General features: G+C 40.8%; 2 protein-coding genes across 3 annotated transcripts; one reads left to right on the top strand and one right to left on the bottom strand.

Moving 5' to 3' along the window:
* Positions 1-2,353: 2,353 nt before the first annotated feature.
* Positions 2,354-36,184, bottom strand: ZMYND12 (zinc finger MYND-type containing 12; the record flags this gene model as incomplete). The annotated part of the gene is made up of 8 exons (XM_082669775.1): positions 36,059-36,184; positions 25,550-25,691; positions 24,712-24,883; positions 17,060-17,229; positions 14,615-14,737; positions 12,002-12,113; positions 10,626-10,775; positions 2,354-2,478 (listed from the first exon to the last, which is right to left on the bottom strand). The coding sequence occupies exons 1-8, from the start codon at positions 36,166-36,168 to the stop codon at positions 2,354-2,356; spliced, it is 1,104 nt and encodes a 367-aa protein (XP_082525901.1). The 5' UTR covers positions 36,169-36,184.
* A 525-nt stretch (positions 36,185-36,709) lies between these two features.
* Positions 36,710-40,216, top strand: PPCS (phosphopantothenoylcysteine synthetase). Of its 2 annotated transcripts, XM_082649761.1 has the most exons (3): positions 36,710-37,241; positions 37,414-37,517; positions 39,351-40,216. In XM_082649761.1, exons 1-3 carry the CDS (start codon positions 36,734-36,736, stop codon positions 39,672-39,674), a joined length of 936 nt encoding a protein of 311 aa, XP_082505887.1. In that variant the 5' UTR covers positions 36,710-36,733; the 3' UTR covers positions 39,675-40,216. The 2 variants fall into 2 exon arrangements, with proteins under 2 accessions (XP_082505887.1, XP_082505888.1); XM_082649762.1 differs by lacking the exons at positions 36,710-37,241; positions 37,414-37,517 and adding an exon at positions 37,596-37,734.
* Positions 40,217-62,993: the final 22,777 nt, after the last annotated feature.

The following is a 62,993-nucleotide window of genomic DNA, read 5'->3' as shown; positions in this document are numbered from 1 at the left end:
GGAATTTAAAAATTTTAAAGCCCTTGTACAGTCCAGGATGAGGGTAAACATCCTGAATAACTTTAGACGTTGATGTTAGGAATGAATATTTAAATTTCCGGAGTAATCACTTAAAGAATAGAAACACAGTGTGTAACCTACAAACTAGCAGACAGGGGGTAGAAAATGGAATGAGAAAAAATACATAATCAATCTAGAAGAAAGAAGAGGGAAAAAAGAAAGTGCAGTACAAATAGAAGGCACAAAATTATAGATTTAAGGGCTTCCCTGGCGGCGCAGTGGTTGAGAGTCTGCCTGCCGATGCAGGGGACACGGGTTCGTGCCCCGGTCCGGGAAGATCCCACATGCCGCGGAGCGGCTGGGCCCATGAGCCATGGCCGCTGAGCCTGCGCATCCGGAGCCTGTGCTCCGCAACAGGAGAGGCTGCAGCAGTGAGAGACCCGCGTACCACAAAAAAAAAAAAAAAAGAAAGAAATTAAGAATCATACTTCTAAATCACTCATGAGTCATAAAAAATTAAGAAATATTTAGAGCAAATGATAATAAAAATGCATTTCGTAATATGTGGTATCAATGAAAGCAGCATTTAGAGGAAAATTTATAGCTTAATGCAAGTGTTAGAAAAGCAGAAAGACTGAAAATTAAATTTCTAGACATGATGTGAAAAAGCAGAAAATTATGAGCCATAACCAAGAGGAAAATCAGTCAATAGGAACAATAAAGTGAAACAGTAATTTTATAAATATACTCAATGGGGAAGGAGTCATGAGCAAGAATTCAGGGGTGGAGAGAACAGAAAACAGATAAGGGAGGGGGGAAAAAGAGAAAGGGGCCAATGGCTATGGTAGAGAAGAGAACTAGAGTTTAATGAAATGGACTTTGAAGGACTTTTTGAATAAGGAAGTTCTAATATTTTCTTTTAAATTATCTGCCATTCATTCTTCTCCTCACTCCTCCAATCTTCATTCAACATCTATTTGAAAGAGCTGGCTCATATCTGGGGTTAGCAGGTGAGAATCAAGAAGGGATGTGTCCCTAAAGAGACAAAAAAACAGCTACAAGACAAGATGTGGAGAGTGACAGAGTATTGATAATTGAAGCTAAAAAGTGAAGTGAGAGACAGAAAAGTAAGGCCCTGGGACTTCATAGCCATCTTGCAGAAGCGTAAGAGTGCCCCAAGCGGATTTTACCTAGACCTGAAGGTGCAGGGTGGCCATCTGACATATTTTTATTATATGGGCCTGAGGGAAATAATATGTCAGGAACATAAAACTCTCCAACAGGTCCTTGATTTGCATAACCTCTCCCTGGTACAGATCTACCCAGGAAGCAAAGTGGTCATGGGCAGGCTGCTTAGCGAGTCTGGAGAAAAAAAGGAGGCACTAAATGACCAGAGTCCTCGATGGTACTAGCTGACACAGCCATGGCCACACCTGGGCCATTTTAGAACATAATGAGGAGGTTGGGTGTGTGTGGAGGGGTGGGAGGCGGTGAATCAAGGTCACAGAGCTGTTACCTCAGAAAGCTGGGACTTGAACCCAGGCATGTCTGCTCCAATGCCTACACTCTGTCCCCTACATCACAGGGGACCTTCCAGAGTACTTCCCCCCTAGACAGTATAGATGGCTCACATCCCCTCCAAATAATTGTCTGAGAAAAGAGACACCAATGTGGAATGGTAACTCGGCCAATCCATACTGGAGCTCCTTGAAAGGCCCAGGGGCCTTTTCTGGCAAAGGCCTACAATTTATGTCTGCATTTTGCTATTTGTTTTCTATATGTCTCACATCTTTTTGTTCCTCCATTCCTCCTTTACTGCCTTCTTTTGCATTAAGTGGATCTTTTCTAGTGTACCATTTTAATTTCCTTGTTGATTTTAACTGTTTTTTAGATTACTTTTCTTAGCGATTGCTCTAGGAATTATAATGGGCATTTTAATCACAATCTACCTCAGATTAATGCTAACTTAATCACAGTAGAATAGAGAAACTTTACTCCAGTATAGCTCTATTCCCTACCCCTTTCTTTGGCAAAGATCTATGAAGAATGCATCACCGGGAGACCTCTGAGAAATAGGATAAACTATTTGCAGTTTAATTATAAATACCTTGTTAGTGAACTGATAACACGTTATTCAAAGTCGTGCAAAGTCATGATAAACAAGAGTTTTACTGATTTCTGTGCCAAAAGCTCTATATTCCCCAACATATGCTGTGAAACGATAAAAACACAGCTATGAGCGCAATCCCAGGGGAAGAGGGTGGGCACTTCAGCAATTCATAGCACCTCAAAGCAGCTGTGCAATGCTGGAATACATTAGATGCTCAATAGTCCATGATGCAGAGCTCTTGGGTCACCAAGTAATGGAATGAGCTTCCTCAGCTGAGATGAGATTTAGTAAGTCTTGAATGGTGTTTTGTTCATGGACACTGAGCTGCTGTTCTTTGGCTAGATCCAGGGCTCTCATGGCGTATTCCTCTGCCTGAAATAGAATTGCAGTGACAAAAGAAAGTTGTCACAGAAAAGCATTACATTGGAAAGCCCATCTCTGCTCGACCACAAAAACATGGGAAAGGACCCTTCAGCTTCTCACACAGCCACTGAGTTCTTTGTGGAAACTTGTGAACATACACTGGGTCTTCACAGCTAACCACATATGTGGGATGAGGGTGAGAGGGGTTAAGGAACAGGAAAACATGGTCGCTGAGCTTACAGTGGACAAAGCCTCTTTTCTACATTTCAGGGCCCTTTGAACCAACATTGGGAGGCATAGAAACGGAAGGTGCCACAAGTAAGTTGCCATCTGGGGGGCCAAGCAGCCCAGAGTTTTGACAGACGCTTCACAGGACAACTTGGGACAGGCTCTAGCTGGCCCTTCCCCCCTCCATCTCTTCCTCTTCTTCTTTTTTTTTTTTTTTTTAACATCTTTATTGGAGTATAATTGCTTTACAATGCTGTGCTAGTTTCTGCTGTATAACAAAGTGAATCAGCTATACATATACATATATCCCCATATCTCCTCCCTCTTGCGTCTCCCTCCCACCCTCCCTAGCCCACCCCTCTAGGTGGACTCAAAGCACCGAGCTGATCTCCCTGTGCTCTGCAGCTGCTTCCCACCAGCTATTTTACATTTGGTAGTGTATACATGTCCATGCCACTGTCTCACTTCATCCCTGCTTACCCTTCGCCCCCCCCATGTCCTCAAGTCCATTCTCTACGTATGCATCTTTATTCCTGTCCTGCCCCTAGGTTCTTCAGAACCATTTTTTTCTTTAGATTTCATATATATGTGTTAGCATATGGTATTTGTTTTTCTCTTTCTGACTTACTTCACTCTGTATGACTGACTCTAGGTCCATCCAGCTCACTACAAATAGCTCAATTTCGTTTCTTTTTATGGCTGAGTAATATTCCATTTTATACATGTACCACATCTTTACCCATTCATCTGTCGATGAAAACTTAGGTTGCTTCCATGTCCTGGCCATTGTAAATAGAGCTGCAGTGAACTTTGTGGTACATGACTCTTTTTGAATTACGGTTTTCTCAGGGTATATGCCCAGTAGTGGGATTGCTGGGTCGTATGGTAGTTCTATGTTTAGATTTTTAAGGAACCTGCATACTGTTCTCCATAATGGCTGTATCAATTTACATTCCCACCAAAAGTGCAAGAGGGTTCCTTTTCTCCACACCCTCTCCAGCATTTATTGTTTGTAGATTTTTTGATGATGGCCATTCTGACTGGTGTGAGGTGATACCTCATTGTAGTTTTGATTTGCATTTCTCTAATGATTAGTGATGTTAAGCATCCTTTCATGTGTTTGTTGGCAATCTGTATATCTTCTTTGGAGAAATGTTTATTTAGGTCTTCTGCCCATTTTTGGATAGGGTTGTTTGTTTTTTAGTTGTTGAGCTGCTTGTATATTTTGGAGATTAATCCTTTGCCAGCTGCTTTGTTTGCAAATATTTTCTCCCATTCTGAGAGTTGTCTTTTCGTCTTCTTTATGGTTTCCTTTGCTGTGCAAAAGCTTTTAAGTTTCATTAGGTCCCATTTCTTTACTTTTGTTTTTATTTCCATTTCTCTAGGAGGTGGGTCAAAAAGGATCTTGCTGTGATTTATGTCAGAGAGTGCTCTGCCTATGTTTTCCTCTAAGAGTTTTATAGTGTCTGGCCTTATATTTAGGTCTTTAATCCACTTTGAGTTTATTTTTGTGTATGGTGTTAGGGAGTGTTCTAATTTCATTCTTTTACATTTAGCTGTCCAGTTTTCCCAGCACCACTTATTGAAGAGGCTGTCTTTTTTCCACTGTATATTCTTGCCTCCTTTATCAAAGATAAGGTGACCATATGTGCGTGGGTTTATCTCTGGGCTTTCTATCCTGTTCCACTGATCTATATTTCTGTTTTTGTGCCAGTACCATACTGTCTTGATTACTGTAGCTTTGTAGTACAGTCTGAATTCAAGGAGCCTGATTCCTCCAGCTCCGTTTTTCTTTCTCAAGATTGCTTTGGCTATTTGGGATCTTTTGTGTTTCCATACAAATTGTGAAATTTTTTGTTCTAGTTCTGTGAAAATTGCCATTGGTAGTTTGATAGGGATTGCACTGAATCTGTAGATTGCTTTGGGTAGTAGAGTCATTTTCACAATGTTGATTCTTCCAATCCAAGAACATGGTATATCTCTCCATCTGTATGTATCATCTTTAATTTCTTTCATCAGTGTCTTATAGTTTTCCGCATACAGGTCTTTTGTCTCCTTAGGTAGGTTTATTCTTAGGTATTTTATTCTTTTTGTTGCAACGGTAAATGGGAGTGTTTCCTTAATTTCTCTTTTAGATATTTCATCATTAGCATAAAGGAATGCAAGAGACTGCATTAATTTTGTATCCTGCTACTTTACCAAATTCATTGATTAGCTCTAGTAGTTTTCTGGTAGCATCTTTAGGATTCTCTATGTATACTATCATGTCATCTGCAAACAGTAACGGTTTTACTTCTTCTTTTCCGATGTGGATTCTTTTTATTTCTTTTTCCTCTCTGATTGCTGTGGCTAAAACTTCCAAAACTATGTTGAATAAGAGTGGTGAGAGTGGGCAACCTTGTCTTGTTCCTGATCTTAGTAGAAATGCTTTCAGTTTTTCACCATTGAGAATGATGTTGGCTCTGGGTTTGTCATATATGGCCTTTATTATGCTGAGGTAATTTCCCTCTATGCCTACTTTCTGGAGGGTTTTTATCATAAATGGGTGTTGAATTTTGTTGAAAGCTTTTTCTGCATCTATTGAGATGATAATACGGTTTTTCTCCTTCAGTTTGTTAATATGGTTTTTCACATTGATTGATCTGCATATATTGAAGAATCCTTGCATTCCTGGGATAATCCCCACTTGATCATGGTGTATGATACTTTTAATGCACTGTTGGATTCTGTTTGCTAGGTTTTTTTTGTTTTCTTTTTTTTTGCAGTACGCGGGCATCTCACTCTTGTGGCCTGTCCTGTTGCGGAGCACAGGCTCCAGATGCGCAGGCTCAGCGGCCATGGCTCATGGGCCCAGCCGCTCTGCAGCATGTGGGATCCTCCCGGACCGGGGCACGAACCCGTGTCCCCTGCATCGGCAGGCAGACTCTCAACCACTGCACCACCAGGGAATCCCTGTTTGCTAGTATTTTGTTGAGGATTTTTGCATCTAGGTTCATTACTGATACTGGCCTGTAGTTTTCTTTCTTTGTGGCATCTTTGTCTGGTTTTGGTATCAGGGTGACGGTGGCCTCATAGAATGAGTTTGGGAGTGTTCCTCCCTCTGCTATATTTTGGAAGAGTTTGAAAAGGATAGGTGTTAGCTCCTTTCTAAATGTTTGATAGGATTCGCCTGTGAAGCCATCTGGTCCTGGGCTTTTGTTTTGTGGAAGACTTTTAATCACAGTCTGAATTTCAGTGCTTGTGATTGGTCTGTTTTATTTTCTATTTCTTCCTGGTTCAGTCTCGGAAGGTTGTGCTTTTGTAAGAATTTGTCCATTTCTTCCAGGTTGTCCATTTTATTGGCATATAGTTGCTTGTAGTAATCTCTCATGATCCTTTGTATTTCTGCAGTGTCAGTTGTTACTTCTCCTTTTTCATTTCTAATTGTATTGATTTGAGTCTTTTCCCTTTTTATCTTGATGAGTCTGGCTAATGGTTTATCAATTTTATTTATCTTCTCAAAGAACCGGCTTTTAGTTTTATTGATCTTTGCTATTGTTTCCTTCATTTCTTTTTCATTTATTTCTGATCTGATCTTTATGATTTCTTTCCTTCTGCTAACTTTGGGTTTTTTTTGTTCTTCTTTCTCTAATTGCTTATGCTGTAAGGTTAGGTTGCTTGAGATTTTTCTTGTTTCTTGAGGTAGGATTGTATTGCTATAAACTTCCCTGTTAGAACTGCTTTTCCTGCATCCCATAGGTTTTGGGTCGTCGTGTTTTCATTGTCATTTGTTTCTAGGTTTGGGGTTTTTTTTTTTGCGGTACGCAGGCCTCTCACTGCCGCAGCCTCTCCGTTGTGGAGCACAGGCTCCGGACGCGCAGGCTCAGTGGCCATGGCTCACGGGCCCAGCCACTCTGCAGCATGTGTGATCCTCCCGGACCAGGGCACGAACCCGTGTCCCCTGCATCGGCAGACAGACTCTCAACCACTGCGCCACCAGGGAAGCCCTCTAGGTATTTTTTAATTTCCTCTTTGATTTCTTCAGTGATCTCTTGGTTATTTAGTAATGTACTGTTTAGCCTCCATGTATTTGTATTTTTTACAGTTTTTTTCCTGTATTGATGTCTAGTCTTACAGCATTGTGGTCAGAAAAGGTATTTGATACAATTTCAATTTTCTTAAATTTATCAAGGCTTGATTTCTGACCCACGATATGATCCATCCTGGAGAATGTTCCATGAGCACTTGAGAAGAAGGTGTATTCTGTTGTTTTTGGATGGAATGTCCTATAAATATCAATTAAGTCCATCTTGTTTAATGTATCATTTAAAGCTTGGGTTTCCTTATTTATTTTCATTCTGGGTGATCCTTCCATTGGTGAAAGTGAGGTGTTAAAGTCCCCTACTATGATTGTGTTACTGTCAATTTCCCCTTTTATGGCTGTTAGCATTTGCCTTATGTATTGAGGTGCTCCTATATTGGGTGCATAAATATTTACAATTGTTATATCTTCTTGGATTGATCCCTTGATCATTATGTAGTGTCCTTCTTTGTCTCTTGTAATAGTCTTTATTTTAAAGTCCATTTTGTCTTATATGAGAATTGCTACTCCAGCTTTCTTTTGATTTCTATTTGCATGGAATATCTTTCTCCATCCCCTCACTTTCAGTCTGTACATGTTCCTAGGTCTGAAGTGGATCTCTTGTAAGCAGCATATATACAGGTCTTGTTTTTGTATCCATTCATCCAGTCTATATCTTTTGGTTGGAGCATTTAATCCATTTACATTTAAGGTAATTATCGATATGTATGTTCTTATTACCATTTTCTTAACTGTTTTGGGTTTGTTATTGTAGTTCTTTTCCTTCTCTTGTATTTCCTGCCTAGAGAAGTTCCTTTAGCATTTGTTGTAAAGCTGGTTTGGTGGTGCTGAATTCTCTTAGGTTTTGCTTGTCTGTAAAGTTTTTAATTTCTCTGTCGAATCTCAGTGGGATCCTTGCTAGATAGAGTAATCTTGGTTGTAGGATTTTCCCTTTCATCACTTTAAATATGTCCTGCCACTGCCTTCTGGCTTGCAGAGTTTCTGCTGAAAGATCAGCTGTTAACCTTATGGGGATCTCCTTGTATATTATTTGTTGCTTTTCCCTTGCTGCTTTTAATATTTTTGCTTTGTATTTAATTTTTGATGGTTGATTAATATGTGTCTTGGCATGTTTCTCCTTGGATTTTTCCTGTATGGGACTCTCTGTGCTCCCTGGACTTGATAGACTATTTCCTTTCCCATACTAGGGAAGTTTTCAACTATAATCTCTTCAAATATTTTCTCAGTCCTTTCCTTTTTCTCTTCTTCTTCTGGGACTCCTATAATTTGAATGTTGGTGCATTTCATGTTGTCCCAGAGGTCTCTGAGACTGTCCTCAATTCTTTTCATTTTTTTTTTTTTTTTCTGCTCTGTGGTAGTTATTTCCACTATTTTATCTTCCAGGTCACTTATCCTTTCTTCTGCCTCAGTTATTCTGCTATTGATTCCCTCTAGAGAACTTTTAATTTCATTTATTGTGTTGTACATCATTGTTTGTTTGCTCTTTAGTTCTTCTAGGTCCTTGTTACATGTTTCTTACATTTTCTCCATTCTATTTCCAAGATTTGGGATCATCTTTACTATTATTACTCTGAATTCTTTTTCAGGAAGACTGCCTACTTCCTCTTCATTTGTTTGGTCTGGTGGGTTTTTACCTTGCTCTTTCATCTGCTGTGTATTTTTCTGTCTTCTCATTTTGCTGGGTTCGGGGTCTACTTTTCACAGCCTGCAGGTTCGAAATTCCCATTGTTTTTGGTGTCTGCCCCCAGTGGGTAAGGTTGGTTCAGTGGGTTGTGTAGGCTTCCTGGTGCAGGGGACTGGTGCCTGTGTTCTGGAGGATGAGGCTGGATCTTGTCTTTCAGGTCTGCAGGACAGCGTCTCGTGGTGTGTTTTGGGGTGTCAACTTATTATGTTTTTAGGCAGCCTCTCTGATATTGGGTGGGGTTCTGTTCCTGTCTTGCTAGTTGTTTGACATGGGGTGTCCAACACTGGAGCTTGATGGTCATTGAGTGGAGCTGGGTCTTAGCATTGAGACTGAGGTCTCTGGGAGAGCTCTCGCCGATTGACATTACGAGGGGCCAGGAGGTCTCTGGTGGACCAATGTCCTGAACTCGGCTCTCCCACCTGAAGGGCTCAGGCCTGACACCTGGCTGGAGCACCAAGACCCTGTCAGCCACATGGCTCTACTCGCAAAGGGGAAAGGGGTGCCTCAGCAAGCCGAGCAGGTGCTTTCACCCCCCTCCATCTCTTCTTTTCTCCCTTATTTCCTTCCTCCCTTCCTTCCTTCCTTCCTTCCTTTCCTCTTTCTCTCCTTACTGTCTTTCAATAAAGATTTATTGAAAGGCTACTATGTTCCAGGTACTGTGACTATAGGCAGAAATTCCTACCCTTGTGAAATTGACAATATAGTGGGGGAGAGAGGCAATAAACAAGACAAATAATTAAAATGCAATGGTATCTTAAATAGTGATTCATGCTAAGGAAAAAAATAAAGCAGGAAGGGGAACAGGAAGCATTAATGGTGGCAGTGGGGGTTTGCCATTTCAGACAGAGGGCAGGGAAAGCTTTACTGAAAAGCAGACAGCTGAGTCCAGACCTGAAGGAAGCGAGGTGCCAATCCTTAGTAGATAGAGGTGTCCCTTTTCTCTAAGGACCTCTTGCAGACCTAACACCCTTAACACACCTTGGGGGAATGACTTCCTTGAATGGAAAATGAGACCCTGAAATGTAGAAAAGAGGCTTTGTCCACTGTAAACTTGGACATACAATGGAAATGTTCCCTGTTCCCTAACCCCTCTCACCCCCATCCCACATAGGGCCACTGTCCCTCTTTTGTGCTCCCACAGGGCCCTGGGCTTTACTATCACACTCTATTTTAACCCACAGACTGGGAGCTCTTCCAAGCCCTGGTATACAGTAGGTGCTTAGTAAAAGTTTGCTGATGAAAGGAAAGAAGGAAGAAAGGAAGGGAGGAAGGGAGCGGGGTAAGGACATTTTAAATTTTCCCATGTCACCCACACAGAAAGACCTCCTCCAACCATCCTCCCTCCTCTCTCCCCTTGTCTGCTTTACTTTTCTTTGTAGTGCTTTTCACTCTCTGAAATTATATTACATATTTATATGTTTACTTGTTTATTGTAACTTCCCCTCCTCCAGAAAAATGTAAGTTACTTGGAAATAGGGAACTTGGCTGGTGGTTCACCACTGTACCCCCAGTCCCTAAAACTGTGCCTTGCAAATGGTAGAACCTCAATAAATACCTGAATGAATGAGTGGATCAGTCAATCAATAAATCACGAACCCTGAGATATGCCACCTGCTGTCTACAAGAAATTGGGCAAGCAATGGACCCTCTCTGTGCCTTAGTTTCCTTATCTGTAAAGTGGGAATAATAAAATACCTTCTTTGTAAAGTTAGTATGAGAATTAAATGTGATAATTCATGTAAAGTACTTAGGCTAGTGACTGCCACATAAAAAGCACTCAAGAACAATTACCTTTTGAATTATTATTTCTGCCTGGATCCCTCCAGCAACAGGAAACTCACTACCTGAGTATGGTTAGAGCAACTACTCCAACCCCCCAAGGACTCCCCAGAGCCCTTCTTCCCTGCAGGCTTCCCAGCACCGCCCCAGCCTCAGTTAACCTGTGCAACCCTAGGGTGGCCCCCTTGAGGGAAGAAGACAACCCCATTTCCATTGTGCAGGTTGGACTCAACACATAAGAAATGTCATGAGCATCTGAACTTTTTTGGAGTGAAGGCTTACTCTGAGGGTAAAAGCTAGTGCAGTTGGGCAAAACACAGCTGAAATCAACTAGAGGAACTTCTCCCTCCATTTTAGACATGCTTCTTTTCTAGGGGAACTTGCCTTTGAAGAATTCACCATCAGGTAGTAAAGCATGAACAGGATTTTTAGAACAAAGATTGTTTTTTGGGGGGCTTTGTCAGATGTAGATTCTCGAATCTTCAAGATTGAAGTCAGGATCTGAATGGCTTCTGCTTCCTGGGCTTCATCTGTGATGGAAAGAAAGGGAGGAAAGAAGAAACAGGCCCTAGGGCAGCTGCATCTACCCTCAGGGATAAGCAACCTGTTAGGGCACCTGTCCTTCAGGCAGTTCACCAGCTCTGCCCAGCGTGTCATTATCAGAGTAACCTAAAAAAAGCAAAACAAAACAAAAAACAAAACTCATTCCTACAAGTCCCAGAGTTGCTTAGCTTTCTTTCTTTCAGAGTCCTAAACTAGATCTCTTAGGCCCCCAATAAAGGGAATTTGTCATGGTGGGATTTCTTGGGTCCAACTCAACTTCCATTCTATAGCAAGAGGAGGGAGCTGGGGCTTCTGGCAGCCACAGCACCTTAATTCCTCTTCCCCAAATCCAGAGATGCTTAAGCAGTAGCCTTTCTGCTTTTCCCCATGTGAGGCTAAGCTTAGAGAAAAAGACAGAAAAGACATACACTGTAATGTTAAGGTTGGCTTCTATGGATAGCTATGATTTCTGAGTTTTCTACTTTAACATGAACTGCTTTTATAATAAGAGAAAATTCAATAAAATTACTAATTTTTTGAATCTTAGCTCAAAACTTCTCCTCCAAGAATTCTTCCCTCTTCAACACCATCCAACTGTCCTCACCTCTTCATTCTGGGACCCAGCTTGTAATATAAGTTGTACTTGTAGAAGTTTTCTTTTCTTTCACATAGTTTCTGTCTCACCCACTACACTATATGTCTCTTTTGAGAAGAAACTAGATCTTCCATCTCTTTTTATGATCTCAGAGGGAATGATGCTGTACTCAGCCTTCAGCCCTTTGCTGAGCTGTGGGTAGAGAGATGAATCAGACTCAGCCCTGCCACTGAGAAGTTCACTGTCCAGTAAAGGAAGAGGATAAAGCACCAGAACAAATGAGCAATGGGACTTCCGTGTGGAGTCTGGAGAGATAACACATAAAAAATGGATGCTCTGCAGGAATCTCAGGGGGCTCCGGCAGGGTCTTTTTTTCCTCCAGATCTGTCCCTTAGTAACTCCCCTGCAAGGCTGTGTGTGACGCTAGGGACCTGAATTCTTCCCACCGCTCGTCACATCTCTTTGATCCCCCTGTCTCAGTTTGCCCATTGGCAAAATGGGAAGGTGGCACTGATGTGCCCCACGACAGGCACAGCTGCTCTCCCTCTGAGGGGAAAAGTCTGTGGATCAGAAGAGATGAAGTCACTGCTCTGCTTCCTGGGGAGAACTGCCACTTACCCAAGCCAGTGTCCGTCTCAAATTGTTTGCCTAGTAGATCTACTTGTTGGGTGCGAGCCTGTGAGAGGACTTGATAGTGATTGTTCAAATATTTATTCCAGATCTCAGAGACCTGTTGGGAAAGGAGATGGTAATCAGACAAGCAGCTGGACTTTGGCCATTGGACCAGCCAGCTGAGAGGGCAGCACCTCTGCCCAGGCTTCCTGCCGGTCTGCAGACTCCCTCTCTCGTTGTGCCTGAAGGCAGTGGGAGCCTTAGGAGCCCAGAGGTGCTTGGCCAAGGTAAGTGTGACAAGTGTTGGGCTGCAAAGGGCACATGGAGGGCTGACCTGGGGACAGCCCTGGTGGGGTCTAATTACAATGGCTACCGTGTGTTGAGCACATACAACTACCTTCACATCCTCCCAACATCCCAATTACAGTCGTATTCTTATTACTCCCGTTTCATAGATCAATAAACTGAGGTTCAGAAAAGTTAAGATCACTCTTGACTTTTGGTAAAAGCTGCTATGTGGCACAGCCAGGATTTAAATTCAAGTCTGCCTGATTCCAAAGTTCATTTTTTTTCTCAGCTGCACAACAATGCCTCTTCTTCAGAAGTGGGTCTAAAATATGAATAAACAGTCACCACTTGACAACCTATATCACACACAGAAATTGTTGTTTGCTAAGTAAGGTGTTATTATATGAAGATAACCAACATTTTAATATATTGGAAACAGTTTTTTAAGGAAGGTCCATACTGTTCTCCATAGTGGTTGTATCAATTTACATCCCCACCAACATTGCAAGAGGGTTCGCTTTTCTCCACACCCTCTCCAGCATTTATTGTTTGTAGATTTTTTGATGATGGCCATTCTGACCAGTATGAAGAGATACCTCATTGTAGTTTCAATTTGCATTTCTCTGATAGTGATGTTGAGCACATTTTCATGTGTTTGTTGGCCATCTGTATGTCTTCTCTGGAGAAATGTCTATTTAGGCCTTCCACCCATTTTTTTTTTTTTTTTTTTTTTTTTGCGGTACTTGGGCCTCTCACTGTTGTGGCCTCTCGCATTGTGGAGCACAGGCTCCGGACACGCAGGCTCAGCGGCCATGGCTCACGGGCCTAGCTGCTCCTCGGCATGTGGGATCTTCCAGGACCGGGTCACGAACCCATGTCCCCTGCATCGGCAGGCGGACTCTCAACCACTGCACCACCAGGGAAGCCCCACCCATTTTTTCATTAAGTTGTTTGTTTTTTTGATATTGAGCTGCATGAGCTGTTTGTATATTTTGGAGATTAATCCTTTGTCAGTTGCTTCATTTGCAAATATTTTCTCCCTTTCTGAGGGTTGTCTATGACCCAGCAATCCCACTCCTGGGCATATATCCTGAGAAAACCATAATTCAAAAAGACACATGCACACCAGTGTTCACTGCAGCACTACTTACAATAGCCAGGACATGGAAGCAACCTAAATGCCCATCAACAGCGGAATGGATAAAGAAGATGTGGTAGATATATACAATGGAATATTACTCAGCCATAAAAAGGAACGAAATTGGATCATCTGTAGGAGATGCATGCACCTAGAGACTGTCATACAGAGTGAAGTAAGTCAGAAAGAGAAAAACAAATATCGTATATTAACACATATATGTGGAATCTAAAAAACTGGTATAGATGGTCTTATTTGCAAAGCAGAAATAGAGACACAGATGTAGAGAATAAACGTAGGGATACCAAGGGGGAAGCTCGGGTGGGATGAATTGGGAGATGTGGATTGACATATATACACTATTGATACTATGTATAAATAGGTAACTAATGAGAATCTACTACAGAGCACAGGGAACTCTACTCAATGCTCTGCGGTGACCTAAATGGGAAGGAAATCCAAAAAAGAGGGGATATATGTATACATACTTTGCTGTACAGTAGAAACTAACACAACACTGTAAAGCAACTATACTCCAATAAAAATGTTTTTTTAAAAAGAGGAAAATATTGTATAGACTTGACAATCTACAATTGGAATAGATACATACTATTCTAAAAGATTTAAATTAAAACTATTTAAAATTAAAAAAAAAAAGAAGCCTAGCACTTTAGACTCTGTCAAGGTCACCTTCTCTTGCAACTCAGCCCCAAATCATCTGACAGTAAATATATATATATATATATATATATATAAACAGTTTAAAATCTTTCACAGGTAAAGATGGACATTTTAAAGTACTTTCATGTTCTTTGATCCCTTCACAGGACCTTTCAACAATTAGTTTCACTTAAAAACTTCATCTCCTCCTTTATCCCACACCTCAATATGCCCACATTAGCTTGCTCCTAGGGATATGACAGGGTATCTGGCAGCCTATTTGGAGGGGTTTGGTTCTTATTGACCCATAAGCTATTATTTGTTAATTGCTCTATTGATACTAAGGACTAAACTATTTTGGTAGTGGAGAAACCGGAAGAAAGAAAAGTGGAATATATCATGAATCAAGCTATGTGATTTTGGGCAAGTCACTTCATCTGTCTGTGCCTCGAATATCTCATGAATGGTCTGACACCAGTTGTAAGATACAAGGCCTAAGTATCAAGGCTCAGCTCCCATATTCCCCAGCTCACCTTGGTGTACAATGTGTCTGCCAGGTCCAACTTTTTAAGGCCATAGAAGATATTAGCCAGGTAGAAGTAGCCTCCTGAGGTCCTGATGTGCTCTGGTCCAAATGCACAACTGGCGAAATAAATCTATAGCAGAAGGAAGAAAGAGAGTGCTTGAGTTTTCTTTGTAAATCATATATCTTATAAAGGACTTGTATCCAGAATCTATCAAGAACTTTTACAACAGCTCAGTTAAAACATGGGCAAAGGATCTGAACAGATAACATGTCACCAAAAAGATACACCAATGGCTAAAGCACATGAAATGATGCTCAACATTATTAGCCACTAAGGAAATGCAAAATAAAACCCACAATGAGATACATCTTCACACACACTAGAACTGCTCTAATCAAAAAGACAGAAAATAACACTTATTGGCAAAGTTGTGGCAAAAGTGGAGCTCTTGTACATGTTGGTGGGAATATAAAATGATGCAGCCTCTGTGGAAAACAGTTTGGCAGTTCTCAAAAAATTAAACAGTTTTACCACATGACCGAGCAATTCTATTCTTAGGTATATACCCAAGAGGAATGAAGACACGTCTTCACACAAAGACTTGTACACAAATGTTCACAGCAGTATTATTCATAATAGACGAAAAATGGAAACAACCCAAATGTCCATCAACTGGTGAATGGTAAAGAAATTGTGGTATATCCAGATGATAGCAATAAAAGGAATGAAATATTGATATATAAACAACGACACGGGTGAATTTCAAAATAATTATGCTAAGTGAAAGAAGTCAGATGCAAAAGGCATCATTTATTTAATAATGATTTAATATAAATCATTCATTTATATTAAATGTCCTAAAAAGGTAAATCTAGAAAGACAGAAAGTGGGAATGAGAAATGACTGCAAATGGATATGTGGGCTCTCTTTAGGGTGAAAATTGGATTATGTTGATGGTTGCACAGCTCTAAGTTTACTAAAAATCATTGAATTGTACACTTAATTGTACATTCCATTGACTTTTATGGTATGTATCAATAATGCTGTGGTTTGGTTTGGTTTGTTTTTAAGTTAGGCTGAGCTTGATGTAATTCTTAACTATGTGACCCAGCTCAAGAGAGAGTGTGCTTCTGCTTGATTTGTTGAAGGCTGTGAAGCACAGAGAGGAAGCACAAATGAAGAAGTGCATTGGTCAGGCTCCTAGGTGGAAGTAGATGTCACCCTCACAAGTATCAATATTCCCTGAGGCTAGTATAATGAAAGGATTATTTACAGAGACGTGGAAGGGGTACGGAACCAAGAAGAGTTAGTGAAGCACTAGGGACTATCAGTAGCAAGAGACCGTTTACAGTCCAAACTCCTGAGAAAACCAGGGGAGAAAGCAGGGTTACCAGGGCCCAGCAAGAGCTAGAGCTGTGGAGGAAGGCTACCTGACAGAAGCCATGGCCATGAGGAACACTGGCCCTGCAGGGACTGGGCTGGTGCAGAAAGGCAGCAGAGTAAGTACCTCAAACTCTCTCTGCTCCCAACTTCCTCTCCTCTGCCATGCCTTTCACTCTCCAAACCCAGTGAGGCCAGAGAGCAATGGAGTCCACCGAGGTCAGCCTCCCAGGGAAGAGTAGGGCAGAGAATGCATTTGGCGTAAGGGGATACGGAGAATAACCAGCACAACAATGTTTCCAGCAAATTTAGGGGCATCGTGCAGTGGCAACCAGAGGGAGGGTTGCCCAGTGGAGAGGCTGAAGAGAGACCCAGTCTGCACGGAGACTGCAGTCTGATTCTAACCTCATCCAAGTTTCAGGCTCAGGAACTCTTCCCTCCGGTAATATTGTCCAATACTGAAATCCTAACAGAAACCTCATGAACGTGGGAAGAACAGCTCAGTCATCACCCTCATCAACCTATCTAACATCGGTACAGAGTTTTAGAGTTTATAAAGCACTTTCATATACCTCCAGCTCATTTAAATGTAATAACCACACTCTGTAGTAGAGACGTTGATGTTATTTATCAAAATCACAGCCAAAGTACTGCCCATGTCGGGCCCTCTCATTCATCTCTGCAATGACCCAATGAGGCAGAGACTATTTTATGATTACTGTCTTACAGGTGATGAAAGACGTTAAATAATTTATCCAAGCCTGTGTGGCTGGTGAAATGGCAGAGCTGGGACCAGGAGTAAAGCCCTGCTCTTAACCAGGATGCTCTTCTGCCTCCCTTTATCATCCCCCAAGCAATTGAGGCTTGGGAAGTGATGTGACCTGGACAAGGATGCACAGGCAGAAAGTGGAAAGTCTTGAATTCAGGTCATCAGGATTGTGTTCTTGCTAATATTCCACCAAACAGACAGTTGTACACAGAAAGTTTCAGAGAAATACTCAGTAAAAAGGAAACAACAACAAACAAACAGAGCTGTTCTCAGAAACAATCGGGTGTTATTAATTTGTTTACATCATTGGCCAGATGATAACGGGCTTCCTCATAGTTTTCCTTAGCCATGTAGAGAAGCCCCAGGTTCCGATGCAGTAAGGAGTGGGTGGCATAAGAACATTCAGCCGATTTGAGGACTGTCCACTGCGCTTGGGATAGATACTCCTCAGCCTGGATGATCCGGCCCAGACCTACCCAAAAGAAATAAAGATTATAATCCATATCCTAGCCAGAGAATACATGATGAAATACGAGTCATCACCTATTCACTCATTTATTCATTGACTTGAATACTTACTGACACACAAAAACTTGTATGTGAATATTCATAGCAGCCTATTCATATTAGCCAAAATATTGAAACAGCTTAAATGTTGGTCAACTGATGAGTAAATATACAAAGTATAGCCTTTCCCTATTCATGAGTGGCATATTATTCAGGCACTAAAGGAATAAAGTACTGATACATACTACAACATGGATGAACCTTGAAAACATTATACTGAGTGAAAGAAGCCAGACACAAAAGGCCACACATTGTATGATTTCATTAATATAAAATTTCCAGAATAGGCAATCAGAAAGTGAATTGATTAGTAAGTGGCCCAGGACTGTAGGCATGGGAACTGAGGTATGACTGCTATTGGTATTGGGTTTCATTTTGGGGTGACAAACATGTTCCCGAATTAGATGTGATGATGGTTGCACAATCTTGTGAATATACTAAAACCACTGAATTGTACTTTAAAGGGGAGAATTTTATGGTACATGAATTATATCTCAATTTTAAAATATATGTATATGTATATTTGATACTTTTTATGTGCCAGACCTTGTGTTAAGGGATAGGAATTCAAAGATGAATCAAAGCCATTACTCCTGAAAAATGTACAGCTTGGTTGGCGGAATGGAGACATGAAAACAAGTATATCTGTAATATAGTGTAAATGCAATGATAGTAACATTATAAGGTTTGGAAGTGGAAGAGAGTAGGAAGTGTTTAATTCTTTGGATGGGGTAGAGAAGGACAATGGAGTGGGGAGAGGCATGGTCAGTGTTATGGACTGAATGTTTGTGTTCCCCCCAAATTCATATGTTGAAGCCCTAATCCCTAATGAGACGGTATTTTGAAGTGGGGCCCTTGGGAGGTAATTAGGTCATGAGGGTGGAGCTCTCATGAAAGGGATTAGTGCCCTTATAAGAAGAGACAAGAGAGAGATGATCTCTCTTTTGGCCATGTGAGGGTATAGCAAGAAAAGGCGGCTGCCTACAAGTTAGGAAGTGTGTTCTCACCAGACACCAGCTCTGTTGGCACCTTGATCATGGACTTGTAGCCACCAGAACTGTGAGAAATAAATGTTTGTTGTTTAAGCCACCCAGTCTATGGTATTTGTTATAGCAGCCAAGCTAAGATAGTCAGAAAAGTCTGAGCTAAGTTTTGAGGATGAATATAAGTTTTCTAGACAGTTAAGGGAGGGAGGGCATCTCAGGGAGAATTAACACATATGCAAAGTCTTAGAGATATGAAATGGTGTGCTGTGCTTAGAGAACTATATATTGGCCTGTGATGCTGGGGCACAAAGTATAAGGGATCAAGTGGCAGGAAATGAGGCTAAAGAGGTAGGCAGGGCACAGATCACGGAGGGCTTAGGAAGTCGTGCCAAGGAGCTTGATGTATGTGGATAAAAACTAGAGGATTTTCAGAAAGGGAGTGATAACCAGATTTAGATTTAGAAGAGTCCTCTGGCACTATGCCAAGGAGAGACCAGAAGGGAGGAGGAAAAGGAAAACACTCACTAGAAGACTTTTGAAATAGTTCAGGCATGTACTAGACGCTGAACTAAGGCAGTGAATGAAGATGGAGTATATAAAAGAGACATTCAGGAGCTAGAATGGTTATGTGGTTAACCATTTCATGTGGTTAAGTGAAAGTCACCTTTATTTCTAATATTCAAATACTCTTGACACTTAACTCTTTTTGTTTAGTTGTGAAAGAAAAAAAAAAAGGTCATGAAGAACCTAGTGTGGGAAGGGTAAGCTGTGACAAAGTGAGAGAGTGGCATGGACATATATACCCTACCAAACGTAAAATAGATAGCTAGTGGGAAGCAGTCACATAGCACAGGGAGATCAGCTCGGTAGTTTGTGACCACCTAGAGGGGTGGGATAGGGAGGGTGGGAGGGAGGGAGATGCAAGAGGTAAAGGATATGGGAACATATGTATATGTATAACTGATTCACTTTGTTATAAAGCAGAAACTAACACACCATTGTAAAGCAATTATACTCTAATAAAGATGTTAATAAAAAAAGACAAGAAAAAAAAAAGAAGATACGTAATAGTTTCCTGCCTACACTTGCCTCCTAGGAAGGTTGTCAGAAGTGAGCAGAAAACTACTTTGAGAACGTTCTGCAGAGCAGGAGACATGCCCTGCGTGTGAAGGGTTCTGTGTGATGGGTGCTGCAGCAGAAATGGCATCAGTAAAGGGTCAGGAGATGAAGACACGGATCCCTCACAAGTCAACCTTCTGTTCTTCTTGTGCTTCCTCCCAGGCCTACTTCACATGTAAGCATTGCTTTATTCTGGTTGTAATCATACCTCTCTGAATTACAGGAGAGGTGAGGAAGAAGCAGTCAACAAGAGGTAGCAAGTAACTGCCTGACCGATGCTCACACTAAAATGGGAAAATATTAGATCAGAATCAAGGGGCCATGGCCCATGATCCTGGCTCATGTTACTTAAATAGGCGAGCCACATTTTCCATCCGGGTTTTGCTTAAAAAAATAAGAGCTTTAGACTGAGGCCCTATCAAATTTAAGGAAGCAAATGACTCTTAGCTAAGACATTTATCTTGGGAAACAATTGGTAGGGGGCATTGATATGTATTGGAAATTTACATGTTTCGTTGTCCAGTTCTCATTTACAGAGGTATTGCTGAAAAAAGGAAGGCCCCCAGGTCAAGCTGAACCACATCTAAACAAGCATCAGTCCCAAAGGAAAAAGCCTACTTGCGAGCAAAAAACTACAAGGCTGCATATTCAGAGAGCAGGGTATAATGAGGTGAGAAGAACAAGCTGTGACAAGCGGGTCAGAACTAAGATTGTGACCAGTGAGTGGGTAAGTTCAGGCATGCCCTCCTACATACAGTGTTTACCTGGAGAGGTGTAGGGATGGAGTAGAGGTAACAGAGACCTAAAGTTGCCAAAGGAAGTGAGACTATCCTGAAGGGTGACTTTCAGGGTATATGCGGTAGAGAGAGAAGGGATGGCCAATTCATGGAGCAGTGGTACTTGTCTTAAGGGTGAGACACAGCAGGCTTACACTGGGTTAGTGGCAGATCTGAGAGACATTATGGGGGAAGATTTTGCAGGACTTGCGGATGAAAGTAAAGGAGCACAGAATAAAACAGTCACAGACGATTCAAAGGTGTGGCTGTGAGGCACTCAGGGGAAGCAAAAGGAATCATTTACTGAGGGCCTGCCTTACCCTATGCCTTACACATGCCTTACACTAGGCTAGGCCATCTGCATCTGGGATTTAAGTCTGCCAACAATCCTGCAAAAGAAATATCAGAGGAGGAAACCGCACATTCATTCAACCCTATATTCATCTAATCTGTTGAGTCTCTACCACTCTGCCGGATGCTCAGTGCATGCTGGATCCCTGACCTTAAAAAGTTCACAGTTGAGTGAATTCGTTACACAATAAAGAAACAAAAAAATGAAGTGATAGGAAGGAAATGGACAGAACACCGTGATCAAAAAAGGCACGGAGAAACCTACTTTGGATGATTAGGGAACACCTCTCTGAGAAGGTGGCGTTTAAGCAGGTACCTGAAGGTTGAAAAGAAATCAGCCATATAAGAGGGAGAAAACAGCATTCCAGGTGGTATGTGTGAGAGCCCTAAGGTAAGAAAAAGCTTGATGACGAGGATACACGGCTAGTAAAGAGTTGGAATTTGGGCTTCCCTAGTGGTGCAGTGGTTGAAAGTCCGCCTGCCGATACAGGGGACACGGGTTCATGCCCCGGTCCGGGAAGATACCACATGCCGCGGAGCGGCTGGGCCCGTGAGCCATGGCCGCTGAGCCTGCACGTCCGGAGCCTGTGCTCCGCAACGGGAGAGGCCACAGCAGTGAGAGGCCCGCGTACCGCAAAAAAAAAAAAAAAAAAGAGTTGGAATTTATTACCTAGATTCTCCCGGTTCCAAAACACTAAAAACAGTGGGGGAAGATGAGTAAGGTGGCTCCTCCTTGAAGAGTTTCTAGTGCGTTAAAATTCCAAAGTTTTACTTTGAAAAAAAGTATGAATGCCTCTTATTTTTCCACTCCAGTCTGGAGGAATCTCTAAGGTGGGAGAGGCATGTCCACAGGGGATGTGATTTATTTAGACTTTCAAAAAGGTTGGCAAGGTTTTAAATCAGTAACTGTGGGAGTTAGAATGAAACCTTCCATTTAGACAGCACTTTTCTGCTTGCAAAGCACTTTCCTGTCCGTTATACATAAATTCATTTAAACCTCAAAACAATCCTGTGAAGTGGACTCAGATTCAACAAATGCTTACATAGTTCCCATTTAGGTGTCAGGTTCTAAGGAGTTTTTGAGTACCTTCCCTGCACTAAGTACTGTGCTGGATGTAAAGACACTCCGAGGAGAAAGAATAGACAGAGTCCCAGTTCTCCCTGAACTTATGGTCTAGTGCAGGAGAGGAACTTTAATTAAATAATCTCATCAAAAAATGTATAATTATTATCAAAGTAAGTGCCCAGAAAAAAGAAAGAGGTTTCTAAGTGGATACATAAAAAGAGACCTGACCCAATCTGGGGGCTTGGGAAAGGGTTCTAATCAGGGGGTGGTGACTCAAGCTGAGACCTGAAGGATGAATAGGAGTTAGTTAGGTGAAGGGGGGGGGGAAGAGAAGTGGGGGGAGTGGCTAGAGAAGAACCTTCCAGAACAAGGAAGCATCACAGTGCTTCTGAGGAACCGAGAGAAGGCCAACACAACTGAAAGGGAGAGAGAAAAGAATGAGAGGTGAGGTGAGAGAATTCATAAAGGCTGGACCAAACAGGGACTCATAGCTTGCTTTGGGAACTTGGTCTTTATTTATTGGAGTGACTTGGTCACATTTTGTTTGGAGACCAGGTTGGAAGGAGGCCAGGGAAGATGTGCAGAGACCAGTTGGCAGGTAGTAATCCAAATAAAAGATGATGGGATTTAGGCTAGGGTGACTTTTCCAAAATCCCATAGCTAGTCAGTGTCAGAGATAAAGAGAGCCTGGGCTGTATTTCCTTGTCCGGTGCTCTTCCACTAGCTTGGGAGGAGGGACAGTCCAGAATGGCGAGTCAGATCTGACTAGGGTAAAGAGGGCATTCTTGCAGCTAAGTGGCCTGGTATGAAGTCGGAGCCCAAACCAGTGAGGAGGGGGTCCATACAGAAGAGGCATCCCAGAGTAGGAGTCAGAGCCCCCAAAAGGAGAGGAGGGCATCTGCAAGGGGAAAGGATAGGATTGGAGATGGGAGGTTGGCTCATACAGGGTAACCAACTAAATATATAAATACATCAATGAAAATGGAAGCCAGCATTCTCACTGTCAGAGAAGGGAGCTATAAACATGAAATGGGAGAAAATGAGATTGAACCCTGTGGATTTAAATGTACTCCTGTGGACCCACGATCATATACAGATACAGATGTAGAGACGGAGATGGAGATTTAGAAATAATGCACATATACACATTATTATATTTACACATGTTCCCTAATTCTGTCCATTGAGAGCCTGGGAGCAGCCATACCTCAATAGCAATGAGTATGTCCAGTGCACAACTCCTGGCTTCTAAATTCCATTTTCTGCTAAAACAAATCAGGGCTCCTTGGAGGTATGTTCCAGAAAGCAGGAAAGTGATCAAAGAACAATGGGGAAGAATTCCCTGGAAGTACAGTGGTTAGGACTCCACACTTTCTCTGCCTAGGGCTCAGGTTCAATCCTTGGTCGAGGAACTAAGATCCCACAAGCCATGTAACCAAAAAAAAAGAACAATGGGGATGTGTTAAGGAGACACAGAAGCCAGTGTGATGGGCTGCCACCTGCCAAATCAAGGACAGTTTGAACATCAAATTAATGATAGTAATGGACTGTAACCCACTAAACAAAACAGGAAAACAACAGTCTATGTTGATATAAATAAATAAATGAATTCATTGAAAGTTTGTTGAGGAATGGAATATTTATATAGTTCCAAATACCTCTCTATAAAATACTTATTCATTGCAAAGAGAAGAAAGAGTAACTTTACAGAGAAGAAGCCTGGCAGACACCACCTTAATAAAGTAACTTAAATGAACATCGTCAATCATGGGACAAAATAAAAACAGGTGCCAACTTATAGGATGGGATGAGAAGAACACAGCATCACTTCAGTGATATTCCTGCCAAAGACACATCACCTCAGTCCAGTCATGAGGAAACATCAGAGAAACTCAGATTGAAGGACATTTTGTAAAATAATTGGCCTTTAATCTTTGAAGGCGTCCAAGTCATAAAAGTCAAGGAAAGATTGAGAAACTATTCCAGAATGAAGGAGACTAAAGACACATGGCAACAAAATGAAAAGTGTGATTCTGGACTCTACCCGTTTGCTGTAAAGATGTGATTGGGACAACTGGAAAAGCTGAATGGGGTCTGCTCAGTAGATAATCATGGATGATAGTTGTATTGTGGTCAAGAAGGAGACGTCTCTGTAGGAAATACATACTGAAGTAGTCAAGGCATAGGGCATCAAGTAAGCAACTTACTCTCAGATAGCTTAGGGAAAAAGTTCTTTGTACTGTATTTCCTACAGTTTTACTTTTTAAAAAGTTTTTTTTTAATAGTGGCTGTTAAGATATAAAGTAGTAGTACAGTACCTAAAAGGCTATCGATGCTCAAAAATGTTAATTCCCCTCAAAAATGCTAATTCTCCTGTTGTAGCAACCACCATGTGTGATGTCTGTGCCCTGCTCTCAGAACTGCCTCTGCCGTCCATAGGAGCAGGTTCCTATTTTCGTGTTTGAACTATGTGACCCTGACACAAAGGTAGATACAGATAGATGCCGCCGTCAAGCTGAGTCAACACAATTCTTTCTTCCAGGAATTTAACATTGGAAATCAGATGCTAATTAGTTTCTATAACCCACCTTGAACCTGGAGGATATGTAAATTCAGTGTAAATTCAGCTACATCTGACATTTTGGGGTAGCTGTCTTCTGCAGTAAGAATAGGGTAGAAAAATCTGGTCTGCAGAGATGGAAAATAAAGCAGATGCAGAGAGAGAAACCTAGAAACAGAGACAAGAAACAAGACCCCAAGACCCAAGAGACAGAAACAGAGACCACCAGCCTTGGTTTGTTATAGCATTCTGAGTTTAGTATCTCATGAATTCTCATTTCCCTTAGGACACCTCAGCGTCCTAATAAATTTCCTCCTTTTGCTAAGGCCAGCTAGAGTGGATTTCGTTCAGTTTTACCAAAAAGTCCATGACATCTCCTTCCCCACCTTGTGCCAAACTTTACAGCAATCCTGCTCTTCCACAAAAGGTATCTTGGTGCCACTGTCAAAGCTGGGTATTTTGGCCACTGATATGACCCAGTATAGCACTTCTTACAGGCTCCAGGGTGTCTCAAGTCAGTTTCACTTACCAAGGCTGGCCTCGGCCAACAGCAGGTAGGCAGGTACCAGCTCTACTGAACTCATGCCATGAACACTCATGCGGAAGCGAAGAGAGTGCAAAGCTGCTGGGACAGCATCTTCATGTTTTCCTTCAAAGATATATTTCTGGGCTACGGTGTAGCAAAATTCGATCAAATGTTTCTGTGGAAAAAAAAAACTAGACTCTCTGAGACAGTCTAAGGGTAAAAGGCAATGGTGGATATAGGTACACTTGGAGATAGGGCCAACACCTGATGACCTGCTCGAGAGCACACAGTGAGCCTGCCTGCATTGAGGCGGACATGAGACCCAAAATAGGTGATTAAAAAGGCAAACTCTGGACTGTGAGTTCCTCAAGGTCCAGGAACAAGTATCTTCTCATCTTAGGTTGGTGCTTGGCATAAATGAGTGCTCAATATAAAATTATTAAATAATTATTATTCTTACATTTTTAATAAAATTTTAGTTTAGCAAAGCTGTAATGTCTCAGGACAATCTAAAATGTTCTGCCTTTCTATTTGAGTTAATTTTGAAAGAAACATATTTTTCCTTCTGGAGTTATCCTGCTTCACTAATATCACTAATATTAACTAATATAATATTAACTAATATATTAACTAATATTCACTAATATAACTAATATTCACTAATGCTGCAGGTTTTCAGTAGATATGTGGAGAACAACAATGGTATTGAGGACATAAAGACATAAAACCAAGTCTCTGCCCTCAGAGGTTATAGTTTAGTGACCTCGCACAGTACAACCTTTTCCCTGGGCAGGTTCTCTGCACCCGTGAGTTAACTCTGCAACCGTCCTATAAGCCCTACCTGCCGCTGCTGCAGCTGCTGCAGGCCATGCTGCCGTTCTTCCTCTGAGTTGTAGAAGGGCATGGAAGTGCGCAGGGGAATCAGGAGCTGACATATCTTCTCATGGATGCTGCCCCAATCAGCTCTTTGATGAACCACACCACTGCCAACGAAAACGTGGACTTCATTATCTTTACCTTTGGCTTGCCCACTGGTTCTCCTGGCCCTACTGCTGGCCCAGCCCTAGAAACTAGAAAAGTAAGCCCAACACAAACCAGGCAGGGAGCCCAAAGCCATTTCCGACACAAATCGCTTTTCCTTCACGTGGTTATTGGGTGGCGGTGTAAAAACCAGGGGTGCGGGAGGATGTTGTTTCTGCAGGCAGTTATATGCTATGGTTATTCTGCTTTTCTTCTTCATTAATGACAACAAAGACAACTTTAACTCTGCATGGGTCTAAGGTCATTTTCAAAATACCTGAACACTGAAGCTGATGAATTTAAGTGTCTTTTTCTTAGGGAAAGGAAAGAAATTTACATTTGATGAAGCTCTAGGAGACACTTTCCCTGTAATTAGTATATATACCAATTATAGGTATATATATATATGCCAGTTATAGGTATATATATATACCAATTATAGGTATATATATATATATCAATTATAAGTATATATAACAATTATAGGTGTGTGTATATATATATATATATGTTGCATGGCTTGGGAGAGCACCATTTGCATTGTCTTCTGTGCTCTAGGAGGGCCATTCACATAGAATACACTGTGAATGCCCTCCAGTCCTAGTGGTGCAGCAGGTGGTCATGAAAGTAACTGTTTAACTTTTTGAAAACAAGACAAAATCATTATTTTTTTAAGGCAAGGAAGCACAGGTGTCAAGAGTAAGTAGTTACTCTAGGCCTGTACTCCAAAGCCAGTCATTTTTTAGTTCTCCAGAGGGAAGCATTGTGGCAGTTTGGTATACAGCTTTTCTGACTGTTTTATATGCATATTTAGTATTTTTTAAACACTTAATTGGACAGCACAAATATAGAACATTTGCATCATTGCAGAAAAATTCTATTGGACAGCACTCCTACAGAGAATCTACTCCCATTCTTTTTTTTTTTTGTTTTTTTAATGGCCGTGACACGTGGCTTGCAGGATCTTAATTCCCCCGATCAGGAACTGAACCCACATCCTCAGTAGTGAAAGCGTGGAGTCCCAACCACTGGGCCACCAGGGAATTGCCTCCTATTCCTTACATAATTGCCTCTATGAATGACTCCCAGATCCATTACCTAATCTGACCCTTCCTCCAAATATGTTTATATAATTGATACATAATTGATATTGACATATAATTCACATACAATAAAAGTCATCCTCTTAAAGTGCACAGTTCAATGTTTTTATTATATTTTTGAGGTCATATAGCCATCACCCTATCTAATTTCAGGGCATTTTCATCACTCAAAAAAGAAACCCCATTTATTCTAGCAGGTACTCTCATTCTTCCCTCCAACCACTGTTGCGCAGAAGCCACTAATCCATTTTCTCTATGCATTTGCCTGTTCTGGACTTTGCATATAAATGGAAACAGACAATATGGCTTTTATGTCTGTATTCTTTACTACTGAATACTATTCCACTGAATGGCTATATCATTTTTTGTCTATCCATTCATCAGGTGGTAGATATTTGGGTTGTTTCCAGTTTTTGGCTATTATTATTAATGAACATTTGTGTACAAGTTTTTGTGCGAACATATATTTTCAATTCTCTTGGGTACACCTAAGAATGGAATTGCTGGGTTATACAGTAACTTTATGATTAAACTTTTGAGGACTGCCAAACTGTTTTAACATAGGTTGTACCACTTTACAATCCCACCAGTGATGTATGAGGGTTCCATTTTTTCTACATCCTCGTCAATGCTTGCTATTTTCTGTCCTTTTTTATTATAGCCATTATAGTGTGTGTGAGGTAGTATATCATTGTGGTTTTATTTTGCATTCCCTTAATAACTAATAATGTTGAGCATCATTTTATGTGCTTATTGGCCATTTGTATATCTTCTTTGAAGAAATGTTGATTCAAATCCTTTGCCCATTTTTTTAAACCAGGTCCTTTATCTTTTTATTTTTGAGTTTTAAGTGTTCTTTGCATATTCTGGATAATAGATCCTTAACATATATGATCCGCAAATATTTTCTCCAATTCTGTGGGTTGTCTTTTCACTTTCTTGATAGTGTGCTCTGATGCACAAAAGTTTTTCATTTTGATGGTGCCCAACTTATCTATTTTTCCTTTGGTTCCTTGTGCTTTTAGTGTCATATCTAAGAACTGTTCCCTAATCCAAAAGCACACAGATTTACAACTATGTTTCCTTTTAAAAGTTTTATGTTTTAACTCTTATATTTAAGTCTTTTTGAACATGGTGTAAAGTAGGGGTCCAAATTCTTCTTTTGCATATGGATATCCAGTTATCCCTGCACCATTTGGAAGGGACCATTCTTTTCTTAATTAAATGGTCTTGGCACCCTTGTTGAAAATCAATTGACCATACAATTAATCTACAACTAAGGAGACAAAAATATACAATGGAGAAAAGACAGTCTCTTCAAAAAGTGGTGCTGGGAAAATTGGACAGCTACATGTAAAAGAACATTCTCTAACAAACACCATATACAAAAATAAACTCAAAATGTATGTAAGACCAGAAACCATAAAACTCCTATAGGAAAACATAGGCAGGAACACTCTCTGACATAAATCACAGCAATATTTTTTTGGATCTGTCACCTAAAGCAAAGGAAATAAAAGCAAAAATAAACAAATGGGACCTAATTAAACTTAAAAGCTTTTGCACAGCAAAGGAAACCACTGACAAAATGAAAAGACAACCTACTGAATGGGAGAAAATATTTGCAAATGATATGACCATCATATATAATCCATCATATATAAATAGCTCATACAACTCAACATCAAAAAAAAACAACCCAATTAAAAAATAGGAAGAAGAACTGAGTAGATGTTTTTCCATAAAAGGCATGTAGATGGCCAATAGGCACATGAAAAGATGCTCAACATCACTAATCATCAGTTAAATGCAAATCAAAACCATAATGGCTATCAACAAAAAAGAACACAAGTAAATGTTGGCAAGGATGCAGAGAAAAGGGAACCCTCATACACTGTTGGGGGAAATGTAAATTGGTGCAGCCACTGTGGAAGAGAGTATGGAGTAGTCTCAAAAAACTAAAAATAGAATTACCATATGACCCAGCAATTCCACTCCTGGGTATATAGCCAAAACAAAAAAAACATTCATTTGAAAAGATACATGCACCCCAATATTCATAGCACTATTTACAACTGCCAAGATATGGAAGCAACCTAAGTGTCCATCACCACATGAATGAATAAAGAAGATGTGATATATATATATATATATATATATATATATATATATATATATACACACACACACACATACACACACACACATACACACTGGAATACTGCTAAGATAAAATGAATGAAATTTTGCCATTTGCAGCAACATGGATGGACTTGGAGGGTATCATGCTAAGTGAAACAAGTCAGACAGAGAAAGGCAAATACTGTAATGATATCACTTATATGTGGAATCTAAAAAATACAACAAATTAGTGACTATAACAAAAAAGAAGCAGACTCATTGATATAGAGAACAAACTAGTGGTTACCAGTAGGGAGAGGGGCAATATAGGGGTATAGGGTTAAGAGGTACAAACTACTATGTATAAAATAAGTTACAAGGATATATTGTACAACATGGGGAATGTAACCATATTTTATAATAACTATAAATGGAATATTACCTATATTTCAATTTTTAAAAACTGCAGAAAAAAGAAAAACAATTGGCCATAGATGTATGTGCTTATTTTTGGACTCTCAATTCTATTCCATCAATCTATAGGTCTATCCTTATTCCAGTACCACACTATCTTTATTACTGTAGCTTTGTAGTAACTTTTGAAATTGAGAAATGTGAGTTCTCCAACTTTGCTCTTTTTTGAGATTTTTTTAGCTATTATGGGTCCCTTTCATTTTCATATGAATTTTAGGATCAGAGTGTCCATTCATGCAAAAATGACAATTGGAATTTTTACAGGGATTGCATTGAATCTGCAGATCAAACTGTTTCATATTAAGTCTCCCAGTCTGTGAATATGAAATATCCTTCCACTTATTTAGGTTTTCTTTAATTTTGTTCCACAATATTTTGTATCTTTCCAGTGTATAAGTCTTGTACTTCTATGGTTATTCCTTTATTTAAAGTGCTATTGTAAATGGAATAGCTGTCTTAATTTCATTTTTAGATTGCTAGTATACAGAAATATAACTGATTTTTGCATATTTGTCTTGTATATCCTGTAACCTTTCTGAATTCACTTATTAGCTCTAATAGTTTTTTTGTGGGTTCTTCAGGGGTTTCTCTATATAAGATCATGTCATCTGTGAATAGAGGTACTTTTACTCCTTCTTTTCCAAGCTGGATGCTTTTTATTTCATTGTCTTCCCTAATTGCCCCAACTAGAACCTCTAGTACAACGTTGAATAGAAGTGGTGAAAGTGACATTCTTGCCTCATTTCTGATTTTACAAGGGAAAGATTTTATAGACTTTGACTATTAAGTATGATGCTAATGTTGTGTTTCTCTATGGTTCTTTCATAGATACTCTTTACCAAGTTACAGAAATTCCTTTCTATTCCTACTTTGTTAAGTATTTTTATCATGAAGGGTGTTGGACGTTGCCAAATGTTTTTTCTGTATCTATTGAGATGATTATATGATTTTTTTCTTTATTCTATTAAGATGATGTTTTATATTGATTGATATTCATATGTTGAACCAACCTTGAATTCCTGGGAGAAATTCCATTAGGTCATGATATATAATTCTTTTTATATTCTGCTGGATTTGGTCTGCTAGTATTTTGTTAAGGATTTCTGCATCTATATTCATAAGGGATATTGGTCTGTAGTTTCCTTTTGATGTTTTTCTCTGGTTTTGGTGTTAGGATAATATTGGCCTCATAAAAAGTTGGGAACTCTTCCCTCTTCTTCTATTTTCTGGAAGAGTTTGTGAAGAATTGTTAAGTCTTCTTTAAATATTTGACAGAATTCACCAGTGAAATCCTCCTGGGCTTTTCTTTGTGAAAAGTTTTTTGATTACTTAGCTAAATCTCTTTATTTATAGACCTACTCAGATATTCTATTTCTTCTTGAGTAGTTTTGGTAGTTTGTGTCTTATTAGGAATATATTTCATCTAGGACTTCAAATTTGTTGGCATACAATTGTACATAGTATTCTCATAATCCCTTTTATTTCTGTAAAGTTGGTAGCAATGTCTCCACTTTCATTTTCTTTTTTTAAATATTTACTTATTTATTTATTTGGCTGAGCCGGGTCGTAGTTGCGGCATGCAGGATCTTCGTTGAGGCATGCGGGATCTTTCGTTGCAGCACACAGGATCTTTAGTTGCAGCATGTGAACTCTTAGTTGCGGCATGTGGGATCTAGTTCCCTGACCAGGGATCGAACCAGGGCCCGCTGCATTGGGAGCGCAGAGCCTTAGCAACTGGACCAGAAGGGAAGTCCCTCCACTTCCATTTTCTGATTTTAGTAACTTGAGTCTTCTTTTCTGGGTCAGTTTGTCAATTTCGATCTTTTTAAAGAAACAACTTCTGGTTTTGTTGATTCTCTGTATTGTTTTCCTATTCTTTATTTCATTTATTTCTGCTGTAATCTTCACTATTTCCCTCCTGCTAGCTTTGGGTTGAGTTTGCTCTTCTTTCTCTACTCTTTAAAGTATAAGACTAGGTTATTGGTTTGAGATCTTCCTTCTTTTTTAGCATATGTGTTTACAGCTATAAATTTCCTTCTAGGTACTGCTTTCACTGTGTCACATCAGTTTTAGTATGTTGTGCTTTTGTTTTCATTTTACCTCAAAGCATTTTCTAATGTCTCTTGTGATTTCTTCTTTGACCCACTGGTTGTTTGTGTGTGTTATTTCTACACATTCATAAATTTCCAAAACTTCCTTCTGTTATTGACTACTAATTTCATCCCATTGTGGTTGAAGAACATACCTTGTATATTTTCAATCCTTATAAATTTACTGAGATTTTTTAATGATCTAATAGCTGGTTGACCCTGGAGAATGTTCCATATGCACTTGAGAAGAATGTATATTCTGTATTCTATAAATGTCTGTTAGGTCTAGTTCGTTTATAGTGTTGTTCGGGTCTTATATTTCCCTGCTGATCTCTTGTTCAGTTGTTCTATTCATTGTTGAAAGGCGGATATTGAAGTGTCCAACTATTGCTATTGAATTATTTCTCCCTTCAGTTCTGCCAGTTATTGCTTCATGTATTTTGAGACTGTGGTTGGATGCATACAATCACAGGTTTCTGCATTTCTATTGCCTATTATATATTTTTATTTAAATGTGAGAAAGTTAGCTATTTGATTCCATTTATACATAGTCCAAAACAGGTAACAATAACCTAGGGCAGGGATTAGCAAGGTTTTCCTTGCAGCCAGATAGTAAATTTTGGGCTTTACGAGCTACTTGGTCTCTGTTGCAACTACTCAACTCTGTTGTTGTAGCATAAAAGCAGTCATAGACAATACATAGCTGTGTTCAAATACTCTCTCTCCTTCCTTTCTCCTGGGACAACAGAAATGCGATAAAATATGTTCTTTATAAACTGTGACAGCTCTCGTAGACATGACAAAAAGCATTTTTAAGGGTTTTTTGATAGAGAATTATTGAAAACAAATCAATAAAAGCACTTAACAGCCAGAATAAAGAAATAGGTGACTTCCACAGGGTATTTATTTAATACGGGCTTACTGAGTAATTGTGTGAGCAATGGAAATATTAACTTACTTAACTGCCTGAACTGTTCTTCTACTGACAGCATCTGCATCTCTTTCCCTTCTAAAGAAAGGGTGCATATTTATATGTTCCTGAGCTCTCTCCTTATTCATCTGTATCACCCCTCACAACCATCACAGGGTCATGCATAAACAAGGAGTTGAAAAGTATGCTTTCAAATTAGGGCTCACAATCAAATAGCTTGTGGGCCAGACATGTTTTGTTTGGCCATTACCATGTTTTTTAAACTAATGTGAATGTTGTTAGGCGGGGCATTCATTCTCCAGTTCACCATAGATCTTACTATTGAATACCACTTCACTGTTTTCTCTTCCTGGACAGTGAAAGCATTTTAATTTGTGCCCCATATGTTAAATGAAAGGAAAAAATATTGCAAATTACTCTTATCTATATGCTACGACTTAATAACCTATAGTATTGAAGCCTCTTTCACCTATAATGTTTCACTGTGTACTTTAATAAAAATGCCTTCTCTTAAAAATGTTCTATGTCCTGGGAACATTCTCACAATCCAACACAGAATGATATGCACAAGATTACACAGAGTGTATAAAATAAATGTATTTATAGGAAAAGAACATGAAGAAATTCACCAAAATGTCAGGCTATTAATTATCTGGGTTGTGAGATTATGGATTATATTTCATCTTTATATTTTGTATTTTCAAGTTTTCTGTAGTGCGCATGAATTACATTTATAATTGGGAAAAATTATTTTGCAAAAAAATAAACTTTCACAAATCCAAGTTGACTGTCCTTCCTGCTCTTTAAATTTGGGATGAGGAAAAACAATATTTATTGAGTGCCAGCATGGTCTCAGGCATGGGGCTAGATGCTTTACATTCAACCGTGAAAACCCTGGAAGGGGATATTAAAGGCCCTCATTTGTGAGATATAGAACAATTACCACAGCTTTATTTTCTGGAAAAATCATGAAATCTCTAGGACACAAGGATATAGAAATCTGGAGAAAAGGTAGGGGGAGAGTAGAAGACCTTAAAAATAATTAAAGGCAGTGAAAGAAGAGAAAGAAAATAATGGAGGATAAGGGCATAGGAAATAATAATTTATTCATGCATTCATCAAATATTTAGTTTCAATCATTTCAAGATACTTTGCTGGAGACCATAGGTTATACGCAGATGGGTATGAAACAGATCAAAAGATAACATACATATGACAGTCCTTCTACATATTCAACATAATATCCTGCATCAACAGAGCATAATAAAATTGAGCTAACATGTTTGCCAACAACTATAATGAGGCAGGGAAATAAGAGTCATGTGAGAGGTACAGAGTAAGTACAAAGTGAGTTGAGAGGAAGGAGGAATTGCTTCTGGCTGGAGGGATGAAGGGGACGTAGGTGCTCATATCAGGTAAAGGAGTCTCACCTCTCCCCAGAGTGCCAGCCCTGTACTTAAAATTGTTTACTCAGGACTTCCCTAGCGGTCCAGTGGTTCCAATGCAGGGGACCTGGGTTCAATCTCTGGTTGGGGAACTAAAATCCCACAAGCTGTGCGGTCCAGCCAGAAGAAAAAAAAGAAAAAGATAGATATTAAACAAGTAAAACAAAAACATAAAAGTACAGAAAAAGTGAAGAAAAAATGTGAGAGAGAAAATCAGATAGGGGCATTTAGGTTGGGTTTTCCAGAAAGACCTCTTTGAAGAAATAACATTCTGAGAACAGAAAGATGAAAGAGAGCTAGGAAGATTCGTGACTGTAGGGAAAGTTCCCAGCAAAGGCAACGGCCTGGGCAAAGAAACTGAGGGAGGAAAAGAGTTGGCAAATTAGAATTGAAAGAAAGCCTCTGTAACTGCATCAATGAAAAGAGGGGATGACTGGTGGGAATTGAAGATAGAGAAGCAACCAGGGCTTTGCAGTTTCTGTTACAAATTCTGAATTGTATTCTATATGCATTGAAGAAACAGCAATGAAAACACAGATGCTGTCCTTGCCCTCATGGGGCATACAGCCTAGTGAGGAATACAGACCACTGAACAAGTGATTTCAATTCATGTCATAAATGTGAGGCTAAGGGACCTAAAGAGTGCTGTGAAAGCACCGAGGAGGGACACCTAATTCAGTCTCCACTGGGACCACTGCAACTGAGAAGTTACGCAGCCTTCAGCGTCTACCTTCCAATCTAAAACCATCCATGACCCCCCAGAGGATAAATTCCAAACTCCTTGATCTCATGTCACTGTTTGGCCCTAACCTTTATCTTCTTGGTTTAAACTCCTACTACTACCTATCACAATGATTTTTAAACTTTTTTTTTAAACTCAGCATACAGTAGGAAATACATTTCACTAGTACAGACACATAACCACATAAATCACTAAAACAAAAGTTTCAAGAAACAATTCAAGTAGGATTACTCTGATACTTTCTATTCTTTTTTTTTTTTTTCTTAAAATGCTTTTTGTGATTTATTCATGACCCGCTAATGGGCCCTGGACTGCAGTCTGAAAATCAGTGACTGCTCCCTCCACGGCTACCTTCTCTACCCACCTCTGAACAAAGTCTGTTCTCTCACCCTTTACCCAAGCAGTCCTGGATGCCAGGAGTGCTCTACCTTTCCTTCTTCATTGTTCATTCACCTAGCAATTTCCTTCTGACCTCTCAAGACCCAGTGCAAATGTTACTTCTTCAGAGGAACCTTTCCAGATACTGCCCTATCACCATGCTTCCATCCTTAGAGGTCCCAGGGAACAGTACTCCCTGAGTGACAGCACTTGTCATGTAGGGTTGTATTATAATGACTTTCTTTTTTAAACAAGTTAGTCGGCTCTGGACTAGGTTTCTGGACGTCAGGAACCTAGCTGTTTTATCTCAGGTCCCAAATACGGTCCAATCTGAAGCAAAGATCAGTGGATGTTATGTTGAATAAATGAAAGCTGACCTCATCTTGTACTACCCTCCCCACACTGTCACCATCTGGCTATGCTCTGACAAACTAACTTTCTGTCTAATCCTCAAACACACCAAAGTCTTCCCTCCCTCGGAGCCTCACTGTGCCACTCTTCCCCCAGCATTTCCCTGGAGGGCTGTTCCTACTCTAACTTCAGATCGATAGTCTACCCTCAGAGAGGCTGTCTGCCCAACCTCCCATCACACTTCTTTTGTCTTTATGGCATTTATCACTCTCTGAAATTATCTTGTTTTGTCTGTTTGTTTACTTATCTTTCTCGTTAGAACATTAGATTTTTTTTTTTTTTTTTGGCCAGAGCCGCATGGCATGTGGGATCTTAATTCCCTGACCAGGTATCGAACCCTATGCCCCCTACAGTGGAAGCGCGGAGTCTCAACCACTGGGCAGCCAGGGAAGTCCTAGAACATTAGATTTTTGAGGGACGTGGTGTCCCGAGTTTCCCCCAGGAAGTTCAGCACCTAGAACAGTACATAGCGAACAGTAGGCGCGCAACAAAACATCTGGGGAGGAATGATTGAGTGGGAGAGGAAGCGGACACAGACATAGAACTCTTAGGGACCTGTCTTGAAGCCGCTTTGAGGGTTCCCTGACTGAGAGAGAGGGGGTTGAGGCGCCCAGGTGCCACGTTTCAGGGCCTACCAGTAATAAGTGACTGTGCAGGCCCTGCAGACCCGCTCGGCCGGAGCTTCGCACACCTCACAGCAGAGCCGGCGCCCCTTGGGCACCGCAAGAGGGTAGATCACGTTCATGCTGCGGCAGACGGTGTTGTCGGTCTCTAGGACCGTTGCCTGGCGAGGACACACTGGGCGGCGGTGTCACGTGACCAACAAGGCGCAGCCTCATTCCAAGCTTTTCGAGGGCGGGTGGGTCGTGGCTCGACTGACACTTGGGAGTGTGTTTGTAGGGTTTAAAAAAAACCAAAAAAACAAAACAAGCCCTTCACTACAAATCCAAAGGTTAAATGGCCGGGCACTCAAATTTTAGCGAGGTCCAAGCCTAGCAGGGTCTGTATGGTAGCCGGTAAGGGTCAAACACGTCCAGATCTTCACCCAGACTAGGAAACTAAACGAGGGGGTGTGACTCCTCCAGGTGCCTGCCCAGCCGAGAACTCCCGCCAGCTCAGTGTCAATTTCGCACGCTGTGGGGCGGAACCAGCACGCATTTCCAGACCTGCAGAAACCCGGCGCTGGCTTGCAGCGCATGGTAGCGAACCGCCCCCTCACTATTGCGGCTGCGCGTGGGCCAGGTACCGGGGCAGGGGGCGTGGCGCCGAAGACCCCGTAGCTTGCGCTGGCGCGGCGGGTTCCGGGACCGATGGCGGCAGTCGACCTGGTCGCCGAGTTCCCCCAGCCCGCCGGTGCCGCGCGCTGGGCCGAGGTGATGGCTCGGTTCGCTGCCGGCCTGGGCGCGCAGGGCCGACGGGTAGTGTTGGTCACGTCCGGCGGCACCAAGGTCCCCCTGGAAGCCCGGCCTGTGCGCTTCCTGGACAACTTCAGCAGCGGGCGGCGCGGTGCTACCTCGGCCGAAGCCTTCCTGGCCGCGGGCTACGGGGTCCTGTTTCTGTACCGTGCTCGCTCTGCCTTCCCCTTTGCCCACCGCTTCCCACCCCAGACCTGGCTGTCGGCTCTGCGGCCCTCCGGCCGAGCGGCTTCGGGCTTGCTGAGCTTGGAGGCGGAGGAGAAGGCACTCCCGGGCTTCGCCGCGGCTCTGCGGAGCTACCAGGAGGCTGAGGCTGCCGGCACCTTCCTGGCCATAGAGTTCACCACTTTGGCAGACTATTTGCATCTGCTGCAGGCTGCAGCCCAGGCGCTCAATCCGCTAGGTGCGTGCCTTTAGGAGTCCATCGGATGCCGGGAGGCAGAGCCTTTCCCCCAAGACGCGCATCCCCTTACCCCCTCTTTACCCATGGCTCTCACAGCGGGGGAACCTGAGTTGAAAAGGAGCTGACTCCATACCCTTCTCCGATTTATTACACCCTGTGCTTCTTTTTGCAGGCTCTTCTGCGATGTTTTACCTGGCTGCGGCCGTGTCAGATTTCTATGTTCCTGTGTCCGAAATGCCTGAACACAAGATCCAGTCCTCTGGGGGCCCACTGCAGGTGATGGGCGCTTCTCTTCCAGAGATCTGATTCCCTATAACCAATCTTGGGTTAATTTCCTTTTGATCTGGAGATGGCCTTTCTGCATTCCGTATGTGCTAGGCACTAGGGATCAGAGATGACTAAGACACCGCTCTCCCTCAAGGACCTCACAATCTAGTGAGGTTGCTGGACACAGACATAATTACAGTACAGAGTGATAAATACTCTAGTAGAGGTACGTACAAAGTGAAGTCAGAGCATGGGGTGAGTGAATCTCGGGGAAAGTCAAGGCTTTCTGGAGGAGATGGCTTGAACTGGGTTTTAAAAGATGAGCAGAGGGTGTACCAGACAAAGTAGGGAAGGTCACTCCAGACAGAGTAAACGATTGGAGTTTGGAAATGGGCAGTGTGTTGTGAACTGAAGTTGTTTGGTAAGGCTGGAGAGCCTGGAGAGTGGTGGCGATGGAGGGCAGACCGAAGAGACAGCTTCCTACGTAGAAGATTTTGTATTCCTTCCTAAGGAGCTTGAACTTTATCCTGTGGAGCCAAGGACAACCAAAGTAGGAGAATGAGATAAAGTTTTTGTTTGAGAAGAACATTCTGGCATCAGTATGAAAGGTGAATTAGAGAGAGTGGTTGGGGGGGGTGATTAGATGGTGGTTATTGTTGCAGTTTAAGGAAGAGGTGTGGGGAAGGTAGTGGTGTGGTTGAGATGCTGAGATGATCTGGCTACTTGGAACCTGAGGGAATTCTTAGTCATTTATTGGGTGATACAAGTAGAATTTAAATAGGAGAAATTTAAATAGTAGAGTTTAAATAGGAGAAATTTAAATAGTAGAATTTAAATAGGAGAAACTACCTGTGGGGCACTTTCTGACTTTGTAGAATAGTTCATTTGTTCATTTCTTCAACAAATATTTATTGAGTACCTACTATATGCCAGGCCCTATTATAGGACCTGGAGATAAAGCAGTGAAAAGAAACGTACTGTGCCCTTGTTTTGATTATATTCTGCAGAGGAGACAATAAGTAAGTCAAATGCATACTATGTTAGGTAGTGATAAATGCTAAGGAGAAAAATAAAGCGGGGAATGGGTATGTGATTCCTATCATACTTGCTAACTCTTTGAGGGGACATCCTGATGGTGAGCTTAGTGATTTCATACTTTTTAAATTCTGGGAGCTTTAGTTTATCCTATAATTCCTGTCATTCCTAGTTCTATCTTGAAAGTACACAAAACGACTCAACATTCCCCTTAGAAGGGATTGAGAATAATATAGTAGTATTTAATGAATGAAAATACAGTCACTTCTGTTTCCTCAATGCTAAGATGGTACGTGACAATTTTATTTTATTTTTTTTACAAGTTACAATTTTTAAATGGAGTCAAATAGCCAGTCTAGCAATGCAAGAAATATTTTAGGCTGAGAGGTTTAAAACTCAACCTTATTTGAACTTCCGCCAAAGTAACATCTGCATAAACAGATTATTTGCATTTGTTTATTTGAGGGTTTGGTTTCAAAAATAAAAGGGAATGTTTGAGAAGATGTAATGCTGTTCTTTAGAGTTCTATTAATGGCGATGAGGGTTGCAGAGCAGGGCTAATTCATAAGACATGGTTTGCCCCAGAATATGTATGAAGCTTTGAAATCAGGCATCCTTATGAACACTACAGAGTCAAGGCTTTTAAGTAAGCATTTAATATGCTTTAAAAAGTTTGAAGTGAGAAGTCCCACTTAAACTGACATAGCCAAGCATCTGAGTCTCTGCTTCTTTAGTTTCCCTTGAGATTGACCTGGTTGGTAGGTGGGAACCTTGTTTGCTTATTAAGTTTCTCTTTTTCCAATACAGATAACAATGAAGATGGTGCCAAAAATGCTTTCTCCTTTGGTTAAAGACTGGGCTCCCAAAGCATTTATAATTTCCTTTAAGTTGGAGACTGACCCCTTCATTGTAATTGATCGTGCACGGAATGCTTTGGAAATTTATCGACATCAAGTGGTGGTGGCTAACATCCTTGATTCACGACGGTCCTTTGTGGTTATTATAACCAAAGAGTCAGAAACCAAGTTATTGTTATCAGAGGAAGAAGTAGGAAAAGGTATAGAGATAGAAGAGAAGATAGTGGATGATCTTCAGTCTCGACATACCGCTTTTATACATGACAAAAACTGAAGTAAAAAGCCTTTATTTATAAGATCAAAGATTGTTCAGTGGACCAGGGCTCTTACAGATGGTGAGAACTAGAATAAATCCTTTGCTTTCATAAAGACAGAAAATGAAGGGGAAAAGCAGTGAGTGGTGTGCAGACGAATAGTGCTTGGTGTTTGTCTTTTAAAGGTCTTTTAATACTCAGAAAACATGAGAACAAAGGTAAAGCAGTTATGACCAAACCACCTGACACACTCACTTGAATGATATCTTGATTTTGAAAATGATTCAAGTTGTTTCTCACCTTAAGAAAAAAAAAACGTATTGGGAATTATATTCCTCAAAATATACATGTGGGGCCTGAATATCAATCTTCTTCATACTGTAAAAGGGATTATGGATGCATGAATGGCCATGCTTTGAAGAGCAAATATTTGTTCATGCCTACTATGTGATAGGCCCTGAGGATTTTGAGGATTCAAAAGATGAATAAACATGTCTAGTTTGGGAAATGGATATATAAAAAATTAAGTACAATAAAGTGTGTGTGCCCCAAAGCCAACACAATGGAAAGGATGATGTTTTTGTGGTTTTTTTTTTTTGAAATTTACTAAAGATGGGAGCAGGAGAGAAGGACACCTCCCCAAGGATAGATTATCTATAGAATGATGATTGTCCCACTACATTTACTCCTTGCTTCTTGTCCTAGACTCACTCCATATTTGAGTTAAGAATTTACCTTTCAAATATTTTAGAACTGCTCTTGAGGGAAAGTTAACCCAGGCTTCTACCTGGGGCCATGCAGGGCCCAGCTGGTGGCCACTGCCCTGAAGGAGGCATTACAGGGTGGTAAAGAGTATGGGTTTTGGAGTCATCTTAGCCAGGTTAGACCCTTCCAGCTGTGCCACCAATTAGCATTGTAAGCTTAGATACCTGACTTAGTTTCCTCATCTATAAAATGGTGATAATTTCTCTGCAAAATACCATCATTTGTTAGGATTAAATAAATAAAATGGTGAAGGTAAAGCAGGAGTCTGGCACTTGGCACGTAATTCACATTAAATAAATGTTTGCAATTGCTGTTTTTCTCACTTAGCAAAGCAGTGTTTCCAAAGCTCCCACTGTCCTGGGCTTTGAGTTGGGAGTGCAAAAGAAGTGCAGTCCTGAGAAATACCCTAGATGACCCATAGGATGGTCCGGAGTGCAATGTGAAAAACTACCATTAAGAACTAGGTAGAAGCAAGTACTCTACCTCACATAAATGAGTTAAAATGCAGTTCATGGAGTGAGTTGGGAAGGGTAGCCCGAAGTGTGTCTGGTAACAGAAGTACAATAAACTTTAATTGAAAAGATATGAACAGAAGTGCTAAGACACATCTAAATACTTCAGGTGAAGTGTTTAGGAAATGTGACTTCATTAAATCAGGAAGCAGAGGAAAAATACCTGCAGCAATCAGGACTTCTCTGGAAGCAGAAATCCTATTGAACAAAAATTTTAAATTAACTTCTGGTTCAATTGGCAAAACCTAAAAAGCAACAGGCTAGGCAGTGGCTGCAGTACTAAAGGGGCATGAAATAAAAGATTGATTTTCTTCCCTACATCTATAGCTTATGTGGATGATGGCTGTCATTATCTTTGACTGTACAGTGAGGATAAATGGAGTTAGAACTAGAAGTGATTCTAATGTTTGTTTTTATCATAATTATTACTTCCCTTGGGAACCATTTTCTGTTGTGTTTTGTTAATGCTTAAAAACAACCACCACTACCCTAAATGGAATTATTTAGAGTGTTTTCCAATTCAGTTTAGTTTCCATTCAGAGCATTTAAACAGTATTTACACATGTAAAAATTCCAAGAAGTTGTTTTGTTTGTTTGTTGAATCAGCAAATGGAAGTGTGTAAAGAATGAAAGAAAACTAAGAATGAGGGTGGTCTAATGGTTAGGATGCGGCGCTTTCACTGCCGTGGCCGGGTTCAATACCAAGCCACGGCTCGGACAAAAAAAAAAAACAACCTAAGAATGAAAAGGAACATAAGTCAATGAGAGCAAATAAGGAACTTGATCTAGATCAGAGGACTAAGGAAAGTATCCTTGAGGAAATGACACTTGAACTGCTACGTAGAAGTTAAGTGGGCTGGAGGTGATGGTGGTGAGCATTTCAGATCAGAGAGAAAAACATTTGCAAGGGCTCTGGTGCCAGAGGGAGAGATTGAAGCACTTCTAGAAAGTAAGGGATAAGATCCGTCCAGATAATGCATGTAGAAGCGGCAAAGCTTTGGAAAGGATCCTGTGAGAAACTAGAATAAGACTAAGAAATGTCAAGTATGTGTTGGGGATACCAGCAAAGCAAGGGCCCCAAAACATGAACAAAATCGAGCTTTGATGAACTAACTAGAATCTTGCGGTAAGAGCATTTAAATGAAGATGATAAAAACCGAGGCTATGTTAAATTTTGTGTCTTTTAGATATTTTTATTTTGCATTACATAGGTGGAGGATACTGTTCGCATAAACCGAATTTTCAGTGCTTAGGGCTTCTGAAGGACTTCAGCTTTAGGGATAGTTCTAGTCAAGTCCTGTTTCTTCATTTTTACAATAATAAGCCGATTCCAAAAGTGTTGTGATTTGTCTTAGGTGCCCCACCCAGGTAATGAGTGACAGATTCTGACCTAAAATTCAGAACTCCTGACCTAGCAACCTCCCCCTTTAAGAATGAAGTTACTTCTAGAAAAATAAATCCAAGTTTATTAGGCTTCGGCTCTCGATAAGGTCTGGCGGGAAGCTACTAGAGAACTATAAACACCCTGTGGCAAAACTTACACTTAAAAGTTGCAAATACACGCCGTTACGTTTCCATGGTTACTACAGAGCCAATGGGATGAACCGTACCTTCGTTCCCGGAGCTAAGCCAGAGGCCAATGTTCTGCGCCGTAGCAATGGTCTCTGGCAGGAAGCACAGCCCCTGAGCCAATGGTGCGTGTCGTTTCTATGGTTCCCGCCGGAAGGACGCGGCGTCTCCGCAGAGAGCGCGGTTGCTATGACGCCCGTGACCGGACCGGCACCTGCAGCTCTCCGCTGTGCAGCGGTGGAGCGTAGCTGCCGCCGGACACTCACCGCTCTCTCTAAAGGACAATTTCCGGCCTGGTTCCTGAGGTTCCCGCCGCAGCCCCAAGGAGAAAAGCAGCTATTCTCTGCTCTTTTTTTTTTAGCATTCCAGGTCTTTCCCGCTTTTCTGCCCAGCAGGGCCTGGAACGACAGAAGAGACTCACCTGGCTTGGCCTTTCTCTGCGTAAGGATGGATTCGCCGATTTCCCGGGACCCACCCGCCGCAGGCCTTTAGAATTAGGCTGCTGCTTTTATTTAAAGAGGGCTTAGAACCCTCAGTCTGTTAAGTAGACGTTCTTTTTCTCACTTTCCAGGCGAAGACTCACCCCTGCACAGAGAATGCATCTGAAGGTCCAGGCCATGACAAAGTCCACCGAGCCACGGATTCCCCTGGTTGTCGGCCTGTGAACAAAGAACTGCCGTTTTCTCCGTTGTGCCCTATGTTCGCCATGCAGAACTTTAATTCCCGATGAAGCTCCGGAGGCATTTTGTATCCTCAACATCAGGCGTCATCAAGTCAGTTACCTTCTGCCTTTCAAGCTACAATCTCATCCACTTCTCTCATTAATCCTGAGCGCCAGTTTTCCCATCCTGCTCATTCCGCAGCCATTCTCACCCTTTCTTGTCCACACTGCACACTCCTGAATGTCCATTCGTCTCCACCACCTCTGTCATCTCTACACGACCTCCTTCTTTCCTGCTACAATGCTTTGGGTATCTAAGTATTTCACATTCTCCAATCCTGGAATCATTTGGAAGATTTTCTTTGTTTCTCTGTGCTACGGCAAGCTTTCTGTCTCGGGTAAACTAGAGACGAGAATGGAGAAGCACACTTTGGTAAATACAAACAGTAAATTTCTACTAGTGTGTTTTGAAAGTGGAGGGGAAAAAAATCAAAATGCATTTTTTGGGCTTATCGCAGTCTTATATAAAAAAGGAAGATTGTTCCTTGCTTAAGTGAATACTGTGTTAGGCATACATTTTAGTGATGCATTCATGTATGTGAAAAGATCATTCAGAATGATCATGTAACAAGATTTCAACTTTAAGTCCATATGAACCCAAAACCGTGATACGATAGAATTTTCGGGAAAGGAGATACTTGAAACAGTTCTTGTGCCTCCTCTTCATGTCAGTTTGTTAATCAGAAACATCCCTTGTGATGTGAGTCAAGAAACAACAACAACAGCAACAAAAAAAAGGAGGAATGATTGAAAATAAATATTTTTGGCAAGGGGGCAGGCTTAATAGTCCTAAAAAGACTGGAACAGAGAGGCCTTAAAAATAGAATATGATTTATTTAGATCCAGTGCAATTGTATTTTAGCATGGAAAACTTTATTTAATTTGTCTTAAAGTATGTGTTTCTCATTGAGTCTTACTATTCTTAAATGTAAAGTTAATTTTGAAGATATGCAAAGTGTACCTTTTTAACAGGTATTTGTGGGGATAGAATGATTTAGATATTTTTATTTCTCAGGCCAATTACAGCAGTTATTTGTGATGTTCATGCTTAAAGCCAAGTCAGGTTTCCAAATACTGAAAAATTCAGCTTTCTTTTTTATAGTAGATTGGAAAAGAAAAACAAGTTCTGCAACGTTTTCAATTTTTCACATTAAATGGGAACTGAATAAATTCTAACTCTTGAGAAAAAGGGGCTGTTAGATGCTACATGGTAAGGAGTTTTCCTTTCCCCTTCCAATATGCATTTATTGAACAAACATCATTATGGCAATATTAACATAAAACTAAAAAAATTTTCCTCTCACCCCTAGCCCAGTGGTTCTAAACCTGGACGGGGGTGGGGGTATTTTGCTCCGTAAGGAACATGTGGCAATGGATGGAGACATTTGTAGTTGTCACTACTGGGGATGTATAATGGCAGCTAGTTAGTAGAAGCCAGGGATGCTGCTCTACGTTCTACTGTGCACAGAGCAACCCCCCACAAGAAAGAATTAGCCAGCCCCAAATGTCAGTAGTGCTGAGTTTGACGTATCAACAGTTCATTTTTCTGTTCTGTGTCAGTCCTTGCTTATGTGCATACGTTTTTTACATAGTTATAATTACAGTGTACATTTTGCCTTTCTTTTTCACTTAATTTTATATTTTAAGTTTAAACATTGCTACATTGTTCTGAACTTCTAAAAAAAGTATTTTTCTCATTTTATTCAGGGATTGAAAAGGAATAAAAGGTATAATATATACTGTATTTAAGACATCTGTAAGTTTTAAATTATATTTGGGTAGGAGGAAGAAAGAAGGGCTAGGATGAATAACCCAAGTGGATATCTCAGTTTTCATGGCCATACTCTTTACTGTGTTCCCTTATGTCACTCGAAGACCATGGGATCCAAAGTTCATCCTTTTCTCAGAGCCAGGAGATGTGCTGTAGCATGAGGTATGGTCCTGGCCCCTGCACTGTAGTTGGAGGGCACCTACTAGGAGAAATAAGAACAAGTCGAGATGACTGCACTCATTCTTTTTGCCCTCCTTCCGTTTAAAATTCTTTGTGTCTGTCTCAGTTTGCTTTGACAGATTTACTGCCTCATTCTTTACATCTAGACATTTTTGGAAGCCCCAAATCGCTACAGGATGTGCTTCTTTCTAGACAGTGGCTTTTTAAGATACTTAATGAGCATTTATTCAGTATCTCCTTTTAAAGAACAGTATTCTCATATACTTTGTTATGTGGGCAATTTTAGGCCCACTTTAGATGTCAAAGCATTTAGAATTTAAAGAATGAATTTGTATTACCTCAAGATCTGCATTTTTAGAATTTTTAAATTGCTCAACTATCGGGTCTCAATAAGTCCACTGGAAAAATGTTAGTTCTGGGATGTCAGAGCAGAACAGGCAGAAGGACCCAGGATTCCAGGCAGAGGGACCCAAATATTCAAAGTCATGGAATAAGCAGCATGATGGGGATCAATCCGTACACTGGCATGAAGGGCTGTCAAGGTGTGGCAGGAGATAAGACGAGAGAGACAGGCGTAACCAGCTTGTGGAGACTCTCTGGTGCCAAGCTAAGGGTTGGAACTCTTCCTGAAAGCAATGCGAATGTTAAGTGGCAAGTGACTTGCATTCACAAGGGTCAGTCTGAGAGCTTTGTGGAGTACAGACTGAATGGGGGCCAGCCTGGGAGCAGGGAAGTCAGTTAAGGATGCTATTACCCTAAGTTGGGCAAATGATGAGGAGAGGCTAAACTAAGAGAGGATGAACTGGAAAATCATAAAAGATGTAGAACCTACAAATTCAGGACTGGTTGTCCATGAGAGTGGGATGAATAAGGAGGGGCTAAGGATAACCCCTAGGTTTCTGGCTTGGGAAGCTATATATTGATGGTGATTTTATTAACTGTGGAATACAGAAGGAGGAGCAGGTGTAAGAGAAACATGAGTGGATCGTTCAAACTGAGTTGTTCACTAGAGAGTTGGATATGCATTGCTCTTAAATAGTAGACTCATTTTGTACTGCCTTCCTAGCCTACATACTCTCCCCTGGAACTTGTACCTCTCCACCAATGCTTGCTTAAAAAGAGTAGGCTTTGGTGGCCGTATTTGTACCCCTACTTCCAACCTATCCCAGCCACAACTGACTGAATGAGGAATACTGGACAACTAACTTCAGAGAGAGGGATGTAATTCGTTGGGTGAGCAACAAATAATTGTCTGTCTTTCATACATTTGAACTAAGAGGTAGATAACAGGAATGACTTAATCTGAAAAATTACATAGGCTTAGGACTTGGATGGCTGTTTTTAGCTGATGAGTAAGCAAGCAGAGAAAGTCCATCCATGTGGAGAGACAAGTAAATGGGAGCAGATTCACAAGGAAACCCATAGACAAAGACCTCATGGGTCAGGATAGACTAGTAATGGCTGTGCAATTCCATATCCATTTCCCATGTAGCTAGGTTTAGTTTGCAGCATATGCTCTTGTATCATATTCTTCCAGTAACCCTCCTGAGTAGTTGGGATTGGTCAGCTGTAAAGGTGAGAAAACTCAAAATAGTAATGGCTTGAGAAAGAAATGTATTTCTCTCACATAAAAGTCAAGAATAAAGCAGCCCAGAACTGATAGGGCAGCATTTTGAAATTGCCAGAGACTGAGATTTCTTCTCTCGCGTTACTATGTTCTCCATGGCCTGTGGCTTCCGCCTCACGGTGTCTGGGATGGCTGCTCGAGGTTCAAACTATCTTGTCTGCATTCCAGCCAGTAGAAAGGAAGAGGAAGAGGAAGAGGGCATCCTGTTCCTTCGAGGACACTTCCTAGGCTAGGTGGCACACAATTCCATTTACATCCCATTGGTCAGAACTTAGTCACGCAGCTGTATCGAGCTGAAAGCAGGCATCCCTGTGATCAGTCAAAAAAATTAAATGTCTTATTTCTGCAGAAAAAGGGAAGAATACATATTGAAGGACAACTGGCAGTTTCTGCCACCTGCACTTGTATTTGTTCTAACTTCAGTGTATTTCTGTTTCTTTCCACTTTTTCTAGATCGAGCTGGAGCTTAGCAGAGATGCATTATTATTTAATCCTCCTAACAACCCAATGAGGTAGGCATTACTATTATATCCATTCTATCTGGGGGAAAGCAAAGTTTTAAAAAGTTAGATGACTTGTGTTAGTCACACAGCTATAAAGTGATGGAGCCAGGGATTGAACGAAGGTATGTCAGACTCCTTTTCCCAAGCTATTCATCCCCGCGAGAGTGAGAAGGGCAGAGAGCCAAAGGCAGGGTCCTTAAGAATGAGGACGTTTGACAGGTCTGTGGAAGAGGAGCCCAGGAAGAACACAGGGGAGGAAAGGCCAGGGAGGTAAGAGTGAAAACAGAAGAAAGTGACGTGACATCATAGAACAGAGAAATGAGTGGGCAGATACTGCACAGAGGTCGTATATAAAAAGAGCAGAAACACGTCCAGTTGGATTTGGCATTTTTTTAAATTAATTATTTAAATTTTGGCCACACGGCTTGTGGTTCCTCGACCAGGGATTTAACCTGGGCCCTCGGCAGTGACAGCGGAGAGTCCTAACCACTGGACCACCAGGGAATTCCCTGGATTTGGCATTTTGAGCATCGTTGTAAGAGCAGAAGCCAAATGCAGTGATTTGAGGAGTGTGGAAGACATGAGAAAGAGGAAAGTAACTTGGGGGGGATGTGGTGGGATCAAAGAAGAGATATTTTTGTATCTTTATTTTCAAGATCAGAGACCTCTTGACCTAAGGGCACAACGTCAATAGAGAGGGAGATAATGAGCAAACAGAAAAGAAGAAGCTTCCTTGAGGAAGCAATAGAAGATGGGATCTAGAACACAGGTAAAGGAATTAGCTTGGGTTAGGAGGATGGAAAGCTCCTCCTGGAGGGAAAGAGGAAAGTTAGTGTATTGGTGGTAGCAGAAGAAGCTGCCAGAGTTTTTTTGTGTTTTTTTTGGGGGGGGAGGGGATTGGATAGTCTTTATTTCTTTTTTTTTCTTTTAACTTTAATGTTAATTGTATAGATGCTTTAAATTTTTATATAATCAAATATATTTATCATTTCCTAATAGCTTAATTTGCCACTTAGTTTAGAAATATGTCCTTCATGATTTGCAGTCCATCTTTTTTTTTTTTTTACATCTTTATTAGAGTATAATTGCTTTACAATGGGGTTTAGTTTCTGCTTTATAACAAAGTGAACCACTTATACATACACATACTTTCCCATATCTCTTCCCTCTTGCGTCTCCCTCCCTCCCTATCCCACCCATCCAGGCGGTCACAAAGCACCGAGCTGATCTCCCTGTGCTATGCGGCTGCTTCCCACTAGCTATCTACCTTACGTTTGGTAGTGTATATATGTCCATGCCTCTCTCTTGCTTTGTCACAGCTTACCCTTCCCCCTCCCCATATCCTCAAGTCCATTCTCTAGTAGGTCTGTGTCTTTATTCCTGTCTTATCCCTAGGTTCTTCATGACATTTTTTTTCTCTTAAATTCCATATATATGTGTTAGCATACGGTATTTGTCTTTCTCTTTCTGACTTACTTCACTCTGTATGACAGACTCCAGGTCCCTCCACCTCACTACAAATAACTCAATTTCGTTTCTTTTTATGGCTGAGTAATATTCCATTGTATATATGTGCCACATCTTCTTTATCCATTTATCCGATGATGGACACTTAGGTTGTTTCCATCTCTGGGCTATTGTAAATAGATCTGCAATGAACATTTTGGTACATGACTCTTTTTGAATTATGGTTTTCTCAGGGTATATGCCCAGTAGTGGGATTGCTGGGTCATATGGTAGTTCTATTTTTACTTTTTTAAGGAACCTCCATACTGTTCTCCATAGTGGCTGTACCAATTAACATTCCCACCAGCCGTGCAAGAGGGTTCCCTTTTCTCCACACCCTCTCCAGGATTTATTGTTTCTAGATTTTTTTGATGATGGCCATTCTGAGTGGTGTGAGGTGATATGTCATTGTAATTTTCATTTGCATTTCTCTAATGATTAACGAAGTTGAGCACTCTTTCATGTGTTTGTTGGCAGTCTGCATATCTTCTTTGGAGAAATGTCTATTTAGGTCTTCTGCCCATTTTTGGATTGGGTTGTTTGTTTTTTTGTTATTGAGCTGCATGAGCTGCTTATAAATTTTGGAAATTAATCCTTTGTCAGTTGCTTCATTTGCAAATATTTTCTCCCATTCTGAGGGTTGTCTTTTGGTCTTGTTTATGGTTTCCTTTGCCGTGCAAAAGCTTTTAAGTTTCATTAGGTCCCATTTGTTTATTTTTGTTTTTATTTCCATTTCTCTAGGAGGTGGGTCAAAAAGGATCTTGCTGTGATTTATGTCATAGAGTGTTCTGCCTATGTTTTTAAGAGTTTGATAGTTTCTGGCCTTATATTTAGGTCTTTAATCCATTTTGAGCTTATTTTTGTGTGTGGTGTTAGGGACTGATCTAATCTCATGCTTCTACATGTACCTATTCAGTTTTCCCAGCACCACTTATTGAAGAGGCTGTCCTTTCTCCACTGTATATTCCTGCCTCCTTTATCAAAGATAAGATGACCATATGTGCATGGCTTTATCTCTGGGCTTTCTATCCTGTTCCATTGATCTGTCTTTCATTTTTTGTGCCAGTACCATGCTGTCTTGATTACTGTAGCTTTGTAGTATAGTCTGAAGTCAGGGAGCCGGATTGCACCAGCTCCATTTTTCGTTCTCAAGATTGCTTTGGCTATTTGGGGTCTTTTGTGTTTCCATACAAATTGTGAAATTTTTTGTTCTAGTTCTGTGAAAAATGCCAGTGGTAGTTTGATAGGGATTGCATTGAATCTGTAGATTGCTTTGGGTAGTAGAGTCATTTTCACAATGTTGATTCTTCCAATCCAAGAACATGGTATATCTCTCCATCTATTTGTATCATCTTTAATTTCTTTCATCTTTAATTTCTTTAATTTTCTGCATACACGTCTTTTGTCTCCTTAAGTCGGTTTATTCCTAGGTATTTTATTCTTTTTGTTGCACTTGTAAATGGGAGTGTTTTCTTGATTTCACTTTCAGATTTTTCATCATTAGTGTATAGGAATGCCAGAGATTTCTGTACATTAATTTTGTATCCTGCTACTTTACCAAATTCATTGATTAGCTGTAGTAGTTTTCTGGTAGCATCTTTAGCATTCTCTATGTATAGTATCATGTCATCTGCAAACAGTGACAGCTTTACTTCTTCTTTTCTGATTTGGATTCCTTTTATTTCCTTTTCTTCTCTGATTGCTGTGGCTAAAACTTCCAAAACTCTGTTGAATAAGAGGGGTGAGAGTGGGCAACCTTGTCTTCTTCCTGATCTTAGTGGAAATGCTTTCAGATTTTCACCGTTGAGGATGATGTTGGCTGTGGGTTTGTCATATATGGCTTTTATTATGTTGAGGAAAGTTCCCTCTATGCCTACTTTCTGCAGGGGTTTTATCATAAATGGGTGTTGAATTTTGTCGGAAGCTTTCTCTGAATCTATGGAGATAATCATATGGTTTTTCTCCTCCAATTTGTTAATATTAGTTTATCACATTGATTGATTTGCCTATATTGAAGAATCCTTGCATTCCTGGAATAAACCCCACTTGATCATGGTGTATGATCCTTTTAATGTGCTGTTGGATTCTGTTTGCTAGTATTTTGTTCAGGATTTTTGCATCTATGCTCATCAGTGATATTGGCCTGTAGTTTTCTTTGTGACATCCTTGTCTGGTTTTGGTGTCAAGGTGATGGTGGCCTCGTAGAATGAGTTTGGGAGTGTTCCTCCCTCTGCTATATTTTGGAAGAATTTGAGAAGGATAGGTGTTAGCTCTTCTATAAATGTTTGATAGAATTCGCCTGTGAAGCCATCTGGTCCTGGGCTTTTGTTTGTTGGAAGATTTTTAATCACAGTTTCAATTTCAGTGCTTGTGATTGGTCTGTTCATATTTTCTATTTCTTCCTGATTCAGTCTTGGAAGGTTGTGCATTTCTAAGAATTTGTCTATTTCTTCCAGGTTGTCCATTTTATTGTCATAGAGTTGCTTGTAGTAATCTCACATGATCTTTAGTATTTCTGCAATGTCAGTTGTTACTTCTCCTTTTTCATTTCTAATTCTATTGATTTGAGTCTTCTCCCTTTTTTTCTTGATGAGTCTGGCTAATGGTTTATCAATTTTGTTTATATTCTCAAAGAACCAGCTTTTAGTTTTATTGATCTTTGCTATTGTTTCCTTCATTTATTTTTCATTTATTTCTGATCTGATTTTTATGATTTCTTTCCTTTTGCTACTTTCGGGTTTTTTTTGTTCTTCTTTCTCTAATTGCTTTAGGTGCAAGGTTAGGTTGTTTATTCGAGATGTTTCCTGTTTCTTAAGTTAGAATTGTATTGCTATAAACTTCCCTCTTAGAACTGCTTTTGCTGCATCCCATAGGTTTTGGGTTGTCGTGTCTCCATTGTCATTTGTTTCTAGGTATTTTTTTATTTCCTCTTTGATTTCTTCAGTGATCACTTTGTTATTAAGTAGTGTATTGTTTAGCCTCCATATGTTTGTATTTTTTACAGATCTTTTCCTGTAATTGATATCTAGTCTCAAATCCTGTGGTCGGAAAAGATACTTGATACAACTTCAATTTCTTAAATTTACCAAGGCTTGATTTGTGATGCAAGATATGATCTATCCTGGGGAATGTTCCATGAGCACTTGAGAAAAATGTGTATTCTGTTGTTTTTGGATGGAATTTCCTATAAATGTCAATTAAGTCCATCTTGTTTAATGTATCATTTAAAGCTTGTGTTTCCTTATTTATTTTCATTTTGGATGATCTGTTCATTGGTGACAGTGGGGTGTTAAAGTCCCCTACTATGAATGTGTTACTGTCAATTTCCCCTTTTATGGCTGTTAGTATTTGCCTTATGTATTGAGGTACTCCTTTGTTGGGTGCATAAATATTTACAATTGTTATATCTTCTTCTTGGATCGATCCCTTGATCATTATGTAGTGTCCTTCTTTGTCTCTTCTAATAGTCTTTATTTTAAAGTCTATTTTGTCTGATACGAGAATTGCTACTCCAGCTTTCTTTTGGTTTCCATTTGCATGGAATATCTTTTTCCATCCCCTTACTTTCAGTCTGTATGTGTCTCTAGGTCTGAAGTGGGTCTCTTGTAGACAGCATATATATGGGTCTTGTTTTTGTATCCATTCAGCCAATATGTGTCTTTTGGTGGGAGCATTTAATCCATTTACATTTAAGGTAATTATTGATATGTATGTTCCTATTCCCATTTTCTTAATTGTTTTGGGTTTGTTAGTGTAAGTCTTTTCCTTCTCTTGTGTTTCTTGCCTAGAGAAGTTCCTTTAGCATTTGTTGTAAAGCTGGTTTGGTGGTGCTGAACTCTCTCAGCTTTTGCTTGTCTGTAAATTTCTCCATCAAATCTGAATGAGATCCTTGCTGGGTAGAGTAATCTTGGTTGCAGGTTTTTCTCCTTCATCACTTTCAGTATGTCCTGCCACTCCCTTCTGGCTTGCAGAGTTTCTGCTGAAAGATCAGCTGTTAACCTTATGGGGATTCCCTTGTGTGTTATTTGTTGTTTTTCCCTTGCTGGTTTTAATATGTTTTCTTTGTATTTAATTTTTGACAGTTTGATTAACATGTGTCTTGGCATATTTCTCCTTGGATTTGTCCTGTATGGGACTCTCTGTGCTTCCTGGACTTGATTAACTATTTCCTTTCCCATATTAGGGACGTTTTCAACTATAATCTCTTCAAATATTTTCTCAGTCCCTTCCTTTTTCTCTTCTTCTTCTGGAACCCCTATAATTCGAATGTTGGTGCGTTTAATGTTGTCCCAGAGGTCTCTGAGACTGTCCTCCATTCTTTTCATTCTTTTTTCTTTATTCTGCTCTGCAGTAGTTATTTCCACTATTTTATCTTCCAGGTCACTTATCCGTTCTTCTGCCTCAGTTATTCTGCTATTGATCCCTTCTAGAGTATTTTTAATTTCATTCATTGTGTTGTTCATCGTTGTTTGTTTCATCTTTAGTTCTTCTAGGTCCTTGTTAAATGTTTCTTGCATTTTGTCTATTCTATTTCCAAGATTTTGTATCATCTTTACTATCATTATTCTGAATTCTTTTTCAGGTAGACTGCCTATTTCCTCTTCATTTGTTAGGTCTGGTGGGTTTTTAGCTTGCTCCTTCATCTGCTATGTGTTTCTCTGTCTTCTCATTTTGCTTATCTTACTGTGTTTGGGGTCTCCGTTTTGCAGGCTGCAGGCTGGTAGTTCCCGTTGTTTTTGGTGTCTGTCCCCAGTGGCTAAGGTTGGTTCAGTGGGTTGTGTAGGCTTCCTGGTGGAGGGGACTAGTGCCTGTGTTCTGGTGGATCAGGCTTGATCTTTTCTTTCTGGTGGGCTGGTCCATGTCTGGTGGTGTGTTTTGGGGTGTTTGTGGACTTATTATGATTTTAGGCAGCCTCTCTGCTAATGGGTGGGGTTGTGTTCCTGTCTTGCTAGTTGTTTGGCATAGGGTCTCCAGCACTGGAACTTGCTGGTCGTTGAGTGAAGCTGGGTGCTGGTGCTGAGATGGAGATCTCTGGGAGATTTTCGCTGTTTGATATTATGTGGAGCTGGGAGGTCTCTTGTGGACCAGTGTCCTGAAGTTGGCTCTCCCACCTCAAAGGCACAGCACTGACTCCTGGCTGTAGCACCAAGAGCCTTTCATCCACACGGCTCAGAATAAAAGGGAGAACAAGTAGAAAGAAAGAATTAGTAGAAGTAGAAAGAATGAAAGAAAGAAAAAGAAAGAAAGGAGGGAGGGAGGGAGCAAGGAAGGATGAAGGGAAGGAAGGAAAAAAGAAAGAAGATAAAGTAAAATAAAATAAGATAAAATATAATAAAGTTATTAAAATAAAAAAATAATTATTAAGAAAAAAAACTAAACAAAAAAACGGACGGATAGAACCCTAGGACAAATGGTGGAAGCAAAGCTATACAGACAGAATTTCACACAGAAGCATACATATACATACTCACAAAAAGAGGAAAAGGGGAAAAAATCATAAACCTTTCAAAGTCCACCTCCTCAATTTGGGATGGTTCGTTGTCTATTCAGGTATTCCACAGATGCAGGGTACATCAAGTTGACTGTGGAGATTTAATCCACTGCTCCTGAGACTGCTGGGAGAGATTTCCCTTTCTCTTCTCGGTTCGCACAGCTCCCGGGGCTCAACTTTGGATTTGGCCCCGCCTCTGCGTGTAGGTCGCCTGAGGGCATCTGTTCTTCGCTCAGACAGGACGGGGTTAAAGAAGCAGCTTCTTCGGGGACTCGGGCTCACTCAGGCCGGGGGGAGGGAGGAGTACGGAGTGCGGGGCGAGCCTGCGGCGGCAGAGGCCGGCGTGACGTTGCACCAGCCTGAGGCGCGCCGTGAGTTCTCCCGGGGAAGTTGTCCCTGGATCCCGGGACCCTGGCAGTGGCGGGCTGCACAGGCTCCCCGGAAGGTGGGTGTGGATAGTAACCTGTGCTCGCACACAGGCTTTTTGGTGGCGGCAGCAGCAACCTTAGCATCTCATGCCCGTCTCTGGGGTCTGTGCTTTTAGCCGCGGCTCGCGCCCGTCTCTGGAGCTCCGTTAAGCAGCGCTCTTAATCCCCTCTCCTCACGCACCAGGAAACATAGAGGGAAGAAAAAAGTCTCTTGCCGCTTAGACAGCTCCAGACTTTTTCCCGGACTCCCTCTCGGCTAGCTGTGGTGCACTAGCCCCCTGCAAGCTGTGTTCACGCCGCCAACCCCAGTCCTCTCCCGGAGCTCCGACCAAAGCCCGAGCCTCAACTCCCAGCCCCGCCCTCCCCTGCGGGTGAGCAGCCAAGCCTCTCGGGCTGGTGAGTGCCGGTCGGCACCCATCCTCTGTGCGGGAATCTCTGCGCTTTGCCCTCCGCACCCTGTTGCTGCGCTCTTCCCCACGGCACCGAAGCTTTCCCCCTCCGCCACCCACAGTCTCCACCCGCGAAGTGGCTTCCTAGTCTGTGGAAACCTTTCCTCCTTCACAGCTCCCTCCCACTGGCGCAGGTCCCGTCCCTATCCTTTTGTCTCTGTTTATTCTTTTTTTTTTTTTTTTCCTGGTACGCGGGCCTCTCACTGTTGTGGCCTCTCCCGCTGCGCTGCGGACGCGCAGGCTCAGCGGTCATGGCTCACGGGCCTATTCGTTTTTCTTTTGCCCTACCCAGGTACGTGGGGGAGTTTCTTGCCTTTTGGGAGGTCTGAGGTCTTCTGCCAGCGTTCAGTAGGTGTTCTGTAGGAGTTGTTACACGTGTAGATGCATTTCTGGTGTATGTGTGGGGAGGAAGGTGATCTCCGTGTCTTACTCTTCCACCATCTTCCGATAGTCTTTATTTCTAAACAGAAGAGTTTCCTAATGGTGGAGTTTGTTGTGCTAACCATTGTAACTTTTAGTTTAACAAGTCGCAGGAGAATCATGGATCTTAAAGACAAAGAAAACTTCCCAGGTTTATGCAGCCACTAACGAACGCCGGTGGTGATATCCAGAGTTTTATGATGGCCTTAGTTTTACTAGTGCTATGGGAGACAAGGTCGTCGACCAGCAGAGGGGAGAGGTGAGATTTGGAGTTTGGTGGGAGAGGTGGAGGGGAGACGTGAGATTTGGAGTTTGATGGGAGAGATGGAAATCCTGAATATTTACAGAGTGAAATGGTAGCAGAAACTGGCAAAGCGCATAGAATGACCTATGCAAGTAAAGGAGCTTGGCCCAGGCTGCAGACCATGGATTTGTAGTGGCTCCGGTCTGCATACTTGTTGCGTTTTTCTCTACCAGCAACTCAGCAAACTAAAATTAGGCAGAGGAAAGTCAAATGGTCAAACTTTCCCCTGGGTTTGGGTTTGCAGGGAAGGTGAGACAAGGAGCTAGATAACTGGGGACATTGGTGAGAGATTGATTGAAATGAACAACAGTTGGGTCCAGGCTTGAGGGGGAAATAAGTGAAACCAAAGAGTTTCTGGTAGTTTGAGAGAGGATGTAATGGTCCAGGGACTGGAGGGTTCAACTATTATTATAGAATAAGTATAGTTTAAGAAAGCAACAACTTCATACCCATTACTATGGTTATTATTTATATTTCTATGGCAGTTCCTCAAAAAGTTAAACATAGATTTATATATCCAGCAATTCCAAAACAACGAGCAGGGACTCAAACAGATACTTGTTACACCAGTGTTCATAGCAGCGTTATTCACAATAGTCAAAAGGTGGAAACAACCCAAATGTCCATCAACAGATGAATGGATAAACAAAATACATACAATGCCATTTTATTACACCTTAAAAAGGAAGGAAATTCTGATCCATGCTCTAAAGTGGATGAAACCTAAAGACATTATGCTAAGGGAAATAAGCCAGAAATAAAAGGACAAATGTGGGATTCCACCTATATGAGGAACCTAGAATAGGCAGATTTATAGCTACAGAAAGAAGAATACAGTGGGAAATGGGGACTCATTGTTTAATGGGTACAGAGTTTATGTTTGGGATAATGAAAAGCTCTGAAAATGGATAGTGGTGATGATTGCACAACAGTGTGAATGTCCTTAATGCCACTGAATTCTACACTTAAGTATGGTTAAAATGGTAAATTTTAAGTTTCATGAATTTACCACACACACAGAAAAGAGCAGAAGGTGGTGATCAGAGTGGGACATTTGGAGCTGAGGACTGCAGGACTTCAACAGTAGTTTAGGCTATGGCAAGAGCTTGGTTGTAGCCATGGGCATGGATGACTAAGTGGAATGGAGGTTAAAGATCTCTGGCTTTGGAAGGGTGTTCAGTCTAGGAGCTTGGATGAGTTGGGTATTGACTTGCAGCCTCTACCGCCCTCCTGACCGGCCAAGCCCCTTCTTCCTATATCCCTGCTTACCTTCCGATACCCCAAATCACCCAGAAGCCAAGGATCCAAAGGTATTCTCAGTATTCCCCCTTCCCCTTATCCTTTCCACTTCCTCCAGCCTAAGACTCTCCCACTCCACCCCACAGCATGGGGGGTGGGGGCTATGCTACTCTCCGGGGGCAAACAACTCCCAGTATAGGACATGTAATAATTCAAACATTTGTTTTCTAATTATTCACAATCTCATCAGTTTATCACAACTGTGTTTTAACATTTTGATGTGTTTGCTTCCATTCTTTTCCTTCTGTGTCTGGTTTTTACCATAGTTGTAATAATACCTTTACGTCTACTTTTTCTCTTTATTATAACATAAACATTTTTCTGTATTGTCAAATAGGCCTCAGAGAATGTAATGTATTCCTAGTGTGCCCTGATACCCAGGACTAAAACCACAAGGAACTGAATAGTGCTAAAAAACCTTGTAGGGAGGAGGGTAAGAGTGCAGACCAGAAGATGGGCGTAGAGTGGGGAGGAGCACGAGAAGACTTTTAGCTGTAAGTCATGGGGAGGACACATGGGGGCACAAAGATTCAGATCTGGGTCCCCTTTTTTGTTTTTTAATTATCAGATGATAATTAACATTCTGTTTATCGTCCACAAAAACTGTTGATGTGAAAAGGATGGAACTCTGGAAAACTTAGCAAGAAAAGATAAAAATAATCAAAATATAGTTTTGCTCTTCAAAAGCAAAACTGAATATAATTATGTAGACTAGCTGCATTACAATAACAGTTATGCTTATCCCTACAATCTGGGTCAGATTAACTTGGTTAAAAGTTATGTTTGATTGTACCAGCAAGACTTATTCACAGTTAGTGATTCTAGTAATACAGATACCGCTTCATCAATCAGCAGACATTTATATCTCCCCCACCATGTAGTGCAAGCTGTTATGTAGCATGACTACTTCCAAGTTAAAAAAAATTAAAGACAATATCTATGGCAGGCTTAGATCAAGAAGTTTTAGAAGAGAGTTGAATGACTTAGAAGTCAACAAAAATTATAAGACATATTCTGTGAGCAAAATAGTTCCTTGATAGTACAGAATTAATGGGCTCTGTAGCTTCCAGAGGAGTCCTTTTATTTCTAAATATTCAAAAGAATAGACAGAAACTTCTTTGGAATTTATAACATCGCAAGGGGCCTGTGGGAGATTTTCATATTATTAAATTGCAAACTTCAGAACTGGGCAGACAGAAAGCTGATTTTTTTAATGCATATATTTCATGTCATTTCTTATTTTAGAAGATATAATACAACTCTTCAAAGCTTTAATATTTTTTGTATTGCTAGCTATTTCATGTAAGTGCTCATTATAAATGGATAACATAACCATTAATTAATAGGAAAACTAAACTATACTTTGTAGAGGGTCTAACTCTACATATGAGATTGCTTGCATGCTCAGTGGTATACTTACACGTGTGTATACATACACATATGCTTATCTCTTTTATCAAGGGAAAAGTTCAATTAGAAGACTTACTTCACCATCTTGAGAAAGAAGGGATTGAACTCCTTGCCTTTACAGAAGAACAACTCTACTTTGTCTGGTGCTTGTTACAGCAAAGACAGGCTGAGGACTGCTACCAGAAATCTAGAAGAGCTGTCAGGGAAGCACATGGAAGAAATTAAAGAAGTAAGAACTAATATCATAAAGTTTTAAGATAGCTGTGGTTTTGGGACTTCCCTGGTGGTCCAATGGTTAAGACCCCATGTTTCCAGTGCAGGGGGTACGGGTTCAATCCCTGGTCAGGGAAGTTCCGCATGCTGCGCAGCGCAGCCAAAAAGAAAAGAAAAAAAGATGGCTCTGGTTTTGTTCATTGTCCTTCATTACATTAACATATTAAAAACCAGCATTTGAATATCAGTGTATAATTTGCAAAGCACCCACATGTACACTTGTCTTTTAATGAAATATGTCAACAAGCTGTATTGGTTTCCAATAGAGTACATGTACAGGACATTGCCCAGAGATGACTAGTTGACTATCCAAATAGGTCTGCTCAACGTGCTTTCATTATCTTGGTAAATTCATCCTTGTATCAATAACCAACCCTCTAGCTGACTCTCCTCCTAGTAGGATTAGAAACCTGATTAGTCAGTGTACTGTGAGTGGATCTGCTTCTCAAAGGTAACCTTGTGTTGACCAAACTCACAGAGAAGTTTGTAGAAAAATAGATACTAGCTTTTTAGTTGACAGTGAGAAATATAACTGCCAAAGGAACCAGACACATGTATCCGTGACTGATGCCTTTTTTCCCTACAGGCACACTACATAGGAAGCCAAATTTTAATCAAATGTCTACTTGCTGAACAAATGATTCTAATTTTTTAGAGCACTAGTAGCTAAGATAGCCAGATTTACACCATAAAGCTATTCATACCTGCCCTTATTTCTGGACCTGTTATATCCTAGAACCAGGGTACCTAGCCCTTAGATGAGCAGATAATGGCACGTTTTGACTCTTTAATCACTCTTTTTGATGTGTCCAGTATTGATCAACCTACTTTCTTATGTATAAGCTACTTTCTTTAAATGAGTTAATAAAATTTTCTCAGGTTGCTTGCAGATCACTGTGTTGTGTTTTGACAGCTCAGCTCAGCTAACTTGTTGATTTTTAAATTTAACTCTTAGAGGGCAGTTTGATTTCCAAACTCTTAAAGAAGAGTACAGCTCCTTTAGAACAAAAGCAGGATAGCATAGTAGACCATGAACTGTAACATTAGGCAGTTGGGGGTGAAAAATTGCCTTTGGCACTGACTCTCTGTGTAACCTTGGGCAAGTTACTCAACTTCTTTGAGCTTGAAATTTCTCTTCCGAAAGTTGGAGATGATAACAGCTCCTTCAAAAGGATTTGTGAGGTTTACACATATTAACGTGTAGAAAACATTTCACATACGTACTTGGCACCCAGCAAGTATTCAATAAATTATAACTGTTATTATTAGAAATAGGTAGTATTGTTCCTGCCATTTTAAAGAGGAGGAAACTGAAGCATACCAGGGAGTGATAAAGTTGGACTGCAGTTCTGTGTTCCTTCTACTATATCATTCAGCTTTTTGTTCATATTCTGAGCAGTTGTCCCCGAAAAAGGCTTCAACACAGTTCAGCAAAATGCAGTTATTTTGGTAGTCTCCTTCTAAGCAATTTGGCACAGTAAGAGCTCAGGCTCTGGCTCTGGCCCACCTCAGTGTGAAGTCCGGCTCCCCGCTTTCCGCTTTGCTTGACGACACAAGTCCGTCAGCCTCTCTCAACCGCCCTCACCTATGAAGTGGGAGATAACAGTGTCACAGGGTTGTGGTGAAAACTCAATATCTGATGTCCTTAACATAGTACCGGGAGCATATAGTTAGCTTTCAATCTATTATTATTAGCCACATAAAAGTGCCTTTTGTGAAGCTGTCATATTAATCAGAAACTATTTTTAAAGAATACCCAATAGTTTATTTTAATACAAGCTCCTATTAGCATTTAAGACGTCTTAATCATGAGTTTTGCTTAAGATATAAAATACTGTGTAGATACTTCTCTGTTCCTGAGTATCATGACCATATTTCCTAAACCATAGATAAGGAGACTTGATTTGAAACCTGATTTGTTAATGGAAAAAAATATCAGCGATTGTGACTGTCCCAGAAATTTGTGGTGATGTGTCATCCTATCTATGGGAAACAGTGTCTGATAACATATGACAGCTGGAAGGAAGTTTAGGGAGAGAGACCCACACTTAAGCCAAGTTGAATTTTCTGTTTATTTCTTAGATTATAAACATTGATAGTATGGTGATCTCTTAATGGCTCTTTCACTTCATAGACTTGTAAGAAAATGTATTCTTTTCTTCTTAGGTAGAAAATTATGCAAACCGTGTCTGTAACTTACCAGAGGAACAGGAAGCATTTTCTCATGGTTACGAAAAGGAAAGCAAGCAGCCTAGACATGAGTTTAAAGGGCTCCAACTCAAACCGGGTAATTTTTCCTTTTGTAAACATGTAAATTTTAATTTTTTCCCTAATTCTAATAATTAGCATGAGACAATTACAGAAAATTTGGGAAATGTGTAAAAGTAGAAGGAAGGAAAAAAAATTACTACATATCCTCCACCTCAAGAAAAGTACTTGTAGGGCTTCTCTGGTGGGGCAGTGTTTAAGAATCCGCCTGCCAATGCAGGGGACACGGGTTCGAGCCCTGGTCCAGGAAGATCCCACATGCCACAGAGCAACTAAGCCCGTGTGCCACAACTACTGAGCCTGCGCTCTAGAGCATGCGAGCCACAATTTCTGAAGCTCACGTGCCTATAGTCCGTGCTTTGCAACCAGAGAAGCCCCCACAATGAGAAGCCCGTGCACCACAAGGAAGAATAGCCCCCCGTGCACCACAAGGAAGAATAGCCCCCCGCTCTTGGCAACTAGAGAAAGCCTGCGCGCAACAACGAAGACCCAACACAGCCAAAAATAAATAAATAAATAAATTTATAAAAAAGAAAGAAAAGTATTTGTAATGTTTTAGGTGTATTTTCTGCCTGTCTTTTTAAGGTATGCATTCTGAAATATTCTCAAATGTGTGTGAGAGATTACAGAGTGGTGATTTTCTTTAATGTCGATTACAGCACTTACCACACTATGTCCTAACTACCTGTGTCAGCGCTTCTGGGGCAGAGATCTCATTCTAGTCTTCCTGGTTTCCGTGTTTTCGACAGCACCGGCCTCGTAAAGTACCTAGCATGTTAAGGGCTCAGGAAATGTTTATTAACTGCTCCAAAGCTACAAGGGAAGATACAGATAGGACCCCTTTAGAATACTGTATTTGTGTAACTCCATAAATTAGATATTATTATGATATATGGTCAGTGATTATTTACATTTGCCACACATTTATGACTTTCTTCGCTCAGCATTTTTCCTTGCATCTCAGATATCCCATTGGGATCATTGTCCTTTTTTCATTTTAGAACTTCCTTTCATAATGGTCTGTTGATGGAAGGTTTTTCTATATTTTGAATCTCAGGTGCAGAGAAAATTGAGCTAATCACAGGACATAATTCATATGTACTACACTCGGGTTTCGTTTTTTTCCCCTTTTTTGTTATCCATTGGATAATTGAGTTTTCTTCTTCTGGCTTAAAAGCTTGCATTCTAGTTTTGTTCATATGGTGGTTGCATTTTAAGAGTTTTAAAAATTTCTTCTGACATTTTTAGTTGTTCTCGGCAGCAGGGCTGTTCAGGGCTCTAATCTGCCATACTGTAAGAAGCAGAAGCTACTCTATGCCCTGCTCCTAACGTAAATTAGCTCACGAAGGATTGGGAAGTAGGGGAGTGATGTCACTATAATGTGGAAGTTCACATGTAATTTTCCCCGGCATGTTAATGATTTGGGCTGCCAGCAAGCCTTGGAGTTTATACATAAAGCCCGTTCATCCCATGTTCCTCTTCTGGGCTGTTTGGCCACATGTTTTGTCTTGGAAGTGCTTATTGCAAAGATATTACTAATCTTTTGCGTTTTGCCTTTGTTTCCAACTCTGCAGACTCAGCTCCTTCATTAGCTCACCTTTACAGTAAACCTGATTTTTTAAAAGAATACAGAGTCCTATATTTGCTATAGTATTCCTCTATTTTTTAGGAATTTGACACATCTGTTTAAATCTACCAGTATAATATTAGGATTGTCAGTGTTTTTTATAGCACTCTAGCTACACAATGACAAAGGTTTTGAGTGCTCTATGCCAACCTTTTTTCCATAAACCTCATTATTTTTAGAGAGCAGTTTTGCGAAATACAAGTTTACTTGTTTGTT

The sequence above is a fragment of the Grampus griseus genome, assembly GCF_964374135.1.
Source record: "Grampus griseus genome assembly, chromosome: 1".
Lineage (NCBI taxonomy): Eukaryota > Metazoa > Chordata > Mammalia > Artiodactyla > Delphinidae > Grampus > Grampus griseus.
The sequence above is the reverse complement of the archived record's forward strand: the minus strand, read 5'-3'. Positions and strand labels throughout refer to the sequence as shown.

Coding starts and splice junctions, on each gene's coding strand:
- PPCS (XM_082649761.1), top strand. CDS start 36,734: ATGGCGGCAGTCGACCTGGTCGCCGAGTTCCCCCAGCCCGCCGGTGCC. Junction 37,242..37,413: donor CCAGGCGCTCAATCCGCTAG/GTGCGTGCCTTT, acceptor TTCTTTTTGCAG/GCTCTTCTGCGATGTTTTAC. Junction 37,518..39,350: donor CCTCTGGGGGCCCACTGCAG/GTGATGGGCGCT, acceptor TTTCCAATACAG/ATAACAATGAAGATGGTGCC.